Below are 66,811 nucleotides of genomic sequence, written 5' to 3'. Positions count from 1 at the left end.
ACTTCCCTGCTCGCCCCTGGGGACGGGAGCCTGGTGGCGCTCTCCTAGGGCTGCTTAGGACCCAGCCATTCAGGGGCTCAGAAGGAGGAGACACACCAGACTTCGCTGGCACCCTCCCCACCTCCAGCCCTCTGGAGGTCCCCCCACCCCTTACACACACATGCACACACGCACGCACACACACACCTGTCCCTTCCTCCTGAGGTGTCCAAGCCCAGCCCTATCCGCAGGACCCAGTTGTCGCGGTTGTCCCAGCACAGCGGGGACCCAGAGTCTTCCTGAGGTGGCCCCTGTGGGCCCCTGTGGGCCCGACCCCGCTCTAGAGACCCGGGGGCGCCCCTCCTCCTCCTCCTCTCGCTTCCTCGCACCTCCTCGCACTGAGCTGCTGTTTAGGACCTCGACCCAGGCGTCTGGGTCCCCAGCCCCTCGACCCCCCGGCCCCAGGCGTCCGAAGCTCAGCGACCCCCTACTTTCCTGCCCGTGCCCCCCGCTTGCCGGCCCCAGGAGTCAGGCCCGACCACCCTCCCCCCGGCGCCCGCTCGCCCCGACTCTGTCCTGCCCGAAGTTCCAACGGCCCCTGTCCTCGGGCGCCCCCCAGGTTCTCACCCACCGACGCCGGCCGGGCTCCCTCCAAGGTCCCCGCGGTCCCCGATCCCCTCTTCCGGAGGCGGCACCAGGTGCCCGGCCGGCGCAGGTGAGGGGGCGGTGCCGCGGGCGGGACTGGGGCGCCCCCTGGCGGCCGGAATGGCCCGGCGGGGCTGAAGAAAAGTCGCCTCCACCCAGCTCTGCGGCACCGACCCATCTTGGGGCCGTCAGAAACCATGGGCCCCATTAATTGAGCACCTGTGGGGTGCAGGTGACGCTGAGCACAGACGTCAGCTCCTTTCCCCTCACAACTGCCCTGTGGGATAGGACATTACTGAGAATGACAACAAGGACAAATATAACATATTAAGCACTCTGCTAAGTAAGTTCTTTTATGGGCACAAGTAGTTTCCTTTTATGACATCCTAAGGAAGCAGGAACTGCTATTATCCTATTTTACAGATGAGGAAGCTGAGGCTGAGGGGGGACCCCTAAGTCGCTTGGGCTACACGGACAGAACTTGAATGTGAACCTCAGAAGTGTGACTTGAGGGTGTGTGCTAACTCCCGTGCTGAGACCTCAGCGTGTGTGCCTCTGAACTCAGGGCTCTCAGTTTCGAGGTGGCACGAGGCTGGACCCCATGCTCCAGTCCGAGGACAGAGGACTCGGTGTGGAGACCAGGAGGATCCAGGGCCGGGTCCAGCCCAAGGCAGCCTGGGCATGCGGGGGATGAGTCCCTCCAGACTCCCAGGGCTCCCTGGCCCGCGGTCCGGCGCCTCCTGGCCTGGGGGGCAGGGACAAAGGGAGAGCTGGAACAGTTGGTGTGCCGGTAGCTCTTCCACAACAGGCTTTCTGGGGAAAAAGAAAGCCCCAATTTGTTGACTTGGCAGTTTCTGAGGTACTGTGCTCCCTGCCTGGCTGATTTCAAGCTACCGAGGACATTACTGAATGTGAAGTTGGGCAGAGATGTGCGCTATTGGCGTTTGTCAGCTGGGGGCACCTGGCTGGCTGTCGGGACTCCTGAGTCTTGGGGGACTGGGGCCTAGCTGCCTGGGTTCTAGAGGAATAAGGGAGATGGGAGCTGGACCTCCTGACTTGTGGGAAAACGGGTGCAAGGACTCGTTGGAGGGGTGGTTTAGGGGCTGGGACTGCTGGGTCGCAGGAGGGCTGGGAGAAGGTTTCCCGCCAACGCAAAGGAGGGGTGCCCATTTCCTTTGCAAAGAGGTCTGAGGGCTGCATGTGAGGCCTAGTGAGGCCACCATTGCTTTGCCACAGCACTGTGACGACAGCCTGGTGGACTTTGGAGATGCCTCAGTCTCCCCTTGGTGCCACCACCTGACCCCTCCAAATGCCAGGGTCACCCTGAGCCCCACCCACACCCATACTTAGCACACATTCCCTGAGCCCCCTTTCTGCCAGGCAGGGGGCTGGACTCACCTGGGGATGAAGTGGTCAAGGCCTTCCTCCCAGGACGTTCGAAGCTCCACCCAGCAGCTGGGAGGGGGCATAGACCTATAAACCAGAAACGAACCCATAAAGCAATACAGCACAGGAGCTTGGCTCATGGACACTGGCGTCAATGGCTTCAGGCCAAATCCCAGTTTGGCCATATGTTAGCTGGGCGCGCCTGGGTCATTTAGCTCATTAACCTCTGCAGCCCTCACTTTCCCTGTCAGTTGCTAGCTTAGAGGGTTGTGGGGCTTAAGGAAGGGTCAAGTCCTGCTGGTGGCCCTCAGCAGGGCCATAGCAAGGCTGCAGAGGTGACTCACCACCCACGTTCCAGTGTATCTCCTCCTCACCGCCACCCTGTGAGGTCATACCATTCTCGGACCCAAAACCAGCTCAGGGACGCCCAGTGATCCGCCTGTGCCTGCAATGGGAGGCCCCTCAGCCCAGTTTGCCTGGCACCCAGTCCCAGTCACTCTTTGGATGTTTGAATCAGCGCCCTGCCTCATCTGGACCCAGGAATTCTGGCCTCCAGCTGCCCAGCCCCTTCCCTGCCCCTCGGCTCCCCTCCCCCAGCCTCCTCGCTGATTCCAGGAGGAAAATGGATCAGAGGGGCAGAGTGGCCCCAGGGAGGCTGGGACATAGCCAGCGAAGGGAGGGGAAGATCAGCCAGCCCTTACACGTTCTCTAGCCAGCCTGCTGTCGGGAGCCTCCAGGCCCATGCTCACCCTAGAACGCTCTCCCCCACCTTCCCCAAAGCCTGTTGGGCTCCTGCTATGCCAAGTCTTGGCTCCAAGGTCTGCTCCCTGGGGAAGACTCCACAGACCTCACAGAGCCGTGGGCAGTCGATGCTGGCATCCAGAGGCCAGCAGATGCCCCCTGCCATAGAGGCAACCCCGTGGGAATGGCGCAGGTCCAGACCAAGGGGCCTGCAGGCTTTTACGACATAGACAAAGTCTATGAACAATAAGTAGTATTGTTGGGAGCACTTTAAACCTCTATATAAAATAGTTCACACTGAATGCGTTGTTCTGCAGCTTGCTTTTTCCTTTTAACCTGATGTTTCCAAGTTTCTTCCCATCTAAAAAAACCCACACAAAATAAAAAACTCAGCTTTATGGAAGTAGGTATTTGTTTCTTAAGTCTGCTGTAATCAATTACTACAAACTGGGTGGTTTAAGCAACAACGATTTATTGTCTCATAGTTCCAGAGGCCAAAAGTCCAAAATCAAAGTGGGGGCAGGGTTGGTTCCTTTTAGAGGCTCTGAGGATGAATTCTATTCCGTGCCTCTCTCCTAGCATCCGGTGGCTGCCAGAGACCCTGGATGTTCCTTGGCTAGGAAGAGTACCTCTCCAACCTCTGCCTGCCTCTTCACATGGCCTCCCCCTCTGGGTCTTCTCTGTGACCCTGGGTCTCAGATCTCTCTCTACTTTCTCTTATAAGGACACTATTCATTGATGTAGAGCCCATCCTAAGTCCAGGATGGTCTCATTGTGAGATCTTTAACTTACAACTGCAAAAATTCTATTTCCAAATAACAGAACATTCTCAGGGACTGGAAATTGGGACTCAGACATCTGTTTTTTGGAGACACAATTCAACCCACTACAAGGAATAATTATTTATTTATTTATTTATATTTTTTTGGAGAGAGAGAGCGTGCGAGCAGGGGAGGGAGGGGCAGCAGGATAGGGAGAGAGAGAATCCCAAGCAGATTCCCCCCTGAGCACTGAGCACGGAGCCCGACACCGGGCTCAGTCTCACGATCCTGAGATCATGACCTGGGCTGAAATCAAGAGTGGGACACTCGGGCACCTGGGTGGCTTAGTTGTTAAGCGTCTGCCTTCAGCTCAGGTCATGATCCCAGGGTCCTGGGATTGAGTCCCACATCGATCTCCCTGCTCGGCGGGAAGCCTGCCTCTCCCTCTCCCACTCCCCCTGCTTGTGTTCCTGCTTTCGCTATCTCTGTCTCTGACAAATAAATAAATAAAATCTTAAAAAAAAAAAAAAAAAGAAGAGTGGGACATTCAACTGACTGAGCCACCCAGGTGCCCCAGGAATAATTTTTATATAATAAAACTCACCAAGTTTAGTGTTTCATTTGATGAGTTTTTAACAAATATATGTGGTGGTGTAACTCCTCCCACAATCATGGTAGAGAGCACTTTCTTCATCCCCAGAGTGCCCCAAGCCCCTTTGCTCTCTCAGGCTCTCTCCCGTATCTTGTCCCCAGCGACCACTGATCCGCTTTCTGTCACTATCATTTAGTCTTTTCCAGAATGCTCTCTAAATGGAATAATGTATGGTGTATGGTCTTTTGCGCCTGGCTTCTTTGACTTAGCATAATGCTTCTGAGATCCATCCATGTTCTACGTATCAGTGGAATCAATCATTTTGAAAAATTTCAAACCTCAAGAAAAGTTGCAGGAATAATATAATGAATACCCTCCATGTAGGCTCACAATTGTGAACATTTTGCCACATATGCTTTATCTCTCTCTTACACAGCACATACCCGCACACATTTTGCTAAACCATTGACTACCTCAGCTGGCATCTCCTGAGGGCACAGATATTCTATGTAATCATGTACCATTATCACATGTGACAAACTGAACAGTGATAAAAAAGATACAATAACCTTACCCAGTATACAGCCCATGTTCTAATGTTCCCGGTAATGCCCTTTTTAGACGATGTTTTCTTTGATCCAGGATGAAATCAAGGACCACATTTAGCTGTCATTTCTCTCAAGTCTCCTTTAATCTAAAATAGTCCATTGGGGCTCCTGGGTGGCTCAGTTGGTTAAGCGCCCAACTCTTGATTTTGGCTCAGGTCACGAGCTCAGGATCATGAGATAGAGCCCTCCCTCCCCCCGTTGTGGGCTCTGCACTCAGGGGGAGTCTGCTTCTCTCCCTCTCCCTCTGCCCCTTCCCCTGCTCGTGTTCTTGCTCTCTCTCTCAAATAAATAAATAAACCTTTTAAAAAATAAAATAAGATAGTCTGCTTGTTGGGGCACCTGGCTAGCTCAGTTTATAGAGTATGCAACTCTTGATCTTATAGTCATGGGTTCAAGCCTATGTTGGGTGTAGAGCCTACTTACAAAAAATAGTAGAAATAGTCTGCTTGTCTTTTTATGTGTCTTTCAGGACATTGATTTTTCTTTTTTAAGGACTCTGTGGGGCACCTAGCTGGCTCAGTCAGTGGAGCGTATGACTCTTGATCTTGGGGTTGTGAGTTTGAGCCCCATGTTGGATATAGAGATTACTTAAAAATGAAAACATCTTTTTAAAAAAGGACTCCAGGCAGCTGTTTTCCAGAATGTTTCTGAGATTTATCCCTAAAGATGCATTTGGATGTAGTTTGTTAATAGTTGTATGGTTTTTCATCCAATGTTTATGCCCCGATTTATTTCTCAACTCTTCTATCAGTGAAGGACTTCATCTTTTGGCACTTTTTCAGTGTTATAAACAACATTCTAATGCACATCGTTGTACACAGACCTCCATGGACACGTGGGTGGGAGTCTAATGCTGTTATCCATCTAGAAGAGTGAATCAGTGGGGGGAGGTGTTCCGTTGTTCTCCTGCTGCTGCATAATGACCATTCCACACTTAGAAGGCTTCAAGCAATTATTTGGTTTTCTATTTCACAGTTTTGAGGGTGGGCTGGGTTCTGCTGCAGATTCTTGCTGCTGGGCTCTCGTGCAATTGCACGTAAATAGTGGCTGGGGCTGGGGTCATCAGAAGTCTTCTTGGTTCCCACATCCGAAGCCCAGGCTGGATGGCTGCGTCACTGGATCAACTGGGGCCAGTCGGCATTTCCCTCCCCACATGGCCCTTGCCTGTGGCCTGCGTGGATGTCCTCATGGTATGGCTATCCCAGACGTGGCAGCTGCTTGCCCCAGCACAAGGGTTCAAGGGGCCTGGGTAGAAGCTGCAAGGCTTCTCAAGACTCAGCCTTGGAGGTTGAGAACCTCAACCCTGAGGACCATCATTTCTATGGCATTCTACTGATCAAGCCACTGGGGCCAGCCCAGGCTCCAGGGGAGAGGATTTGATTCCACCTTTCAATGGGAGGAGTAACAAAGAATTTGCAGCCATCTTTTATCCACCACGGAGATTATGCTCTTTAGCTTTATTAAATATGGCCAAACTGGTTTGCAAAGTGTAGGTATTAATTTACACTCTGTAATAAAGAGTCTGACTCCATTTTTGATGTTTGATAGTTGACAGCCTTAAAGCCACATGCCTCCCTCTTCCCCTTGTGCTCCACATCTGGGCAAGCCAATAAGAAGGCCCTGGTGTTCTCTCTCTGGCACTGGATTGGAAATTTAAATCAGGGAACCCCTGGCCAGTGTGGAGGGGCCCTCAGCCCAGGCCCCCCCCACCAGCCATAATGAGAGCACTTCCTTGCTCTCTCAAGCCATTTCAGATCTGCTTGGGGCCTGGCCATGCTCCCCATAGAAAGCCTCATTATGTCAGTAATCAATCTTGTCATAGTCTCTTGGTGTGAGTGGCCTCATCAGTCTTCACATTTGAACCAAATTTTGTGTGAAGATTTGATCCCATAGTGGGGCAACCACGAAATACACTCCTGACAACAGCACATGAGTTTCACCTGCCTCACATCTGGCTACAACTTGGCATCATCAGACTTTTAGATTTCTGCCAATCTGATGGTAAACATGGTGTGAAATAATAGGGAAAAAAATGTGTGTCTATATCTGTATATCTATATATGCCCCCAGTTGCTGGCACAAAGTTCCTAAAACCCTTATAAATCAGGGTGCCAGGGACACAAGGTTTTCATTACAGTTGGTGTCGGGGAACTGGGATTTGCTAGAATGGCCCTGACTCACAGAAACATGGTTTGGGAAGAGAAAGGCAAAAAGGTGGGTGACAAGCAAGGAGCCTCTGATTCCTACACCCATGGTATGGAGCAGCACCTGTCCTGCACTAGTCACTCCAGGTAAGAGTTACCAACTCCCTGAGAGCTGGTTCACTGGAGGCATACGGAAATTCGAACTAGTAAGGAAAAGGCAAAATATTCAATCCCTTGGTTATCTGTAAAAGTTAAAATGCAATTAAAAGAGAATGCTGGGTCTGACCTTGTTGCTGGACCAAGCTCGGTTTGGGTGCATCTAAGCTTCAGCCACTTGCCTAAAAGCCACTCTCCAAGGGAAAAGTTATCCAGTGACAACAAAAAGTACCTCTAAGACCTCTGCTCACCAAGGGGGTAATCAATGTAGGGGAAGGGCAAAACTAAGAAGCCACTGAAACCAGGGGCCAGGGTGAAGGAGTTGTTTCATTTCGTAGATGGCTACCATTAGCTTCCTGAGGAGCCCTTACTGACAGGATTGTGAGAGTGACTCACGTGGGGCCTGTCTTTGGTTGTGAATGCTGCAGAGTGGAAGAACATGTTTGGGTGAGTCAGGACCCACGGCTCCCTATTAAACTATCCCAGATGGCTGCACATGATCCGGACACACGGGAGGGAGCAGCCAGCCTGGCAGTTGGGATAAAAGCCACTGTAAGGACCATTTCCCCCAAGAAGGTGGGCCGTCTGTTTCCCCCTTATAAATGCCAAGTGGATCACCCCAGATGAAGCAGCACATGTGCTCTGTATGTAAGCCATGCATGTAAGCTCTATGTAAGTTTCATGGTGGACATTCACCCTCTGAATATGCTTGTTTCTCAGGTCATGGTAAAGGCTGTGGTTAAGGGATGCCCTTTTGCATGGAGACCCCATATAATCTGCTGCAAAACCAAAGGGCAGTTTGGGAAATCTTACTGCATTTGCTGTCTCTGCTTCCTCTTGTGGGTCTTAGTAAAAATGAAAATGTGGGGGCACCTGGCTGGCTCAGTCAATAACATATGAGCCTCTTGATCTTGGGGTCGTGAGTTTGAGCCCATGTTAGACGTAGAGAATACATGAAATTAAAAAAAAATTTAGTATTAGATTAATTAATGAGAAAATGAGGAGTCAGAAGAGAGAGTCAAGAGGCTGGTCTTAGCAGCGTGGAAAATTTAAACAGTTATTAAGGAATAAAGTGAACAAAGTGAATATTGATAGAAATGAAACAAAGAGGAGAAAGAGAGGGAAGAGTGGAGTGGCAATACACACCCCAGCAGGGTGGAAATCTTTAGAAGGTTTCTTTCAAGTGGGGTGAATAAATGCTGAATTGATGGAATGAGAACGAAAGTTTTCCTACAGCACCGTGGGTCTCAAATGAGTCTTCTCTATTGACCCTGGCTTGGAGAAATTGTAGAATCCAGGAGGCAGAGATCACAACCAGAAGCCTGACCAGCAATCATCTGGGGCAGTGGTTGGGCAGATCAGTCAGGTTATGGAGAACAACGGGGCCAGGGTCCCCTTGGCTCAACACCTCCCTGGGGACCCAAATCGCTTTTTTTTTTTTTTTAAACTCTTTTCCAAAAAGTGTTACTGTGATATGAGGGACATACAATAAGCTGCACATATTCAAAGTGTACAGTCTGATACATTTTGATGCATATGTACACTCCTAAAACCGTTATCATTATCCTGGTATTCGGCACCCCCCACATTAACCTCGTGCCCTTTGCCTCCCCCAACCCTGCCCAGGCAAGCACTGATCTGCTTTTTAGCACCATTGACTAGTTCGCACTTACTAAATATGCGTGGGACCATGCAGTGTGATCTGTTTAACCAAATAGCCTGGCTATTTTTGTTTGTTTTCCGCATCAATCTTTTTTTGCCACTCTGGTGGAAACACACAGATGTAAGCTTTACCATCTCCGAAGTTCAGTGGTACTGACAACGTTCACACTGTCGTGCGCCATCAGCCCCATTGCCCCCAGATCCCTCCCCAGCTTCTCAAACCCAGACTGTGTCCTCATTAAATTCTGACTCCCCACACCCTGTCCCTTGGCCCCTGGCACCCACCAGATATCTGCCCTGTCCCTGTGGTTTTGATGACACGGAGTACCTCATAGAACTAGAATCTTTTTTTTTTTTTTAATTTTTTTTTTTTTTTAAGATTTTATTTATTTATTTGACAGAGAGAGAATGAGAGAGAGAGAGCACATGAGAGGGGGGAGGGTCAGAGGGAGAAGCAGACTCCCTGCTGAGCAGGGAGCCCGATGCGGGACTCGATCCCGGGACTCCAGGATCATGACCTGAGCCGAAGGCAGTCGCTTAACCAACTGAGCCACCCAGGCGCCCCAGAAGTAGAATCTTAAGAGTGTTTGTCTGCCACTAGGTTTTTTTAGGTATAGTTCCGTTGATTTATTTTTTTCCCCTTTGAGTGGGCCATACTCTCCTGTTCCCTTGTATGCCTTTTTTTTTTTTTTTTAAGATTTATTTGTTTATTTTAGAGTGGGGAAGGGGCAGAGGGTGAGGGAGAGCAGACTCCCCACTGTGCATGGAGCTCCATGCAGGGCTGGATCTCACAACACCGAGATCTGGACCTGAGCCAAAACCAGGGGTTGGATGCTTAACCCACTGAGCTGCCCAGGCGACCCTGCCTTTTTTTTTTTTTTTTTAAAGATTATTTATTTATTTATTTGACAGAGAGATAGAGAGCACAGGCAGACAGAGAGCAGGCAGAGGGAGAGGGAGAAGCAGGCTCCCCGCCGAGCAGGGAGCCCGATGCGGGGCTCGATCCCAGGACCCCGGGATCATGACCTGAGCCGAAGGCAGACGCTCAACCGACTGAGCCACCCAGGCGCCCCTTTTTTTTTTTTTTTTTAAAGTAATCTCTACACCCATCGCCAGCCTTGAACTCATAACCTCAAGATCAAGAGTCACCTGCTGGGGCTCCTGATCTCAGGGCCTTGAGATCAAACCCTGCATGGAGCTCAGCACTCAGGAAGAGTCTGCCTGAGATTCTTTCTCTCCCTCTGCCCCTCCCACTGTGTGCTCAATAAATAAACAAACAAATAAATAAATAGCATCTTAAAAAAAAAAAGTCACCTGCTCCACCGACTGAGCCAGCCAGCAGGCCTGGTGATTATTTGGTGGCACACTAGACATTTGAGTATAATAATGCCCTAGCTCTGGACACCAGATTCTCCCACCCACTTTGTTATTGTGCTTATTGATTGTTTTTGTTTTTGCAAAGGTCATGGGCGGTCTCTGTGCCTGGGAGCAGCCTGCGGGGTTCACTTACCGTCTTCCCAGGTCTTATCTGAGCCCTTCCTTGGACGCATGCAGTTGCTTTCTCATTCCTCCCATATGCACAATTGTTTTGTTTCATTGTGGTTTTTGGGGGTGGGGGTGGGGGCTGGTGTTTTCTTTAGCTGAGGTATAATGGACACAGAACACTGTGTAAGCTGAAGGTGTTGGTCTAACACGTTTATACACAGCGACGGGTACTACCGTGGTGCAGGTGAACACGCCAACATCATTATCATTTCTTCCACGTGGTGAGAACACCTAAGATCTCATCACCTGGCAATTTTGAAGTGTGTGATACGGGACTGTTGACTATAATGCCTGTCCTGGATATTAAATCTCCAGGACTTACTTATCTACTAGTTTGTGCCCTTGAACCACATCTCCCCAGTTCCCCCCCAGCCCAGCCCCTGGTAACCACCATGCTACTCTATTCTCTGTCTCCATTATATGCAGTGGTTTTGAATGTTCTAGTTTTTAATGTCTGGCTCCTGAAAGCGGAAAAGGGAACAATGAATGGGGGATAAAGGCACCAGCCCTTCAAATCCCCTGGAAGTCACCTCAGCAGGAGAGACAGGGGCTTGTCACAGGGGGTGGGGGACAGCAGTGGCTGCCCACCTCTGTGCACCTCTGGGCTGAGATTCCTGATACTTGGAGGACAGGGTCCCTTTCGTCCACCCTAGTTCACCCCGCGAGCTACGTACCCCGTGGCTGGCTGCCTGTGTGGGGCTGGGGGCCGGAGGCTGCTACTGTGGGAAGAGCTGAAATCGATGGCAATTTACCTTCTGGAGCCTCTGCTGGAAGTTGTAAGCCTTCTACCGGACTCCAGAGTTCTAATGTGGTTACTTTAGATTCTATTAGTGCAGTAGTTGTCCAGGTGGGGAGACAGTTCCCAGTGCTTCTTCCTCCACCATCTTCCCAGGATCTTCTCTGATCCAAGGCCTTTTGCATGAGTGATCCGGGGTGGAGAAGAGAAGCTCCCCGGACTCCTTGACGTAGGAGTCCTGTGCACTGTGCCACCAAGACCCACTGGTGAAGCCCTGACTTGGGCTACAATTAGATGGGAGGTAAAAATGTAAGCGTTGGTAAGACTGTACAAGTTGGAATGTTTGGGCAGGCCTGATGGAGGGAGGTTGTGACTCCTTTACCTAATGTTTTATGCAAATGGCTATTATGTCATACTAGGAAACATGTCCCCTACTTTGTATTGTAAAACCAAAACCTGTGGGTTTTGTCCTAATGGGTTAAGAGCCCTCGTGCTTTAAGTCCTAAATGGAGGTTAACAGTCAGGAATGTAAGGGTTGATGGAATTAAGGTAAAAGTACGAGAATTGGTATGTTGGAACAGGTGTTACATGAGGTGGTTGAGTCTCTCAAGCCAGACTGTACTTTGGGGATGGGGCTGTGCCTGACTGGGGAATGTTTCCTCTAACTGCTATTGTAAAGCAGAAGGTGGTGATCCGATCCCTGTAAGCTTGCAGAGCCAACGGAGTAGCTCAGGGAGGGGCCCAGTCTCTGTGCTCTGGCCCTTGTGTAGACGATGTGAGCGCCCCCCAGCGACGACCACTGGGACTTTGGACTAGAGAATATTCTATTTGAGGGGTATTTACTACCTTGCTCCCCAACATAAACTGAAGTTACCCTGGTGAGGGAAGGACTTAAAATGATCTTGGCACCTGTTATACCCGTGTTGTCTTGGGTAATGTCAGAGAAACACTCTCATGGGGATGGCAGTGCCCAGAAGCGTGCCCTGATAAAATGAAAAATGGTTTATACAGGACCGTGCTGCCTGGGGAATGCAAAGAGACACCTCTGAGCACTGAGCCTCTTTCCCGGGGCTGGCTCTGGAACTGCATAAGATGCCGCTGGATTCTGTTGTCCCTTGGACGGTGCCCCGTAAACAGCTCCCCCCTGACCAACAAAGAGCTGCTGGCTCTCTGTGGATGGCCGTTCTGAAGGGAACGGGCAACATCCTGTTCGGAAGGCCACCACTCTGATCAAAGAAGGTACAAACAAGTCAGTCTGGTGGGCTGAATTGCGAACTGTTTTTCCAGCTGTGAAGGAAGAATTGAACAGGGGTAAAAACCCTGATGTTTTGGTTTCTACTGACTCGCAGGCAGGAGGACAGTGGCGACCCGGCCTACTACAGAGGTGCCCATATGAGGCTCTGTCCCATGGAAATCACTGTGGGACTTTGCAGGGTGCATTAAAGAAAGTAGGGCATGTTGAAGCTGCTCAGAAGAACCCCCTTCCAGGTTTGGAAGGTGACTGGACTCAACAAGCAGATATCCCCATGTGCTCACCTAACATGTCCACAAAATGAGTGGACGTGGGGGCACCGATGGCCGAATCGACACATTCCTCTTGTGGCCTCAGGCGCACAATGCCAGTAGGAGCTGTTTTGTCTGCCAGCCAAAGAGACAGGCTGCAGGTGGGTCCCTACAGGAAGAGACGCCGACTCTGGGCTGGGCTTTGCTGACTGAGCCACAGGTGGATGCAAATGCTCAGAGAGCCATAAAATAACGAGAACAGAGAAGAGGCCACAGCCAACCATTTCTTCAGACCAAGGACCACCGTTTACAGCCCGTAATGTCCAACAATGGGCAGAGAGAGATCCTCCTCAGAGACTAGTTTGGTAGAGCATTAGAAGAGGCGATTAAAACATTGGTTGTCTAAAACAGGAGGGGGTGTTTATAAAGTTTGGGAGGGCTGGCTTACAGCCTTCACAGGTGTGTGCTCACACTCACCGTGAACACGAGTGGGGTAAAGGAGCATCCTCTCTGCTTTTCCGGTGGATCTGGGGAAGAAGGCGTGGGGAAGGTGCCAGGATCCCCACATCACCTCATCTGCTTTTTTCCCTACCTGATGCAGTGGTCATATGGTCAGTGTCCGACCCAGCGAGGGCTCCAGAACAAGAAACTACAATTGCATTTTATTTTTTATTTTATTTTTTTTTAAAGATTTTATTTATTTATTTGACAGAGAGAGGCACAGCGAGAGAGGGAACACAAGCAGGGGGAGTGGGAGAGGGAGAAGCAGACTCCCCGCCGAGCAGGGAGCCCGATGCGGGGCTCGATCCCAGGACCCTGGGATCATGACCTGAGCCGAAGGCAGTCGCTCAACCGACTGAGCCACCCAGGCGTCCTACAGTTGCATTTTAAACCTTGTGTCAGAATTCCTACAGGCCTGACGGGGTGGGATGTGCCATCACCCCATCTGACAGAATTGGTGTTAACAGTAAAAGCAGCCATATTGGCTGGTGGTAAACATAGCCCCCTAGTTCTGCAGCTACACCCCTGTAACCTGACTTACCCTATGTGGACGGCAGTGGGCTGAGGGCAAGCACTTGCTAGACTGGTGCTCCTGCCCTCGATCTAGACCAGCACAGTGGCAGAACCCCACGTCCCGTCCAGAGGGGAGTTTGGGTGCAAATGGAGAAAAGGAAGAGTAGTAGCTACGGGGAAAGTAATGAATAAACGAGTTATGTCATAAGGGAAATCCAATATTCCATGAATACCTCCAAAGAGGCTCAGAGCAAGAGATGGATGTTGTCTTCTTAGCTCGATTGTACCGGACGTCCAAAAGGGTGAAGCCATACATGTACCAAGACCACTCCTGCTTTGCACCCTGACAAGATTGAGGAGAAGCCTGCAAACCCGAGTGGCCTCACCCTGAGAGACATTTTCATGCAATAGGATGATGGACTGGAATGATTACTAAGGACTGCGTGGGATACTAGTAATGTGCAGTACCTGAGGTGTATATCATTTTGCTGCAAGGGGTCCCGTGGCCAGAGACCAGGTGTATGTGTGTCTGCGTGTGTGTGTGTGAAATCATAGAAGAAAATACATATATTGGGCCTTAGCCCCTGGGTCCTGGCACAGAGCTCCTAAATCTCTTGTAATTTCCTAAGTGGTAAGAGCACTAGGAGCATCTTTTGTTCTAACATCTGCTCTTTGACCCCAGTTCCTGACACTGGGCTCCTAAATCCCTTGGAATTTCCTGGGTGATGGGAGTGTCTTTTGTTCTAGTGAGGTGACTCTTGGTGAGCTCCTGGAGAGCTCCTGGAGAGCTCCTGGACAGAGGCTAAAAGACCAACCCGTGATTAGAAGCTTGGAATTTTCAGCCCCATCTGCCATCACCCGGGGAGGGGATAGGAACCAGAGACTGAGTTATTAGTTGATCATGCTCATGTGATGAGCCTCCATAGAACTCCCCAAAGTTTGGGGTTTGGAGAGCTTCGGGGTTGGTAACATCTCCATGCTGGAGGGTGGCACCCCCAACTCCACAGGAATAGGCGCCCCTGTTCTCAAGACCCTCCCGGACCTTACCTGATGTATCTCTTTATCTGGCTGTTTATCTGTATCCTGTTATATCTTTCACTGCATAATAAACCGGTAAACTTGTTTCTCCGAGTTCTGTGAGCTGTTCTAGCATATAATGGAATGAGGGGAGAGGGGCTCACAGGAACCTCCCGTTTGTAGCCAAGCTGGGAAAAGTTGTGGGTAACCAAGGGACCTACTACTAGTGATTGGCATCTGAAGTGGGGAGCTGGGGAGAAGAGGGACTGAGCCCTTACCCTGTGGGGTCTGTGGTACCTCCAGTGAGTGCCAGAATCTAACTGAGCTGCAGGACACTCACCTGGTGTCCCAAATAATGCTTTGATCTGGGGAAAACCCAACACCTATCTGGTGTCAGAAGCCTCGTGAGTGCGGTTTGAGAATAAAGGAGAAGCTGGGAAGGTGAAGTGCAGGTTTTTATTACACATGGGGTTTATCACGGACTGCGCTGTGTTCTCACCCCACACTCCCCAACTGCTGTGTTGAAGTCCTAATCCCCAGGACCTCAGCCTGTGACTGCTTTTACAGGCAGGGCCTTTCCAGAGGCAGCAAAGGCAAAACGAGTCCGTGAGGGTGGCCTGACTGTGCCCTTACGGTTAGAGGAGATGTGGGTGCCCAGAGGCAGCAGGGGTGCGGGGCACAGAGGAAAGACCAGGTGAGGACGAGCCGGGGGCAGCCACCTGCAAACCCAGGGGAGGAATTGAAATGACAGGAAAAACCAACCTTGCCGGTACCTGGATCTTGGACTTCCAGCCTCCAGAAATAAACGTCTGTTGTTTCCGGCGCCCAGTCCGTGGTATTTTGTTAGCGCAGCTGGCTTGGACGCATACAGGATTTCAGTGTTTTAGTTTGTATCTCCAGCTCGCTAATCCTGCTCAGTATTTATTTTATCTAAAACGCAGGAGGCCCCATCGCTGCCCTGCTGCAGAGACAGAGCTGTTGGACTCGCACGCACCTCTCCCCTCGCCGGAAAGCCCCCCCCGCCTTCCTCCCGGTCCTTCTCCTGCCGCAAGGCCTCCTAGCACTGGGCTTCCCCGGCGGGGGTGAGGCGTGGCTCTACGGGTCCCCAAGTCTCTGCCGGATCCGCTCCGGCTCAGCCCCTCCTCCGTCCTGCGCATCCCGCCCCGGGCCGCTCCAGACTCTGCGCACCTGGCACCGGATCCTACACGTCTAGCACCTGCGGGAGGGGGCGCGGTCTCGGGGCGGCCGGGACCCCCGCCTGCGGACGCAGAGACCCGCGCGGCCCACGGGGCTCGGGGAATGAAGGCGGGGAGCCCGGGCAGCGGCACCGCGCACACCGGGGCGCCAGCAGAGCCGGGCGGGGAGGCGGCCCCGGACCCCGCGGCGAAGGGAAGCGTCCCAGCCTCCGGCTGCTGGCCGCGGGGTCTCCCGGAAGGGCGGGGGGAGGGGCGCCCCGGAGCCTCCCCTCACCCGCCGGGCTGCGCGCCGTGGAGAAAGCAGAAACGAGCCGGGCCGCGGAGAGTCCCAGCGGAGCCGGGTTCTGGGAAGAGAAACTTGCGGGCGCGGCCGGGGCATCGGAGGCGGGGACACTCGGCAGGGGTTCCTCGCCGCCCCCCACCGGCGCCGCCCGCGCTCTCCGAAGCCGGCTCCCCCCTGCTCGCTGGGCGTCCGAAGGCTGGGCCATTGACCTCGCCCGGCCGCCACCGCTCAACGGCTGCGGCAGTCCTGCCCCGCCCGGAGGGAGGGGCCGCCCGCGCCGCGCGGGGTCCGGCAGGGCCGGCCCGGGACCCAGAGGCCGCCGCCGCGCCCCCGGATCCTGCACCTCCGCCCCCGCCCGGGCCTTCTCAACCCTCCCGGGACCCGCAGCGACCCCGGCCCACCTGGGCCCTCCGCTGGACGTCTCCGGGTCCCCCGCGTGGTGCCTCCCAGGGTCCCGGACTCGCAGCGCGACCCCCGGTCCTCCCTCCCACCCCTCCTAGCTCGCGCAGGGTTCTCCGAGCCTCTCCGGGTCCCGGACCCCTGCCCCACGTCCCCAGAGCGGCCCTGGGCAGGTCCCCTCGAGCCCCGCGGGCATGCTCAGGCTCCTGGCGCTGCTGTTCCCGCTGCTGCCGCCGCCCGCGCGCGCCCGGGAGCTCTCCGCGCAGGACGTGAGCCTGGGAGTGGTGAGTGCCGGGGTCTGGGGGCTCCTGGGATCTGCGGGGTGGGGTGGGGTTCGGACCAGGCTGGGAGCTGATTCAACTGTCCAAAGAGTGACTGGGGATGGGGTCTGGGGACCCAGATTCTTGGACCCATCAGGTTTGGGGCGTTGATTTGAAGATCTGTTGAGGGGTAGGGGTGGGGAGGTGGAGGACAGGACTCTTGGGTCCGGACACAACCCAGGGCTGGAGAGCCCGCACTTTGAGATGGACAGTAGGCAGTCACCGGGGCTGGGCCCCCTGGGCTCCGGATGCCTGGACGCCTGGCGAGAGGTGGGGCTTCCAGGATGGTGGTGGGAAGGGGGCGTCTCTCCCACTCATCCGCTTCCCCTGTTTCCCTCCTATGGTCTAGGACTGGCTGACCCGCTATGGCTATCTGCCACCACCCCACCCTGCCCAAGCCCAGCTGCAGAGCCCTGAAAAGCTGAGGGATGCTATCAAGGTCATGCAGAGGTTTGCCGGGCTGCCTGAGACAGGCCTCCTGGGTAGGTAGACCCCCCCACACCCCTCCCCAGCCTTGCCTCTGCACCCAGCCTGACCATTAGCCAGCAGTATCTAAACCTCAGCATGCACCTGAATCACAGGAGCTATGAAATGCTGGTCTTGGGGCCAAACCCATGAGATTCTCAGGCATTCCTTTTCCAATAAATATTTACTAAGAATCTCTTACGTGTAAGGCCATTTCAGGCTCTGCTGGTGCAGTGAGGAACAAAGCAGAAAAGGTCGCTGCTCTCATGGGACACGCACACAGATCGAGAACAAAAATGTGCAAGATAATTTCAGATAGTGATCTGTGTTTTGAAGAAAATAAAATGCTGGTCAGGGCAGATCCCTCTGAAAGGTGTCAGGGGGTGAGAGGAGCTCGAATGACACAAAGAACTCATAGGACACAAATAGAAGGAGCCAACCATGGGAAGATGTGGGAGAAGAGTGTCCCAGGGAAATGCAAAGGCCCTGTGGTAGGCACAAACTGGTGTGTCTGTAATGAGAGAAGGATTGAAAAGTTAAGCAAGAACCTAATTGGGAGTGGGTGGGGGGCGATGCTTGAAAGGTGGGTTTGATTACAAGCATGATAAACCACTGGAGTGTTTGAAGGAGGGAGACAATTGGATTGGATTTACAGTTCTAAGCTTCCTCTGCTTGCTGATGGAGAATGGAGGGTGGAAATGGAGACCAGGAAGGAGGCAGTTGAATCCAGGGTGCATATTTTGGAGGTAGAGCTGAGAGGCTCATCTGTCGGGTAAAATGGGGAAGAAGAGAGAACTGGGGGGATGCTGGCTAGCTATAAGGAAGGTAGGACCTTTCTCTGTCCTGACTACTGCCAAGTAGCGTCTAGCATCTGTATGTGCCCCATTACTCTTTGTCACCTCAACCAATGAGGTGAGGTTTGACCTTCATTTGAAGATGAGGGGACAGCTGGGAAGGGAGCTGAACTAGGAAAGGGGATTCCAGGCAGATCTAACCTGGGAGACCAGAGGCCCAGCCAGCCTGGGGGCTTTGGACTTTAGGACGTGGTGAGGACTAGGGACCTAGGGCATGAGGTATGGGCAAGCAACCTCCCAGGGGGCTCCGGCCTCAGAGAGGAATCTGCACTGCACCCCGTGGCTCCTTTCTCCAGAGTCCCAGCGCCAGGGCTCAGGGAAGCAGGACCCCCAGATCCCAGAGCTGAGCATCACATGGAGGCAGGCAGTCCATCCAGGGCCCAGTGAAAAGGGTAACACTGCCCTGAAGAGCAGGGTCCTAATTTGATCTGAGCTGGCTACCTGACCTGGCTAGCCCGTGTTCAAATCCAAGCTGCGAGGCCTTCTTGGGCAAGTTGTTTAACGTCTCTGAGCCTCAGTGTGTCCGTGTAGAAGGTTAGCGGGTACCATGATTACAGCAGGTTGTCCTACTGCTGATCCCTTTCCCCCACACCCTCTCCCCCAGACCCAGCGACGATGGCCACTATGCAGAGGCCCCGCTGCTCCCTGCCCGACGTGCTGGGGGTGGCGGAGCTGGTCAGGCGCCGTCGCCGGTACGCTCTGAGCGGCAGCACGTGGAGGAAGCGAACCCTGACGTGGAGGTAGGTCCTGGTGCGCACCCCACCCTGGCCTGCCTGCTGGGCCCCATGTGGACCGGCTGCCTTCTGTCTCCCCAGGGTACGCTCCTTCCCGCAGAGCTCAGCACTGACCCAGGAGACGGTGCGGACCCTCATGCACCATGCCCTGACCACCTGGGGCATTGAGTCAGGCCTCAAATTCCAGGAGCTGGTTTCTCAGGACCCAACAGAGCCTGACATCCTCATCGACTTTGCCCGGGCATACCACCAGGACAGTTACCCCTTCGACGGGCAGGGAGGTACCCTAGCCCATGCCTTCTTCCCCGGGGAACACCCCATCTCTGGGGACACTCACTTTGATGACGAGGAGACATGGACTTATGGGTCAAAAGGTACAATCTCCCTATTCTGAGAGGCCCTCTCCCCAGGTCTGTCTGTCCTTAAGAATTTGGTTTGAATCACATGTATCGATGGGGGCTGTATCAGTTGGGCTTCTCCAGAGAAACAGAACCAGTGGGTGCGTGTGTGCATGTGTGTGTGTGTGCAAAGTGATTTATTTAAGGAATTGGCTCACAGGATTGTGGAGGCTGGCAAACCCAAAATCTATAGGACGGGCCCACAGACTGGAAATTCAAGTGAGAGTGGATGCTGCAGTCCTGAGTCTGGTATCTGCAGAGCAAGTGAGGTGGCTGGAAACCAGGCATGATTTCTATGTTGCAATCTTGAGGCAGAATTCCTTTCTCTCTGGGAAACCTCAGGTTTTGTTCTCCGGGCCTTCAACTGATTAGACAAGACCCACCCACCATGGGGCATGATCTGCTTTACTTACAGTCAACTGATTGTAGATGTTAATTACGTCTACACAATAACCTACACAACAACATCTAGACTGGTGTTTGACTAAACAACTGGGCACCATAGTCTGACTAAGTTGACACAGAACATTACCCATCACTGAGGCCTCTCAGGCGTCCCGCTCCGAGCTGCGGACTAAAAGAGGTGAAAACAGCCCCTTGCAGCAGCTGAGTCAGAAGACTAACTGGCAGTTGCTACACACGGTGACACAACTTGGGGGAATCCTAGCAGAGGAAGTCCTCCAGCCTGTGGTGCTCAGAGGCTACCCAAAGCCTTTGACTGATGGGGCTTCCTAGAAGTGGTGACTTTATTCATCCCACATGTGTATACTGAGGGCCAACTAGCACACCAGGTCCTGTTGCCCCGGGGCATGTAGGGCTGCGGGGAGGACGCAGAGAAAAGCACAAGCCTGTGAGCTAGCTGAGTCCAGGGTTGTCAGGGGTAGGAGCACAGGGGGACATGGGGGGCTGGAAGGCCGAAATACGGTGCCGGGACGGAGAGTGTGTGTCTCATAACAAGAGGGCCTTGGAAGCACGGGGACAGAATGGGGAGGATCGGGGAAGGGAACGGGAGCCGTGGAAGGTCTTGCATTCTGGAGGGTCCAGGAAAGGGATGGTGCTGGGCGATGTGGGTCAGAGGACAGTTGAGTCAGGGTGGGCAAGACTGGGATCTAACCGGATCCTGGGGGCAGAGGGGATGGGGAGGAAGGGGTGATGGCTAGGTTTCTGACTCAGGGGCCCCTGGAGGAGGAAGAGCAGGCTCTCGGAGGGCAGAGGGGAGTTTAGGTTGGCTGCGTGTTTGCAGCGCTCATGGGCCGTTCAGTGTGGGCGGTGCATTCGTGGTCGAGTGTCTCACTCTAGAACTGGGGCTTCTCTCACTTAGGTCAGCTTCCCTGTAAGTAGAGATCAAGATGAAAGTTCTTGTGCAAGCAGTTTCTCAGGATATGTTGGTAGGGAAAAGGGAAACCAGAGCGAGCTGGGGAAAGAAGCTTAGTCAGGATGCGGTCTCAGCTGAGAGGAGCCTGACCCACACGGCTGGTCCTGCCTGGAGGCAAGGGGTCCAGCTCTTCTAGTCCCTCAGCAATCCGCCGTTGGCTGTGAGCCGCGGCAGGGAGGCCGGCCAGGAGGGAGAGCGGTTTTCTGGGGAAGGGGGCAGCCAGGGAATGAGCACACGGGCACTGACTTGGGCGAGGTGCCCACAGCATCCACAGAAGTGAGCATTTGAGCACGCCAGCTTGCAGCGAAACTCCGGTCAGGGTTCCTCCACTTGCTACGCCGTGCTCAGTTTCATCATCTGAGAAATGGGGATTATAATAGTACCTGCCGGCAGGTGGGCTTGTAATTCACCTACAGCGGTCGGCACAGGGCCCGCACGCAGGAGCACTCTGCTCACTGCAGAGTGGCCTGGTGGCACTTGGGGGGTGGTAGGTTCCAGGAGGAGAGTGTAGAACGTGAAGGTCAAGCACAGAGCTGTGGAGAGCCCCACAGTTGAGGGGAGGGTAGAAGGAGAGGAGGAACCAAAGGAAATGGAGGAAGAACAGGCCCACAGGTGACCAGGAACAGGGTGACGAGGGGAACAGGGAGCAGTGGGCAGGGCAGCAAGCCAGGCCAGTAAGTTACAGGGGCCTGGATGTGATCATCTGAGGACAAAGTGACCTTAGTGCCTACAGACTTGGCGGGTGGGGAAAGAGTCCCGACCACAGTGAGGTTAGGCATGAGAGGGACCGAGGAAGAGAAGACTGAGTTTAGACCACTGACCACAGAACTTGCTAGGGAAGGAGAGGGGTGTGGATGGGGGCAGATAGGTACTGGGGTGGCTTAGGATGAGGGAATCTTGAGCACTTGGTGATGCTGGATGAGCCAACAGAAAGAAAGAGATGGGGGATGGATGAATGGATTCATACATGGATAGATGGACGGATGGATGGATGGATGGAAGGATGGGTGGATGGATAGACACATGGGTGCAGGGATGCAGGGATGGATGGAGGGGTGGGTGGGGCATTGTCCTTGTCCTTGAGGAGGTAAGGGAAGCAGGGTCCTTGCACAGGGCAGGGCAGGAGGTAGGAGGCGAGAATGGAGGAGGCGGAGGTATCTGCCCAGGCACACAGGAAGTTACAGATTGCATCGGATGGTCTGTCTTGATGAAATAGGAAACACATTTGTCAGCATTTTTCACCTAAGAGTTGGGGGCCAGAGCTGGGGAGCAGCTTGAGGGGCTGTGGGCCTGGAATTGAGGCTAGTGGAGAGCGCAAAGGAGCTGTCTGATGAGGTCCAGAGCAGAGCTGAGAGGAGGTGTTTAGGACCCCCGAAGACTGGCCACCAGGAATCTCATGGGCTGGGGCTGGGGCTGCAGTTGTGTGTCTTCCCCCAGCTGCAGAGCGTGAGAAGGGTGCAAGGAAGGGTGTGGCCAAAGGAGAGGCAAAGCAGGGGGAGGAGGGGTGAGGGATGAAGGAGATCTACTTGATGTAGACACCCAGCTTCCTCCAGTTTCTCAGAAAAAGGCCTCAGGGCAATAAGAAAACCCACAGTCAACGACCAAATCCATCAACACGTACACAGTTTGACCAAGACCATCTGAAGTCGCTGCTGAAAGGCAGGACAGTACGGCCAGAGTACTTGGCTATACTGTCATTTGACTTGACCTCCCTGTGCCTCAGTTTCCCACCTGTCAAATGAGGACAGAAGAAAGAGGTTTTGTGAGAGGAGAATGAGAGCAAGTACTTGCTACTCTTCTTAAGACTGACCCACGCATTTCTTTCTTCACTTTCATCCAGCAGACCTTAGGGGCTGAGAGAAATTTGCTTTTCGGATCACCAGGCTCCTTCCAGTAAACCCACTTTCAACAGTGCTGGCCCGAGTTAGAGATTTCCAGGCAGTAGATCAACATCTGTGGAAACTGTGCTTCCTTGGGCAGCTGCTCACCTCTCTGGCTGTCTTGCAGTCTTGCTCTCTTGGCCTCTCAGCGGCTGAAGTAGGAGCTAGCAGGTGGATCGATGAGGAGCTGGGACTTGGCCAGCAACTGGGAGTGTGAAGAGGCTCACTCCTGGCACCCGGGCTGGTCCCCAAGGAAGAGGCTGTGGTCAGAGAGGCTGGGAACGAGGCTGGCCTCCAGGGCCAGCAGACTGGTCTGAGTGTCTGCCCGAGGAGATGGATGAAGCTGCAGAGGCAGGGAGGCAGCCCAGGACCTGAGGGAGGCAGGGGAGGGGTGGAGGCTGTGGGAAGGGGGAGATGGGGGAGGGTGACAGAGGACTGAGGGGATGGGGGCACTGGCGGGGTGCACATGGGAGGAGGGGGAGCACCATGGGGGTGGGAGTGGGGTGAAGGTCTTGGGAACCGAGGCCAAGGAGACCGTGGGTGGGGAGTTCTGACCACAGACTGGAGCGGGACTGGGGCTTCCTCGAGAGAAATGCATGCACCCCCAGGTTCCTGCTTCCCCCCCAGAGTGTTTCTGCATGCACAGCCTTCCTTGCTTGGGGGCCGGCGCTACATCCGAAAGGTCACCCCTTCGTCTGTCCAGACTGTCTCCTCCTACCCCTTCCCTTACCTCTTCTGTGGGTCTCTTCAGCCTGGTACCCAAGTTCCCAGAACTGCCAAGCAAGGCTACTCAAAAAAATCCTCCAAATAAGTGAATGCACACAAGAAGGACAGAATGGCTCACAGAAGGGTCTGGGTATAGCCACCTCTGGAGGGTCTCCTGGTTGTTCCTGTCTGCCGGCGGGCCCCACTCCAGGGGCTTCCCGGCCACCTTCGTTCCTGGTGTGGGGGAGGGGCACAGCTCTAGCCCAATTTCCCTCCTTCCCCAGATGGTGAGGGGACTGACCTGTTTGCTGTGGCTGTCCATGAGTTTGGCCACGCCCTGGGCCTGGGCCACTCCTCAGCACCCAACTCAATTATGAGGCCCTTTTACCAGGGCCCCGTGGGCGACCCCCACAAGTACCGCTTGTCCCAGGATGACCGTGAAGGCCTGCAGCAGCTCTACGGTACAGGGCTGGGGAAGGGCGGTTTGCCCTGTGGGCTCTGCTGCAGTGGGGTCTGGGAACTCACGCCTCTCTGACTCTCTCTCCACAGGGAAGGTGCCCCAAACCCCATATGACAAGCCCACAAGGAAACCCCTGGCTCCTCCTCCCCCGCCCCCTGCCGTGCCCCCGGACAGGTGAGTCCCTCTCCAGCTGTATGACCTGGGGTCAAGTCCCTAACCTCAGTGTGGTCCTTGGTGAGATGGGCACGGTGAGAGTCCCTTCCTCATAGGACTGTCCTAACAGTTAAGCAAAGAGACCAGGAGCCTTAGCCCCTCTCTGCTCACCTCTCCTTTCCTTTGTAGCCCCTCTCTTCCCATCCCTGACCGATGTGATGGCAATTTTGACGCTATCGCTAACATCCGTGGTGAAATCTTCTTCTTCAAAGGTGAGTCACTCCAGATCTCCCCTGACCCCATAGAGTTGGCTTCCTACCCCCTTAGGATGACCCACCACGCCTGTGGGGGTTCCCAGGATGCAGGACTTTCAGTGCTAAAAACACAAGGCAAAGCCTAGGAGAGCTGCTCACCCCAGAGCCACTGCACCCTTAAAACCCAGGCGGACTTGCTCCGCCAGCCGCGGGACACAGAGAGCCAGCGCTGTCTCCCAGCCACGCGCTCTGAGGGCGAAGGCCTCTTGCCATCTCCTGCCCCCACGCCCGCCCCTCGTTCCGCCACAGGCCCCTGGTTCTGGCGCCTGCAGCCCTCGGGACAGCTGGTGTCCCCCCGGCCCGCCCGGCTCCACCGCTTCTGGGAGGGGCTGCCCGCCCAGGTCAAGGTCGTCCAGGCCGCCTACGCCCGGCATCCGGACGGCCGCATCCTCCTCTTCAGCGGTGAGTGGGCGCCGGGGCGCGGCTGGGCCCGCGCGGGGCGCGCACCCGCTCACGTGCCGGCTCCCCCGCAGGCCCCCAGTTCTGGGTGTTCCAGGACCGGCAGCTGGAGGGCGCCCCGCGGCCGCTCACGGAGCTGGGGCTGCCGGCGGGAGAGGAGGTGGACGCCGTGTTCTCGTGGCCGCTGAACGGGAAGACCTACCTGATCCGGGGCCAGCGCTACTGGCGCTACGACGAGGCGGCGGCGCGCCCGGACCCCGGCTACCCCCGCGACCTGAGTCTCTGGGAAGGGGCGCCTCACGCCCCGGACGACGTCACCGTCAGCAACACAGGTGCGAGAGGGTGCGGGGAGGGGCTGGAGGCCCCGCGGACGGGGAGAGGGGCCATCCTGGGGGTTTCGGGGAGCCCGCGGGAGGGGCAGCCTGGACCGGCCCCCGACGGGTCTCCTCCCACCCCCGCAGGTGACACCTACTTCTTCAAGGGCGCCCACTACTGGCGCTTCCCCAAGGGCAGCGTCAAGGCCGATCGCGAGGCCCCTCAACCCATGGGCCCCAAGTGGCTGGACTGCCCGGCCCCCAGCGCTGGCCCACGCGCCCCCAGGCCCCCCAGAGCGACCCTGGAACCTGGGACCTGCGATTGTTCGTGCGAGATCAATCACGCCTCAGGGCGGCCGTCGCTGTCCTTCCTGCTGTCCCTTCTGGCCGTGCTGGTGGGGGGCGTCGCCTCCCGTTAAGGGGGACGGGTCTCCCACCGCGGGTCTGGGTGTGTGTGTGTGTGTGTGTGTGTATGGGGGGGGTGTCGTCCTGAGTTGCTGCGGAGGCACACCCTCTGTTCCCAGGGGCGGGACTCTGCGGGGACGCAGCTGGGAGCATGTGGGTGGAGCTAAGCCCTGGGGACCGGGGACAAATGGCTGGCGCTTAGACTGGACCAGTCCTGTGCTCGGCGTCGCCTCCCCCGCCTGCACCCGCGCGGTTGCGGTGGCGCGCTTCTACCGCAGGACGCTCCTTTTCTCGGAAGAGCTGGTGTTTCTTGAGCACGGCAGCCGACTGCAGCCCTGCCCCCGCCGGGCAACAGCGGCTCCCAGTAGCAGCTCTGGGCTGTTCTGGCTTTAGAGGAATGGCATGACTGGGCAACTGAACCCCAGCCTCTATCTCCACCCGTTGCTCCGAGTTTCCCAGGACTGTCCCACCCTGTCCCGCTTCCAAGACGTCCTCAATGCCACAGGGATTGGGGGCCGCAGACCCAGCCCTGAAACTACCCCTGAGCACCCGTGGGTGTGTCCCACGTCTTGGGTGACATCAGTGGCCACCCAGACGACCCTCCACAACCTAAGCCCCGTGGACCTACTTTCTGGTGCCACTCTGGACCCAGTGCTGTGTCCGTTCAACAGAACACCTTCCTATCCCTACAAGTCCCCTCAGTGCCTCCACACTGGAGGGCCTGCCGCTTCCCTCAAGGAGAGCTCCTGGACTCTCCTCAGCTCCATGCGGTGGGAAGACCGTGGACTCAGCCATGGCTTCCTCAGCACCCCTGGGTGATGAGTGGGTGGGCCACCTCATTCACCCACCCCACCGCCCGCTCCCCTCAGAATGCAGGATCTAAATCAGTGCCTCTGGAACTATACTTCTGGAATATTCCACATTAGAATCACCTAGGGAACTTAAAAATGCAGACCTCACGCCCTCACCCTGAATGCAAGAGTCTGCATCTGAGTAAGCTTGAGGGGTGGGCACGGGAGCTGGGACAGCAGCTGTCCCCCCCGCCTTGTGGTTTTCCTGTGTCTCTGCCATGTTCTTCCTCCTAGGGGCCAACCTCTTCATGTTCTCGGTAGAGTCAAGTTGATGTCGCTGGTCTATGGGTGGAGCCACTTAGCGACCATTTCTTGGGTTGCCATCCAGCCCACAGGGCTGGCTTGGGCGGGGGCCGCGGGCGAAGTCCCAGCATGCCGGGAGGTTGCCTGCCATCAGTGGGTCACAACAAGCTGACCAGTAGGAGGGCAACAACAAGAGGTCTTCAACCAGTCCATGACTGGGAATCCTAAGCCGCCAGAAAACCAGAAATCTGGGCCTCTGTCAGGATCCTTTCAGAATATGTGGAGGAGGAAACTTGTATTTTAAAAGCTTATGAGCCCCATACAGGAGGACAAGGAAAATAATTGGAGAGAAAGCCCTTCGTTGCTTCTGTGCACAGATGGACCTGGGGTGAGTTTGGCTGCAGGAACTTGATAGACCTGAATCGCTCTGTTTTGTAGAAGAATTTGGGGTTCAGAGTTGATGGGCAGTGGGGTGGCAGATGGAGAGAGAATGAGTGTGAGAAGGAAGGAGAGAGAGGAACCCAAAAGTCGGCTAGGGGAGCTCAAAGGAGGAGTGTCCAAGGTGAAATCTGTGGCTACTACCATGCTCTGTGGAAACTTCTCAAGCCTTTAAAAATATATTAAGTATACTATGGAAAAAGGCCATGTCAAATTGATTAATTTTATTTTTAAAATTAAATGCTCCCATAATCAAAATGTAAAACATTTGTGCTTCAAAGGACACCCTAAAAAATGAAAAGACCACCCACAAAATGGGAGAGTACATTTGCAAAGGACATATCTGATAAGAGACTTGTATCCAGAATATACAAAATACTCTTACAATTTCATAACAAGAAGATAAATAAACCAGTTTTTTTTAAGGTTTTATTTATTTATATGACAGAGAGAGACACAGCAAGAGAGGGAACACAAGCAGGGGGAGTGGGAGAGGGAGAAGCAGGCCTCCCACAGAGCAGGGAGCCCGATGCGGGGCTCGATCCCAGGACCCTGGGATCATGACCTGAGCTGAAGGCAGACGCTTAACAACTGAGCCACCCGGGCACCCCAATAAATAAACCAGTTTAAAAATGGGCAAAGGATCAGACTAGACACTCCTCCAAGGAAGATATACAAGTGGTCAACAAACACAGGAAAAGATGCTCCACATCACTAGTCCTAAGGGGAATGCAAATCAAAACCACACCGGGATGGGATACTATTTCACACCCACTAGGGTGGCTAGACTCAAAACAACATCATCGTAAGTACTGGTCAACCCAAGAGAAGGAAAAACCTGTGTACAGAAACTTGCACACACATGTTCACAGCAACAGGATTCATAATAGCCAAAAGGTAGAAGCAACCCAAATACACCATCAATAGGTGAATGGATACATAAGGTGGCATACTGATGCAGTGGAATATTATTCAGCCATAAAAGGAATGAAGTTCTTTTTCTTCTTTAAATATTTATTTATTTGAGAGAGAGATAGAGCACGTGCGGCAGAGGGAGAGGGAGAAGCAGGCTTCCCGCTGAGCAGGGAGCCCGATGCGGGGCTCGATCCCAGGACCTTAGGATCATGACCTGAGCCGAAGGCTGAGGTTTAACCGGCTGAGCCAACCCAGGCGCCCCAGGAATGAAGTTCTGATTCATGTTGCCGGATGGAAACACTGTGGATGGAAAACACTGTGCTGAGTGCACGGAACTGGACACAAAAGGTCACATAGTGTGACCATTTCCATGTGATTCCATTTATATGAAATGTCTAGAACAGGAAAATCCGGGAACAGATCGTAGATGAGGGGTTGCCTAGGACTGGTGCAGGTGGGGTTTTGGGATTGGGGGTTCTGGCTAAGGGGTATGGGATTTCTCTTTGAGGTGATGAAAATCATACACTTTGATGGGTGAATTGTATGTGAATTATTTCTCACTAAAACTATAAAGAAAATGGTACAGTCCGCAAAGAAATACAAAATGCCTGCAGATGGTGGTCTTTGTGAGCCAGTCATGGAGGGGCCAAGTGTCCCATGGGATCAGGGAGCGAGGCGTCCGCAGATGAAGCCCAGAAGTATTACTTGCAGGTGAAGCAGGAGCAACTGTCTTCTCTCTTTCCACCTGGAATTTAAAGATGGCTCAGGGAAGGATCTGGACTCCCAGGTGTGCAAAAGGAGTTTCAGACCAATGATGGGCTCCTAGGGGCAGGGAGACACCAGCCGGGGTCTAGTTAATGCAAGTGAGACCTTCACCAAGGAAATGTGCTTTATAGTTCCGTCCTTCTGGTGGAACCCCAGGAGCCCAGGTCCTCTTTGAGGGTGTTAGGGGCTGAGTTGTATCCCCCCAAACTCATATGTTCAAGTCCTAACCCCCAGCACGTCAGAATGTGACCTGATTTGGAGATAGGGTCTTTACAGAGACAATCAAGGTAATGAGGTCATTGGATGGGCCCTAATCCAATAGGACTGCTGTCCCTATAAAAATGGGAGATTTGAGAACAGACACACATACAAGGAGATTGACTCGGACATGAAGATGGCTGGCTGCGGGCCTGGGAGAGAGGCCCTTCCCCCAAGGCCCTTAGAAGGAACCACTGCTGACACCTTGATTTCTACTTCTGGCCTCCAGAAGTGGGAGAGAATACACTTCTGTGGTTTAGGCACCCCAGCGGTTGTACTTTGCTGTGCCCGCCCCCAGACACCAGTACAGAGGGCAGACGGAGGCTGTGCTGAACTGGGAGGGGCTTTGGCCCCAGAGCGGGGTAAGGGGAGAGCAGGGGGTGGGCCTGGCTGTGTGAGAGGCACGCTAGGACCCGGGACCGCCCCCCAACCACCACACACAGGTGCCTGAGTGTTGCAGGACCATGGCATCCCTCGGCCCCAGGAGGGCTCAGGATAGCCTGGTCGGCTGGGCCTAGGCCGACAGCAAGCCATCCCCAACCTCTCCTGAGGGCTTTACCCTGTCCCCTGGCAGATAGGCATGGCCTCCAGCCGCCCCTGCAGGGGCACATGGGACAGTATGTTCAGGCGCCCCGCCTGGTGGGCCCACCTTAGGGGTCTTGCAGGTCCTGCTACACTGTAGGCCAGGAGGTTCTGGGAACCTTCTCTGGACTTGGCAGCTGGGATACACTCTGCTCCAAGTGACCTGGCCAGCATTCCTCGGGACTTCCCCCAGCTGGATGACTTCATTTTCCAGAGCTCAGGGATCATCTCAGTCTGCTTTCCCAAGACTGCACTTTCCCGCTGCTCCTCCCCCATCTCAGGCTGATGAGGTTGGGGAAGAGGCCTGTTTCCAGGCTCTGAGATTCCTGCTCACTCCAGAGTGGAGCGGCCACAGCTAGAGCCATGGCCAACCCCTCCCAGACCCTTTAGTCTCCCTGTCTGTCCTCTGCTTCTGTCTCTGTGTCACACACACACACACACACACACACACACACACACACACAGAGCCCCACATCCGGCCTTTAGGGCAGGCTCCCCCCTCCCCCAACCCCTCCCTCCTCCCTCTTAAAAGAGCGACTTTCTCTCAGGAGCAGAAACCTCAGCTGGGAGAATCTGTGAGAAGGTGATGACTCAGTGGAGGCCCAGGGAGGGAGCTGCAGCCAAAGGGACTTTCTGTGGCGGTGGCGGGAAGCCTGCTTCTCTGAAGACTCTTCCTTACACCTGTTCTTGCCCACCAGGTCACAGCCCCTGGAGGCCTGAACAACCATGTGCTTCACCCAGGTATCGAGAGTGAGTAGGGAGGGAGGGGAGGGGGCGGTGGGCCCCGGATACCATTTCTGAACTGTGGGTCCCCCTTCTCCCACCTGTGCTGGCCCCCGGACCTGCTGATCCCTCCACATGCACCTGGCTCTGTCCCATTCTCCTAGACCAGTGGAGGAGCCCCCTGAGGAGGCAGGGGTCTGAGGCACTCAACAGGGCCCCAGTCTCATAATGAGCCTGAGCTTGCTTGGTCGAATGCTCTGCCATCACTGTCCTGAAATTCTGAATAATTGTTGACAAACAGCCTCACATTCTGAGTCATTCATTTTATTTATTTTTTTAAGATTTTATTTGTCAGAGGGAGGGAGAGAGAGAGCATGCACCGCATAAGCAGGGGAAGTGACAGGCAGAGCAGGCAGAGGGAGAAGCAGACTCCCCGCCGAGAGCGGGGAGCCCGGCATGGAGCTCAAGCCCAGGACCCCGGGATCATGACCTGAGCCGAAGGAGCTCAAGCCAGGACCCCGGGATCATGACCTGAGCCGAAGGCAGACGCTTAACCCAGTGAGCCACCCAGGAGTCCCTGAGTCATTCACTTTATAGAGCAGGTCCTTGTGGGGCCAGATTTCCTGTCTGGGGGTAAATTATGGGGGGCAGCTCTGTGTGTGTGTCGGGGTCCTGAGGAACAGGGTGTGCTGTGGGACAAGGGGGTTGCTCTAGGACCCGACATGTTTGTGGGGCAGCTGGAGAGGGCCAGAGGAAGCACCAATCGCAGTAGACCCTGTATGCCCTGGAAACCAGATGTGGCCCTAAGGTAGAGATGTGGGAGGGAGGCTCTGGTGTACCTCGCATTTCTGTGGGTCAAGCCAAGAGTCTGGGCAGGGGAGATGGGTCTGCAGAGTCTGCAGTCAGGAAGCGTTTCTGGCCACGGGTGTCCCTGCATCTCTGTCACCACCTCAGAGAAGACTGGCCACTGCCAATCCTTCCCTTGGCCAACTGTCAGCCTGGACGGAGAGCTCAGGTATTCGGTAACACGGTAGACCCTGCACTCTCCAGAGCAATGTTCCTAGGTGTGTGTGTGTGTGTGTGCGCGCATGCGTGCGCACGAATACAGCAAGTGTGGGGGGGTGGCAAGGTCACACGAGCCTGAAAAAAATTACTGTTACCTCCACAGGAAGGCAGAAGTCTGACTGAGATTTTACAACTCAGAATGGTAAGAAGCTCTTCCCAATGCATGGTTGGGGGAGTGAGGGGCGTCTGGGTCCTGCTGTGTGGAGCTAGGAATGTCCAGCCCACCTGGGCCCTGGGGGCGGGGGTGGGGAGGATCAGGCCTTTCTTTCCCACCGCTGCCTCTCCTCCCCTCACAGCACCAGATGGTGGACAGTTTCTTTAACAATCATCGACATCAACCAGAAGGACAAGAGCAGGTGGGTCACTGTGCCCCCCACTCGCCTGCTCTCTACAGTTTGGCTTGGGTGGGTGGTTTCACGATGATGGTGGTGATGGAGAAGATGAAGATGCTGCCCCAGGTTTGCCCATTCCTTCCACTGGACAGATCCTCGCAATAGGCTAATCTCTCAGTTCACACCTGTGTGGCAGGTGTGTGCACAGGTGAGGAATGCAGAGTCCCAGGGAGGCTGAGGAATGTGTCCAAGTCACTGGGCATATCGATGACAGGGCAGGGATGCCAGACACCTGGTCCCCAGACCCCTGGGCTGGACCCAGCTATGGGGGCCTGGTGAGCCGAGAACAGCCCGGGAGCTTGGGGATAAGACTGAGTGTGGGAGACGCTGGGAGGATTAAACGAGTGATTTTTCCCCAACAGGAGCAGGTCGCGCTACTGCAGCTGGAGGTGAGTTGGGCATGGCTCCTCCTCCACAGCTTAGTCCCCAGGGTGATGCTCAGCCGCGTTACTGGGTCTGGGCTCCTGGCTCCCTGTTGACTCACCTGGCCCCATGGAGGTGACAGGGGACTGCAGACTGCAGCAGGCAGGAGCAGGCCGGTAGCCTCCGCACCCTCTTCTCCCCAGGACGACTTCAATGAGGCCTTGCTCGACGCCGCCATGGATCTGCATTATCAGAACAGCAATCAGGTGCGTGGGAGGCGCCCGCCTCGGCCCTCCTTGCTTCCCTTCCCCACCTGTTCTGTCTGGATTTTGGTGTGGCCATGTATGGACACAGGGGGAAGGGATGCCCCTCGAGACCGGGGAGGTGGCAACCTCCGGCACCGGCCTCCCCCGCCCAGCACATCCGGGCAAGAGCCCCCTCTCCGCCCTCAGTGCCGCGTGCGCTGGGCCCCGAGGGCCGGGGGCCGGGCTCCGATCGAGGCTGGTCAGGGTCCGCACCACGTCGGTGGTTTATGCCGGGAGAGGGGGAGGAAGTCGGCGGGAGAAGTCCGCGCATGTGGGGACCTGCTGGCGGGAAAGCGGGCAGCTTCGTCTGCGGGCTTCTGTCTCCCAGATTCTCAGGAAGGTTGGGAGGCCTCAGCCCGGGGCCAAGACCCGAACGGCCTCCCAACCCCATCCCTGCAGGACTCCTCTCCGTTACTTCCCGAGGTGCGGCAGGAACTGCGCTCCAGGGTCCGGAGGTCCTCTGTCCTTTCCCTGGAAGACCAGAGTCCTGAGGGCTGCTCTCCCAAGGAGTCCTTTTGTAAGCGAGCCCTGAGGTCCTTTCAGAGGCTGCTGAGCTGCCTCTGGCAGAAGTGGCAGGCCGCGCTGGCTTGGCTGAAGAAGACCCTGGCTGCTGGCGTGCAGGCCCTTTGCAGGGCGGTGGAGGCCATCTGGAGTGTGTTTAACGATTTCTGCTCCTTCATGGCTCAGGTCATCAGGAGCGCCATCCAGGCCTAGCCAAGCCCCCCTGACCGGTATCCTTCCCCAGGGCTGGCCCGTCGCTCTGGCTGTGGTGTCTTAATAAAAGTTGGTCAAACCCAGCAGAGTGCCTGTGGTGTCGGGAGCAGGGGGCCCCAGTGGTTGGGGGGGACATGTGTCACGTGGACCCGCACTGGGGTCCACCTGACCGCTCTAAATCTGTACGTGGGACACCGGTGTCACAACTGGTCACGGACTCGTGGTGAGGACTGTAAGGCCGATGCCTTGCCTGATGCATAGTAGAGACTCAGTAAATGGTGCTCCCAGAGCAGCAGGGCGCTCGGGCCTGAGGAGCTTTCAGCCCTCTTTTCTTCTCCTGACCCGAGTCTTCATCCTTCGCTGGGCCACAGAAGCTCCTCGGTCTTCCTTCCAAGATCAGAGGCCTTGAGGTTGGGGCATGGTGGGGGCAGGATGGAGGACGGATGGGGAGGGAAGGGTACCCCTGCCTGTGCCAGGCAGAGAGGCAGCTTGGGGGGGGAGGGCAGGAGTCACGTCTTAGGCCTGCGGCCTGTGGCCTGGTGTGGGTCTGCAAATGCAGGAACTGGGGGGAGGAGGAGAAGGCCAGGGCTGGAAGGGCTCAGGTCAGCTCATCATTTTTCTTTTCTTTTTTTTTTCAAAGATTTTATTTATTTATTTGACAGAAAGACACAGCAAGAGAGGGAACACAAGCAGGGGGAGTGGGAGAGGGAGAAGCAGGCTTCCCGCTGAGCAGGGAGCCCGATGTGGGGCTTGATCCCAGGACCCCGGGATCATGACCTGAGCTGAAGGCAGATGCTTAACAACTGAGCCACCCAGGCACCCCTCTTTTTTTGTTGTTGTTTTAAGATGATTTATTTGAGAGAGAGAGAGAGTGTGGAGGCAGAGAGCGACTCTTTCTCAAGCAGACTACCGGCTGAGCGGGGAACCCAATGCAGTGCAGGCCCAACCCATGAGCTCAAGCAAGACCAGACCTGAAACTGAGGCTCAGCTAACTAAGCCACCAGGCACCCCTCCTCCTTTCCCCCAAGCTCCCCCGCCCCCCACTGACTTCCTGCTTCTGGTAGCTGCACACAGATTTTTGCACTGGGAGTGTCCGGCCACAAATAGCGGCTGCTGAGGTGGCGCTGAGGGGTTGGTTCCAGGGCCCCGACCTGAGAACAGAGCAGAAGGAAGGAGGAAATGGGCCTGGGGCAGGGGACCACAGGCACTCCGCTGGGTCTGAGAAGGATGCTGAGGTGAGAGAGGCATGTGGGGAGGGGCTTGGGAGCCAGGAGGCCTCAAGGACTGGGGGCGCTTCTGTGAGTCAGCATTCCCCTCTCCTGTCGGCCAGCTTCTTCAGAGCCTTTTGGATCGTAGGAAAGAAACTCTTGATTCTTAGAAAAATCGCCTGCCTGGGGGCCACCTGTGAGTCCAGCAGGAGGCGACAATGGCTGAAGCATAACCTGCTAGTAACTTCTTGGTGGCCCTGATCATCCTCAGGGACCCTGCTTGCTCGCAGCCTCTGCCCTACAGGGGAGAGTGTTGGGGGGATCTTCCCCTTGGCCGTGTCCTCTCTCCCCACTTCCTGTCAGCATTTGGGTTGTTTTAGATCCTTGCCCTGCATTTTCAAGTGACCCTGTGTCACACTGCCACTTCTCCTTGTGGCTTCTGCACTGATTTCCCTTGAGGAAACCCTCCTCCTGTGCTGACATCAGGGGCTTTTATGAACCCATGGCCCCATCAAAGTCACCGTCAACCAGAGCCTAGACAACTTCCAGGCTCTTCTCGTTGGTCTCCCTTGTCTTGCCTCTTTCAAGCCAAATCTATCTAGCACCAAGGTCAAAACAATTTCATTGCAAAATGAAGTAACTCCCTGCTTAAAACCCTCCCCTCTTCCCATCATAAATATACTCTGACTGGGGCGCCTGGGTGGCTCGGTCAGTTAAGCATCTGCCTTCAGCTCAGGTCATGATCCTGGGGTCCTGGGATCGAGCCCCGCATCAGGCTCCCTGCTTAACGGGAAGCCTGCTTCTCCCTCTCCCCCTCCCCCTGCTTGTGTTCCCTCTCTCGCTGTCTCTCTCTGTCAGATAAGGAAAATCTTTAAAATAAATAAATAAATAAATAAATAAATAAATAAATAAATAAATAATAAATACATAAATAAATAAACTCTAACCTTGGCCTCTAAGGTGGTCTGTATCATCAGGTTCCTACAGAGCTCCCTCAGGGACAGTGTTCTTCAGCTGCCTGCTCAGCAGCTCAGGGCCTTTGCACATGCTGTTTCCTCTGCCAGGTATGCCCTTCCCCCAGTTCTTCTGTGGTTGCCTCTCCCTTCTATTTCAGGCCTTGTTCTCCTCAATAGCCCAGCACATTCCATAGTACACAGTAGGTGCTCAAGAAATAATAAAGCCTCCAAATGCTGTGGGTTCTCCCAACTCCTTACTCTCTTAGTTGACTAAGAAAATTATCTTCTTGAAATTTTCTGCTCTGGGGTCTTCCACGAGTCTAATTTGTTCTGTGACATCCAGGGACTCTCTGTACCCTACCTGATCTTCCTCCCAAACCCCAAAAGCATAGACCTTCCCCAGGCTCAGAGCTTCCCACTCAATTGTGCCCAAGAACCATCTCTACTTTCCCACATTTGGGAGCGGATTTTCCCCAAGTCCCGTGAGCACTTGTTGACGAGTTCACCTCATGTTCACAAACATCTGCTAAACAGCAATTACGTGTCAGGTTGGAGGGACAAAAACAACTTAGAAAAAAAAGTGTGGGTACAAAAAGCCACAGACAGAAGCAGGAAGAGCATGTGTGTCCTCTGCAGCTGAGGGGGGCTGTTTTCTTTCCTGTGGTCTTAACAGAAGTCTCATGATTTTAAACCTGTCTATTAGTTGTGAAAAAAACAACCTGTCTTCCAGAGTAGAGAAGAGGCCAAAATTGCCTGGTAGGTAGAAGGTGTGGAAATCAGCCAAACCAGCTTTGGGTTTACAGGATCATGGGTCGTTAGGGGTCTCGAGCCCACAATCCAACTTGGCCATCAAGCAGGTTTCATTTCATCTGCTAGCATCTTCAAGTTGAACTAGTTACCTACATTCCAAAAACAAGGTTTCCCGTAAGAACCCAGAATCTGGGAAGTTAAATTTTATTCCATTTTAATTAATTCAAGCAGCCACATGTGGCTAGAGGATACTGTATCGGACAACAGAGATTAGGGGCAGACTCCAGAGAAGGGAAAATTCCAGGGCGGCGTTCGGTGGCCTTCCTCACAGCTGGCTCTGAGAGTTGGCACCCCTCTGCCAGCCCCCCAACTCTGGGCCTTTCCGGGGGGGGGGGTGTGTGGGCGGGGCTCTCTCTGGGCCTGCTCCTATCTAGAGTACCGTAGAAGGAGCTGGGGTAGGGAAGGGAAAAGGCATCCCCGTCACAGTGCTGAGGGTAACAGACAGCGTTTTGGTGGATCTCAAAAAAATTAGAAGAGTGGTTTTCAAGAAGGCCGTTTTACTTTAGGTACTTTGATTTCTTTCTTTTTTTTTTTTTTAAGAATTTATTTATTTATTTGAGAGAGAGAGAATGAGAGAGAGCACATGAGAGGGGTTAGGGTCAGAGGGAGAAGCAGACTCCCCGCCGAGCAGGGAGCCCGATGCGGGACTCGATCCCGGGACTCCAGGATCATGACCTGAGCCAAAGGCAGTCGCTTAACGAACTGAGCCACCCAGGCGCCCTACTTTAGGTACTTTGAAATACAGCCCTGCGGCCAGGGAGAGATGCCTGGGGCGGCGCGGGGGCGGGTGAACTAACCCGCAGGGTTGGTGGAGCCCGAGGGAGGCCGGGGGAGCGGGGCCCCGGGACGTCCTCTGCAGGCCACCGGGGAGAGGCGCGCAGGGCAGGCCCGGCGGAGCCCGGGTGAGGTTAGTACAGGGTCTCGCGGGCGTGCGTTCTCAGGTGCCGCAGCAGGTGCGAGTTGCGGCTGAAGCTGCGGCCACACTGTGCGCACGAGTAGGGCCTCGCGCCGGTGTGCACCAGCATGTGGCGCAGCAGGTTGCAGCTGCGGCTGAAGCTCTTGCCGCACTCCCGGCACTCCTGGGGGGGCTCGGCCTGCCGGGCCGCCGCCTCGCTCCCGGCCCCCGCGTGGGTGGCCAGGTGCCGCTGCAGGTGCGCGTTGCGCCGGAAGCTGCGGCCGCACGTCGGGCAGCCGTAGGGCCGCTCGCCGGTGTGGCTGCGGCGGTGGCGGGCCAGGTTGGAGCTGTTGCGGAAGCGGTAGCCGCACGTGTCGCAGGCGTGGGGCTTCTCCCCGGTGTGGATGCGCTGGTGGCGCGCCAGGTGGGCGCTCTGGCTGAAGCCTTCGCCGCACTCGCTGCAGCGGCAGGGCTTCTCGCCCGTGTGGCTGCGCCGGTGGCGGGCAAGGTCCTGGGTCTGGCTGAAGGTCTTGCCGCACTGGGCGCAATGGTGGGGCCTCGGGCCGCCGTGGGTCAGGAGGTGGCGGGCCAGACCGGCCCGGCGCACGAAGCGCTTGCCGCAGTGCGGGCAGCTGTAGGGCTTCTCGCCCGTGTGCACCCGCTGGTGGCAGACCAGCTGGGAGCTCTGGCTGAAGCTGCGGCCGCAGACCTGGCAGGAGAAGGGCCGCTCGCCCGTGTGCACGCGCCGGTGGGCCCCCAGGTGCTCGCTGCGCCGGAACGCCTTGCCACAGTCCCCGCACACGTAAGGCCTGCGCTCGGGGCCCGGGCGCAGGCTGCCCGAGCACTCAGAGCACTGGTGGCCCTTGTCCTTGGCGTGGATCCGCAGGTGGCGCTTGAGGCTGGAGCGGCGCTGGAAGGTCTGGCCACAGTGAGAGCACAGGACCACGGCCAGCTCGCGCGCTTCGCTCTTGGTCTCGGGGACGCATGGGGACTTCTGGTCCTGGGCGTGCGCCAGCAGGTGCTGCATGAGGTTGGCCCGGCGCTGGAAGCCCTGACCGCACTCGGCACACAGAAAGGCGGGCTCAGAGGAGTGAGTCTGAAGGTGTTTGTTCAGATGTGAGCTCTGGCGGAAGCGGTGGCCGCAGACGTGGCAGGCGTGTGGCCGCTCGTCCGTGTGCGTGCGCATGTGCAGCTTGAGGATGGAACTCCGGCCGAAGCTCTTCCCGCAGCACTGGCACGGAAAGGCCCGAGCGCCGGGGTGAGACCGCAGCTGGTGGGCCTCCAGGCGGGCCAGCTCCCGGAAGCTCAGCCCGCAGTCTGTGCAGATGAATTCCATCCCTGGCTCCGACCTGGGTGTCTCCCCAGCCACTTGGACCTCCAGAATGTCACTCCTGCCGTGAGCGGACCCTCCTTCACCGGAGGCACTCACCTCTGGGCCCGGCCCCAGCACCTGAAGGTGGGGCTCTTCTGCCACCCCAGGACCATCTGCCCCAGACTCTGTGGAGACGGCAGCAGGCCAGGCCACCCCTTTGGGCTCCTCTTTAAACTCCTCATCTGCGGTTTTGTTTTCAAATCCTGGGAAAGAAGCAGAAAACGGGGACAGGCAGGCGTATTCTTAGAGGCTCCCAGGAATCGCCTAGAACCCCAACGCCTCAAAGCAGAAAGAAACCCGGGGTTCCTGCAAAGCTGGTGGGTGGGCAGATGGGGAGGGTAAAAACCAGACAACATAGAATTTACCATAGTAACAGCTTTACTTTTTTTTTTTTTTAATTTTTAAGTAGGTTCCATGCCCAGTGTGGAGCCCAAACTGGGCCTTGAACTCACGAGCCTGAGATCAAGACCTGAGCTGAAACCAAGAGTTGAAAGCTTAACCAGCTGAGCCAGCCAGGCACCCCAATGACTACCCATTTTAAAAGCTCAAAGTTAACGGGGTTGATGATTAGATCAGACACAATGAGCCTTTAAAATAAATGAATGATTGACTGAACGAAGGAAGAAATGAATGAATCCTCATCAAGATAGCCCATTTTTATATATTTTTAAGATTTTATTTATTTGAGAGAGAGAGAGATCGGACAAGTGCATGTGCATGCACGGGTAGGAGGAGGGGCAGAGGGAGAAGCAGACTCCCCTCTGAGCAGGGAGCCTGAGGCGGGGCTTGATCCGGGGACCCTGAGATCATGACCTGAGCGGAAGGCAGACGCTTAAACGACTGAACCACCCAACCCCACATAGCCCATTTTTAGCCAAAGAGGCCAAAAGTCAGGTAGGATCTGAGCCTCAGGGACCATTCTTGAAACACAAAGAGCCTTCAGCGGTAATAAGCGGGAAGGGCCTCTTACCCAGAGGGTGCGCCGGCCAAGCCTTCTTTGCTGGGACATCTTCAAAGGTCAGGGACTCCTGTAACAAAAGGATGGGCAGAGACCCTCGGTGAGAGAGGGTCCCCCTATGACCTGAGGGGGATGATGAGCTTTTAAGGTTTAAATGAAGGAAGACATGGATTCGCTACAACTGCAGAGGCCGAGGACATCCAGGGCAGAACATTCTGGAATGAGGGTACTAGTCCAGCTCACCAGCACAGCTGCCAGCTCCTGATCTCGGGAGTTTTCCTCCAGCCATAGGACAGGGCCCTGGGGGACTGACAGCATGGGGGTGGGGTGGGGAGAGCTGTTAGAAGCCAGACTTACCCTCCACTTGGCTACAGGGAGTGCACCTGTTGCCAGGGCCCCAAGAGAGACATTGGCTCTCTCCCATCCCCGTCAAAGAGGGAGGCTGCCTATTTCTCACCCCACCCTCCACCCTCACATACCGTGCCTCCCAGCTCCCACCTTCCCGGGGTACCAACTCCTCACCAGTCTCTTGCAGGGCCTGGAATGTCCTCTTGGGACCTGGGCTCAGTGGCTGCTTTGCACTTGGGGGATGTCTCCAGGTCTCCAGCTCAGCGGGCTTGGAAGGCCCTGGCTGGGATGGCAGGGGTTCCCTCGGTGCCTCCAGGGCTGGAGGTCCTTCTGAGGGCACTTCCTTTTTGGGGCTGTGACTGGAGACCTGGGAAGAGCCCCCCTGTTCCTCCAAAGTGATGTCTGCCCGGGGACAGTTCTTACCAGTGTTAAAACTAAAATCCTGTTCAAAATACATCTATGTTAGGCGACGGACAGGACAGGGCAATAGTCCCTGTCCTACTGACTCCCAAGGGAAACGCGACCAAGGAAAGGTGAGAGGCGGCAGAGGTAGGAGGTTAAAAAGAAATTAGTGGAGGGAGGGAAACGGAGCGATTTCTTCATGGGGCACTGAAGTCCCCGTCTCCCTACCTGCTGTCCAGCCACCACCCTCTTACCAGGGGCCCCACGGCGCTGGACTCCCTCTGGACTCCCTCCAGCAGCAGCACCACCTCCTCCCCGTCCCTGAGCTGCTGGCCCTGCAGCCGAGCCAGGAGGTGGGGGGGCAGCACGCTCAGGAACTGCTCCAGCACCAGCAGCTCCAGGATCTGCTTCTTGGTGTGCAGAGCCGGCCTCAGCCAGTGGTTGCAGAGCTCCCGGAGCCGGCTCAGGGACGCCCTCGGCCCCATGTCCTCCTGATATTGGAAGCATCTGAAGAGCTGGTGAGCCACCTCGGGCCGGGGCCTGGCCTGTGCATGCCTGACGTCCTCCTGACCAGCAGCCTCCTCTTCCTCCAGTTTGACTGCTCCAAGCTGCTCTGGCTCTCGGGCAGCCGGGACGGGCTCTTCAAGCATCCTTCAGCTTGGGGCGTAGCTCGCTGCAGCAGGTGCCACTCTCGGGTCTCTCCCTCTCTGCTCCCACACCTGTGGTGTTAAGAAATGCCGAAGATGTGGCCTCCAGAGGAAGCACTTCTCTCATTGGTCATGGGTAAGGACTCAGAGAGCAGGACAGCCCAAGGCCCCAGCCTGACCAAAACACTAAAAGGCAGAGAAAACCGATAGTTCTGTCTTTTCGTCCCTTCCTGCAGCATTCAGAACTTCACCCCAGTGATCAAAATTGGCATTCCTGAGACAGGACGGTTGAGTTTCCCTGCCTCTCGATGCTGTGCCGTGGGGAGCGTGCAGCAGCATCAAAGATGCGCCGTTGCCAAAAATGTTTCATGGCGATACAATCCAGCTCGACTTTAGCCCCAGCTTTGCATTGCAAGGAATAAGAACGGGTGGGGGTGGGGGTGGGGGTGGTGGATAAGAGTGATGGTGTTGGGGCGCCTGGGTGGCTCAGTCATTAAGCGTCTGCCTTCGGCTCGGGTCATGATCCCAGGGTCCTGGGATCGAGCCCCGCATCGGGCTCCCTGCTCGGTGGGGAGCCTGCTTCTCCCTCTCCCACTCCCCCTGCTTGTGTTCCCTCTTTCGCTGTGTCTCTGTCAAATAAATAAATAAAATCTTTAAAAAAAAAAAAAAAGAGTGATGGTGTCTAAGGTACAAACTTGTAACTAGGAGCAAATAATCCACAGAGATCTAATGCACAATATAATGAATACAGACAATAATAGTGTACTAGAAGTATGTAATGGAATAAATATCACTCCCCTGACAATCATATTACAATATATGAATGTACCAAAGTAACATGCTGTACACCTTTAAGGTATACAACGTTACATGTAAAATTTATTCAATTAAAAAAAAAAAAAAGAACGGGGAGCCTCCGTGGTGCGGTCGGTTGGGCGCCTGACTCTCAGTTTCAGCTCAGGTCATGGTCTTGAGGTGGTGGAATGGAGCCCTGGGTGGGGCTCAGCACTTGTCCCAGAGTCAGCTTGGGATTCTCTCTCCCTCTCCCACCTGTGCTCTTTCTCTCTTTAGAATAAATAAATAAATAAATCTTAAGAACAAACAAACAGGGCGCCTGGGTGGCTCAATCCTTAAGCGTCTGCCTTCGGCTCGGGTCATGATCCCAGGGTCCTGGGGTCATGATCCCAGGGTCCTGGGATCGAGTCCCACATCGGGCTCCCTGCTCGGCAGGAAGCCTGCTTCTCCCTCTCCCACTCCCCCTGCTTGTGTTCCTGCTCTCGCTCTCTCTCTCTCTGTCAAATACATAAATAAAATCTTAAAAAAAAAAAAAGAACAAACAAACAAGTGAGGTGATCCCTCAAAGAAACAATGGAACAAATTGCGAATTCGGAATATCCCGGCAAACAACTGGCCCAGTTTCTTCGGTGTTATTTTAACAAGCGCCTGTAGGGGGAGCGTTGCTCTAGAGGAAACTAACAGCCACACACGCAAATGAATGAACTTTGACTGGAGACGGATGTTTTTATATTATTTTAAAAAATATTTTATTTAGGGGTGCCTGGGTGGTTTAGCTGGTTAAGCGCCTGCCTTCGGCTCAGGTCATGATCCCAGCGTGCTGGGGATCCCTGTTCAGTGGGGAGCCTGCTTCTCTCTCTCCCTCTCAAATAAATAAATAAATAAAATCTTTTTAAAAAATTAAAAAATGTATGTATTTGAGAGAGAGAGAGAGCATGAGCGGGGGGAGGGGCAGAGGGAGCTCTAACTGTGCAAGGGGGAGGGGCAGAGGGAACTCTAACTGAACCACCCAGGCGCCCCCCCTTGTGCTGTTCTTTCAGTGTCTCTGAAAAATTGACAGTTTTGAAGATAATAGGTGTGCATGTGTTGGCAAGGGTGGGGGGAGCTCATGCATGTGATTCCTCCTTGACCAGACATCCTGACTCTCACTTTACTGCTCTGGAGGTGGTTCTCAGCAGTCAAGGCCAAGGCCACCCAGGTGGTCAGTGCAGGGCTGAGCACCCACCTGGTGTTCCAATCTCATTTCCCAGGGTTCTGCCAGAGACAGAGGCCAGGATGAGCCAGAGAGCGGGGAGGGGTGGGTGGGTCTCCAGATGAGAGACCAAGACTAAGGCTTACGACTGGCAGAAATTTGTGACAGATAGGGTCCCAAGGCCGACAAAAGTGGCTCTGCCCACTTCAGAGGCCTCTCGTGGGTACACTCTTGGGAGCTGGGTGATGGGCAGGAGAGGCCATTGTTTTTTTTTCTTTCCTAAATTTTTTTTTTTTTTTTTAAATTCTGGATTCTTCCTGGGTCTATCTCTCTGGAAAGTATCCACCCCCAAGTAGCAATAAAAGTGTTAACTGGCCACCAGGGGGCAATGGTTCCACACACGGACCACCTCCCAAGCTCTCTTCCCAAGCCCGCACCAGGCCCTCCCCTGCCAGAGGGCTAAGGGGCTACTACTCTTTCCTTGTGGGGCCGCCCAGATCTACCAACAGGGAGATGCCTCAAGTTCAGCCTCACCCAGAGGACTCAGTTCAGTCCTTCAGCAGAACCCAGAGGGCTTTCATCGTCCTGAATAGGCCAGCACTTTTGCTCCAGAGTTTTGAGGCACTTTTATATTTTAATTTGGGCCAAAATTACTTTATGGAAACAAAAACCCAAGCTCCAACATTTGTCTGCCCTCCCTGCTCTCTGGCCTCAAGGCTACAAGTGAGCTTCTCCCCAGTCTGTCCCCTGACCCAAACCCCATGGACATCCCAAGCACGGGCAAGGGAAAAGAGGCTCTTGCGTCACTCTGCACCACATAAAGGGAGTAGAGCAGTGCTGGGCACCTGGACGACAGCACGTGGTGGGCGTGCAGGAGTGCTAGCAATCGCAGTTCTCATTATTACTTAGCAACAACACAAATGACCACAGCTAACAGTCGGTCCCATCACTGGCCCATTTTACAGCTGAAGACAACAAGGCTCAGAGGTACAGACATTTGCCAAGGAGGTAACCCAGCCTTGGCAATGCCGCCAGGGAGGAGTCGGCCTGGCCAAGAGCTTTGGACAGTTTATTGAGCCCCCTTGTTGCGGGACTAGGGGGCTCCCTGAGGCTCCTGTTCAGCTGGGGGGAATGAGGTGTGGCAGAAGAGAGGAAAGTGGGTTTTAAACCTGGCTGGTCACTTCCCACCCGAGGAGGAGGATGATGGGGATGCTGAAGACCCAGGCTTCCATCCTGGACACCTGACCAGGCTGGCGCTCATCTCTCCAGCCAGCCTCCCCCTTCCTGCTTCTCCCCAGTCTCCTGCCCAGCCGCGCCCAGCCGCGGAGCCAACATTCTTTCCCGCATTTGGCATCTGACCCCGCATGGGGCACCTCCCACCCCTTGGCGGCTCTCTGCAGGGACTCCACAACACACCAGCAACCTGTCTCTCCCTGTCCACTGTCGTGCTGTACCACAACCATGGTTGAGTGTCTCTCTCCCCTTGGCAAGTAGGAACCGCGTCTTGTTCAAAACGGTTCCCTTAGCTCTTGAAGGGGCTTCAGCGTTTGTTAGTAGAAATAACAAAATGAGAATGATAATGCCTACCTGGAAGGTGTGCTACTGAGGAATGCATGCAAAAATGTCTGATGCAGAAAAGCTCTCTGGTAAGTGTTCAGGAAAATGGGCTTTTGTTTCATTGTTTTGGCAGCATGAGCAAAATAATAGAACCAATCACGGGTAATCAGTCACCTTGTAATAATAGCTGGCAGGTACTGAGTGCTAATATGTATGGGCTCTCAGCTCAGGGTTGCTTAATCCCACCCCAGCCTGTGTGGTAAATTATAATTTCTCCATTTGACACAGGGTAAAGACCACGCTCCAGGAGGATGGGTGACTTGCTCAAGGTCACACCAGGTGGAGCCAGGATTTTCTTTAAGGTAAGAACACTGATCTTGACCACTATGCAAAAGCTCAGAAACAGAAAAGGACCCAATTTCTCTCTCTCCCTGTGCAATTTGCCTAGTTTTAGCCAGAATATCACAGCGCAAATCGGAGAAAAAAAAAATGAGATTCCAAGGTCTAGCCCTTGGGCCTAGACACACGCAGGGGTGCCCGGAACCTCCAGGTGAGGTCTTGCCAAAAGGTTTGAAAGAGATGGAATTTAAGGGAAGTTGGCCTGAAAGTCTCTCCCTCCCCCCTCAGTCTTCAGGACAAAAGCTCTGTTCATATGCACATCTGTGGGGGGTGGGAGGCTCTTCAGCCACCCTCCAATATTCGACCAGCTTAATCTGGAGCCCAGAGAGGTGGGGAGGCAATGGCTGGACCTGCCCAGGCTGGAGGTGCTGCCACAAGACCCACGCAGACAGCAGGAGAGCCCAGAGCCAGGATCCTTGGCCAGGAACCCTCCCTTTCTCCCTGGACACGGCTGGCAGGAGATTGGTTGGCTTGTTTCTGTTGGCCAGGCTCCCTTCCCGGTGCTGGGGTGAGTTGGTGAGGCCGGCTGGTCCACCTGGGGACACATGGAGCCTGCCTTACCCTCCCCAGTGGGTACAGCAAACCCATGCTACAGGAAGCCCCACCAGCCTCCTTGATGACCCCATAGCTGCAGGTCTGCAGAGCTGGCTGGCACTGGGCTCCCAGCATAGACGACCCACATCCTCCCAAGATTTCTTTCCAGCTTCCTAATCCCCCATCCCATCGCTGAGGCCCGGGTCCCCCTTTTCCCTCTGAGCTGCTAGGAACTCCTTAGGTCTGTCCTGGCAGCCTTCACCCCAGGCTTCCCTGCAACTCACCACTCGGGGTCCCCACTCCAGAGGTGGAAGTGCTAGGGGTTCTTTGAGGGCCCCAGGGCCAGAGTCAGCCTCGGCCAGACTGGGAAAGGACTCCGGGAAAACTGAACAGGAAGTTCCCTGCTCTAGTCCCATCCAGGTAATGAGGGGGCTTCCTCGAGTTAACCCTTAACCTCCCAGTTTGGAAGTGGGGTGGGGGAGAGGGCGGGGCCAGAGAAATGAGGACAGAGTGGCTAAGCCAGACTCCAGCCTGGGACCGAGAATGAGAGTCTAACTACCCCTCCAGGTAAGAACTGCTCCCCTCCTAATCAGGACTGTTCCTGTTCTCCTTGTGGGGAGGGGGTCTGTCAGCCTGTACTTTCTGGGGCGGCGCGGGGGTTGGGGGGTGGCCAGAGCTGCCATTTTAAAAGGCCTGTTGTGCGCTGGGCTCTTTGCTAGCATTTCATTCATGCGACAGATCTCTGCCAAGGGCCTGCTATGTGCCAGGCACAGTTGCAGGTGCTGAGGTGAACAGGAGCCGGCCCCGACCTCAGACGGCTTATGCGGAGGTGTGCTGGAGCTGTCCCGGGGTAAGAAAACATGACCACGTGACGGGGGAAGAAAGCGCGCCACCAACACCACCTAAGATCTTCCCAAGAATCTTGCCAGGTGGCTTTTGTCCCAGCTTTCCCAAAGAGGAAGCAGGGACTTCCGGGAGGATGTGACCTCCCCACTGGCCTTGAGCCCAACTCGACCTCTAAAGTCAAGCTTTTCCTTTTGCTCTGAGATGTCTTTTTGGGTCGTGCTCTTGGCTGGCCGCAGCCCGTAGGGCGCTTTCCTCGAGGGAACCCGCGGTTCAGAGCCCGCGGGCACTCTCGTGGCACCACCTGTCCCAGGCACCCGGGACACCTGCTCGGTGGCGGGAGGCTCGGCGTTGGCCGCCCCTCGGCCTAGGCCCGTTGATCGGTCGGGGCCAGACCCTGCGCTCGCTCTGGCTCTTCTGCCGGGTCCTTGTCTCCCTGCACGTGGCACCTGGGCTTATCTTGTTCCTTTATTTTCATTGTCTAGTGTGGGCCTCCCTGGACCGCAAGCTCCCTGTGGACAGTGGTGTTTCCCTTGTCTGCGCCGCATCCTCCACACCTAGCCCAGAGCTGGCATGTGTCAAGACGGACGGAACGGCTTAGGAGCCGGCCCGCGAGGCCCACCGCCCTCAGAAGTGTGCAGCGCGCCGGACGCCCAGAGCTCAGCCGCAGCGGCGGCGAAACCCCACCTACCGGACCCGGCTTGGTCACCGGACCCCGGGGCGGGGCCCGGAAACCCCCTCCCCTGGGCGGGGCCCGGAAACCCCCTCCCCTGGGCGGGGCCCGGAAACCTCCTCTCCTGGGCGGAGCCTGGAACCCCCACCCCTCGGGCGGAGGCGCCTCCCGCACGCACAGGTCTGGATTCCTCCCGGCAGCCCCCGCCCCCAAGCCTGACCGGCTCCCCGGGGGCTGTGACCTTGGAGGACGTGGCCACGTCTGAGCCCTGGGAGTGGGGACGGCTGCGCTGCGGGCCACGGGGCCTGTACGGCTACGGTGGAGGGGACCTGCTGGAACGTGCGCTCTCCGGGTAAGGATCGGAGTCCGCAGTCAGGGCCTGGGGGAGCTGGCTGAGAGCGCGGCGGGAAGGCTCGGGGTTCCGCTGTTAGCACTGATTTCCAGGCCTTCGACTCAGAAGTGATACCTTTCCTGGAAAAGTGTCAGAAAAGCAGAGACCCGCTTGACCAAACCACCAAAATAGCATCCAGGCAGAAGGGCTTGGCGCCCGCATTGAAACGAGAATAACACTAGCTTTTGGTCTCCTTCATTCCTAAACCTCTGCCCGGGCTTTGCTTGGCCAAAAACCCCGCTCCTGGCCCACCGCCTGCGTGCACCCCTCATTCATTCGGGAAAGGTTTGCTTCCCTCCTGTGCGTCTGGCGCTGTCCCTGCCCCTGGGAACCCAGTGATGAGCTGGACAAGTGCTGCCCCCGTGAGGCTTACAATCTGGGCAGCCAGGTCACCGAACCTGGGATTCCTTTTTTTTTTTTTTAAGATTTTATTTATTTATTTGAGAGAGAAAGAGCACAAGCAGGGAGCCCAACTTGGGGCTCAATCCCAGAACCCTGGGATCCTGACCTGAAGGCAGGGGCTTAACCAACTGAGCCACCCAGGTGCCCCTGGGGATTCCTTTTGACTTCTATTAACTAAAGGGACTTTGCAGAGAAAAGGGCTTAATGAACATTTAAGTCCCTTCCAATTCTTCCTGATCTTTGTAAATACACTCCCCTCTCCCCGCGGTACCCGCTAACAGATGAAAATTCTTGTGAAGTTGCTGGATTGTTATTTATTTCCACAAGTGATCTACACACCTCCAAAGGAGAGACTTTTAATAAAAATCTACCTATTTGGGGTATATTTCAATATCTCCTAAAATTATTTTGAAAATGCATACAAACTGTTCTAGGTGTTACCTTACAATTTTCTTTTTTGAAGTATCTGGTGTCTAAAAAAAAACAAAAGCAAGAAATCTTTTTGTTTTTGTTTCCTGATTTAATAATTCTTTTTTTAATTTTTGTAAAGATTTTATTTATTTATTTGACAGAGAAAGTGAGAGAGTGTATGTGCACAAGCAGGGGGACTGGCAGGCAGAGCCCCTAAAATAAAAAAACTTAATTTAAAAAAAAGAATTATTAGGGATGCCTGGGTGGCTCAGTAGGTTAAACGTCTGCCTTCGGCTTAGGTCATGATCCCAGGGTCCTGGGATCAAGTCCCAAATCGAGCCCCACATCAGGCTCCTTGCTTAGCAGGGAGCCTGCTTCTCCCTCTCTCTCTGCCTGCCGCTCCCCCTGCTTGTGCTCTCTCTCTCTCTGTCAAATAAATAAAATCTTCAAAAAAATTTTAAAAATAGTTTAAAAAAGTTTTTGTTTTAATTCCAGCACAGTTAACACAGTGTTACTTATCAAACATGAAGACATTTTTTAACTCTAGTGTCAGCCAGTTAGAGCACCTGACTGATGGGAGTCTCCCTCTCTCCTCTTTCATCTTTTCAGAGATTACAAAAGAAAGACAAGTTTTCCTGTATTTTCTGTTTCCATAGGATTTGCCCATTCAGAATAATTCAGGCCAAAGGGAGAAATCCCTCTCCAGCTCTGGGAGCGATCACTATAAAGATCTCTGTTATCTATTATTAAATAGCCTCTGGTTATTCCAGCAGCTCAAATGCCTGTCTCTAAATCGTGTTAAGTAACACCTTTACCTGCAGCTGAGACCCCAGCGTTTTCCTGTGGTGCTTGCAGTGAAGGATTGCAGGGTGTGGAGGGCGCAGCCCTCACTGAGGACCAGCCCTGGGACAGAGACACGGGGGGATATTGAGAACACGAGGTGAGCCTTGGGCCCGACCCCGTATTTCTCTGGTGTCCATAAATTCGCGCCCCCCACCCCCCAAGCCTCTGGTCTGTCTCACTGGCTCCAGGGGCCTGAGCTGCAGCCTCAGCTTTGCCATTTGCCACTTGCCACTATCCGTGTGCCTTCAGCATCATTTGATGGAATCTATTCTCTCTGCTGCTCCAAGCTCCTCTATGGTTTCCCACCGCGCCTTTGAGCTACATGCAGACAGCTCACCCCCGGCGCCCACCCGCAGTCACATCTTCTGCCCTCTTCCTTTGCCCTTCAGTCTCTGAGCACGCCAGCTCCATCCTCCTCACGGCCCTGGCCTGGAAGGGATGCTCTCGCCCCGACCCCTGCTTCATTCGGAAATGTCCACCAGTGATGTCAGTCTCCTTGTGGAGGCTGCTTCCGCCCATTCTTGTGACAGTGTCCCCTCGGTCCTCTCTCCGTCCATGCTTGTTCCCTCCTCGCATGTGCCACAGTCTAATTCACTTGTCGCTTTTTTGTTTGCTTGGCTTTCGTCTGTCCCTGCACTGGATGGTCAGCCACAGGGCGTGTTTCCGTGGGTCGCTGGTTCCCAGTGGACCTCTCAGTCGGTTTGATCTTCTCCTTCCTTCCTTATTGCCTATCTTCTCTTTCTCCGTTTCTCCCAAAGTCTCTGCTCAGCCTCCTGCACCAGCCTCACCTTTGAGCATTTACTGAGCAGTACCTGTTGGCACCTGCGAGGCTCTGGCTTGGGGGCCTCCAGTGATCCTTGCATCTTGTTGGTCTCACCCTTGTGTAACCCACTCCCTTTGGGTGGGGGCTGGATTTAGTGATTCACTTCTAATAAACAGAATTGAGTAGGAGCAGATTAGGTTGTAAACAGACTGTGATTTCTTGGCAGCCCTGACGCGCTCTCTCTCCATGTCTTGCTGGCTCACCCTGGGGGAGCCACGTCTGAGGAAAGAGAGGCCCTTGTGGTGAGGGACCAAGGCCGGTCAACTTGGACCCTCTCCCACAGTCAAATGGATGACTTGACCACGGCTATTGACCTTGAGCTTGAGGAGCTAGAGGCACCCAGCTAAGCCCTGTAGGGTACAGAAACCATGAGATAATAAGTATTTATTTTAAGCTACAATGTTTTGGGATCATTGATTACACAGCAATAAGTAACTAATGTACCTCCCTTGCTGGTTTCTTAGCTGCCTCCATAACCATTCTCGGTGCCAATATCCCTGTATTTATATTTTCTTTCTCGACTCTTTGCACTTGGTGTTGCCACCTGGATGTCTCATAAATGCCCCAGAGTCTTCGTGTTCAAGACCAAGCTCACGCAGCTCCTTGCAAGCTCCACGGCAGGGGCTCAGTTGTCCTTGCCCGCTGTGTCCCCAGGGCCCGGCAGGTAGCAAATCCTCACTACATGTGGCTCAGTGAGTCCTCCACATCAAACCTCTGTGCCTCTGGTATTTTCTGGTTTGGTAAACATGTCACTCAAACCAGAAATTGGGATTTATCCCTGATCCCCTCGCTTTACCTCATTCTCACATCTCGTCAGTCTCCAAGTTCCGTAGGGTTAATATCCTAAATGTTTTTCAAATCTGCCTATTTCTGTACTTCCACTGCTTGTCATCCAAGTCCAGGCCACCATCGTCACCTGCCAAGGCCATAGCAATGACCTAACTGGTTTCTCTCTCTCTCTTTTTTAAAAGACTTTATTTATTTATTTGACAGAGAGCACAAGCAGGGGGAGCGGCAGGCAGAGGGAGAGGAGAAGCAGACTCCCCACTGAGCAGGGAGCCCAATGTGGGGCTCCATCCCAGGACCCTGGGATCATGACCTGAGCAGAAGGGCCAACTTATAACCAACTGAGCTACCCAGGCGCCCCACTGGTTTCTCTTCATTCACATTTTTTTTTTTTTTAACAAAAGTTTTAGGTGTAACATACAGAAATGTACATAAACCAAGAATGAAGAGTATGATGAATTTCCACCAAGTGAGGACAGCCATTGCATTCCTGGCCTACTCTGGTGCCCCCTTCTGGCCATTTCCCTCCCCCGTAATCACCATCTTAACTTCCAACTACAGCAGATACATTTGGTCTGGTTTTGAACTTCATGTAAATGAAGTCACAGAATAGGATTTTTTAAAAAAGATTTTATTTCTTATTTCTTTTTTTTTTCAAGATATTTAACTTAGTTATTTGAGAGAGAGCAAGCGAGAGCACGAGCAGGGGGGAGAGGGAGAGGCAGACTTCCCACTGAGCAGGGAGCCCATCGTGGGAGTCCATCCCAGGACCCCAAGATCATGACCTGAGCTGAAGACAGACACTTAACCAACTGAGCTACCCCAGGTGCCCCTAAGATTTATTTTTAAGTAATCTCTAAACCCAAGGTAGGGCTCAAACACACAACCCCAAGATCAAGAGTTGCGTGCCGTACCAACTGAGCCAGTCAGGCACCCCAAGGGATTCTTCACCTTGCTTACCCCATAGTGGGAGACCCAATCCATGTGTTGCTTGTTTCCTGAATGGTGTTCCCTGTTGCATTATTTGTTCATCCCACCTACAGTAGGTGGTTTTCTGTTTGGGACTACATGTAGTAGTTATTGTAAGTCTCTGGTGACCATGGGATGTGAGTTACTGCTGGGTTTCTACCCAGAAGTGAATCACTTACGTCACAGAATATGTAGATGTTCAGCTTTAGAATATTCTGCCACCCACTTGTCTAGAGAGCTTGCAGTCTTTCCCCTCCCACCATCTACAGATTCATCTTGTGTATATTTTGCCCTGGTCCTAGGATCACCCATTTCTCCAAGGGCCCTGATTCTTATCATTAGCTGATTTCCCCCCCACATTATAAAACATTCACAAAGGGGTGCCTGGGTGGCTCAGTCCGTTAAGAATCTGACTCGATCTCAGCTCAGGTCTTGATCTCAGGGTTATAAGTTCAAGCCCTGCATTGGGCTCCATGCTGGGCATAGAGCCTACTTTAAAAAAAAATCACAAAAATTGAATTTTTGAAAGGATGAGATAAAGTAAAAATAAATGGAAGCTCTACATTTTTTTTTCCACACCCACTGAAGTAAAAAGAATATAAAAGATTCTGTGTGAGACCACAAGATCTGTACAGGGAGTCTGACGGCTGGGGAGTGGGGGAGGGAGAATGTAGCAGGATGAAGGGTTGTAAATATAAGCCGAAACTGCCATCAAGGGTGGGTGCTTGGGTGCCATTGCCATTTGCTACTGTGAGGGGCCTCCAGTAAGGGTCCTCTGGTGCTGAGCCTGGCAGAATGCCTTCTGAGTCCCCCTATCCTCCCTGCCTCAGTGTCTTAGGCTTGCATGAATGAATGTAACCTGAAACTCTACCCGAGACTGGGGGACACTTTAGGTATGAGATAGTAGGAGGTGGCAGCTGCAACGAAGGGTATTTTGGGATGATGACACTCTCCTGGTTTCCTAAAAATGCACCAATCTCTAAAGAAAAAGTAACTTAACTTACTCTAATTTCCACACCAAAGGGCCAGCCGGAGTGAGTCTTGAGCTATCCAGCCTAGTTTCACTAGAGTATCCTCCCTGCCTGTACTGTAAGCTGTCTTTAGCTCCCAGGTAAAGTCAGTGTTCCGGAAGGTGGGATGTGGGTGCTCTGGGAACATATCCAGTCTATCCTATTAAATTTGGGGGGTTTCTGGCCTTGGAGTCCACAGCTTGTCTGGCTGAGGCTGAAGCTGCTAGCCTTGACAATCATGGAAGGAAGCACTTGGTGTTGCTGCCTAGGAAGGGGCCTCTTGGCCATTTCTGCTGACTGTGATGGGCAGGCTGCTGGGTCAGCCATACAAGGGAATGTGCCATAGCTAAAACCAGCAAGGCACCGCTTGAGATTTATAGAATTCTCAGCACCTAACCATTCCTCAACCAGCACGGAGAGACTTGACCAGACTCTAGGATGGCTTCCAGCAGCGCACGGCTAGGATGACCCCAGCCCTGCCTGAGAAAGCTCAATGCTGCAGGGAGAATTTAATGTTTGTTCCAGCCAACAGCTGACCTCCCTTAGAGCATTTACTAAAAAGGGTTTATTATTGTGAGTATGTGTCTCTTAAAACTGAGAAGCATCTGTCACGGGAGAGCCATTCCTTTGGAGGGACCTGGCTTCGGTCTCCCTTCTCCGTGGGAGGATAGACTGCTGACTTCCATACCTGCCAGGGACACACCTCCTGGCCTGGTCACACCCCCACTGACCCGCTGTCTGTGATCGTTCACGACCCTGACTAGTGGGCCCTGCTCTCCTCCTCCCTCCTCCCTTTAAAACCCCAGTCACCTCTGCACAAACCAGACAGAGCTCAGCTCTTTCCCCTGCTGTCAGCAGTTACTGAATAAAGTCTGCTTTCGCTGCCTTGACGGATGTCTGGCTGTTTGGTTTTGACACAGCATGGTTTTTGTCCTCTCTGTTTTTATATTGAACAAGGTATGCGTCACAGAGGGGGCAGGTCGGCAGCATATGCTATACTCCCGTTTTTGAAACAAAATTCTGAACAGGTGAGTGTTGGGGGCCGGGGGCCGGGCCCTCGCGCAGACAGCTTCAGGTTCCCCACGCGAGACGCCGACTCGAGGGCTCGTGGCCGTCCTCGCGGTCCTCACCGCCCCGGCTGTCCCCGCGCACGATGCCCACCGGCGGGCGCCGCGAGAGAGCCGGGAAACCGGAAGTTGAGATGGGGCAGCCGGACGGGAAACGCGGGCACACCGGCCAGAGGCAGGCCGCCCAGCGTGACCCTCCCCCCTCGGCGGGGCTGTCCCTCAGGGGGGCGCGGACGGGAGCGCGCAGCTAGGGGCGGGGCCCTGGGCAGGGGGATGGGCCAGGCCGTCGGGCGCCAGCCAATCACCGGTGGCTGCCGTAGGCGCGTGGGTGGGGCGGCGACGCTGCGTGGGCGGGGCGGCGTTGCTGCCTGGGCGACGCGATCCCGCGTCGGTGTTCGGCCGGCTGGGGGTGGAAGGCGCTGACTCGTGGGCGCGGGGCGCGTGGCGCGTGGGCACCCCGCGGCCGGGAACGGTGGCTTGTGCGGCCGCCTGGCGTCAGGGCACGGGGCCTCGGGCTTGCCGCTGGCCGCGGGGGCGTCCACGCCCTGGTCTCAGTGGCCCTGAGGGTTCTTAATTATTTGCTTTAAAAAAATTTGTATTCCTGGGGCCCCACCTGATTTGCCCACCTATCCGCTTTCCTTTTTTTTATTTTTCCGTGGTTAGCATTTGCTCTGCTGTTTACTCGATTATTCCTGTTTTTCCTGGCCTCTCTCACATTCCTTTATTTCTCCTTATCTTCTCTCCTTCCTAAGGCTAGATAAGAGTTCTGCATTACCCTGTCTCCAGCTTGGCTGAACAGCCGTAATTAGTACAAGCTTTCTTCCCTTTCCTTTTTAAACATTTTTTTCCCTTCTTACTTCAGGTGATGCCTTTTTCTAGTTCTTATTATTCTGACCGCTTTTGTGGGACCGGAGTCAATTCTCAGGCCAATGTCTGAAGGTAGATCATGATTTATTTACTGAAGGTGACCTCTTCTTAAGCTCAGTGAAGCCGCCAGATGCGGGAATGTTTGCCCCGTCTGAAGCCCAGATAAACGCCTCCATCCGTGATAGTTATCCTTGTGACAGGCTCCTGAGGTGAGTACATCCCGGAACTGGTGCCCCATGAGCTAGACAGCAGGTGTTTTCTGCTGAAGTTGTATGGAGTTCTTAAATTTTTATTTGAATCATCGACATTTAAAAGTCGGGATATTTCACATATAAGTCTTTTTTTTTTTTTTTTTTTTTGGTGTCTCTTGAAAAATCCTCAAGCTTTGGCAATATTGAGCCCCAACTGCCCCCTTTGAACAAAATATGATTTCTTGAAGCCCCTGCAGCCCTCCCCCACTACCATCTTTCACCCAAGCCACTGGTCATTTGTGGTGCTGCCTGTTTGCTGGAGTCATTTAGGTTTTTGATCTTTGCTTTCCCTGGTGCCTTTCTGCGGTCTTTTAGGGACTGCAGTTCCCACACAGCAAACGTGAACACCCTTCCTCCTAGACCTGCTCAGTCCTAGAGCCAGCCCTGGAGGTGTTTCCTCTCATCTCCAGGAAGGGGCTAATGTCTGTCATATAGTAGATGCTCAATAAATATTTTCTGAACAGTTAAATAAATGTTGAGACTTCATTTGGTTTAGTTTAGGTGATCTTGTGGTGGGATCCAAACTGCTGGGATTCCCCAGCATCCCTGAAGTGGCCCCTTTTGTCTGGTAGAGAAACATTTGCCAAGAATCAGGACACTCCCACTGTTTTGGGACTCGGTGCATGCCTAGAGCTGACGTGGGCTGAAATGGGTCACCACAGGAGTGAGTCTCCTTACTCTGGACATTGGTCATGTTCCTTGTCGATGGAGAAACATTCACAGACTGAGTAGTTAATCTTTTTCACAGCCCCCTGTGACTTCTCAGTTTATAGTTTTCTGGCTTGACAATCGTATTGACTTTTGCTACAACTTTGGACATCCCTCTTTACCTTGAGGATTAAAACTCCTGGAAATACTGACCAGAGGCAAACCCCAAGGCTAATATTTTTTGTTCATCAAAGTGACAGTAGGATAGATCAGAATCCTAAAGCATGTTTAACTCCAAAAGCAGAGTTGCAAATTCAGAATGCTGCAGGGGCAAGTGGGGACCAAATGCAGCTACATGAGAGCAGCCCCCGAATGTGGGGAATATGAGTCCAGGGTTGCCTGATGTTCTGATTTTTCAAGTAACTTGATTTTATGAGAACTTTACTAATTGTTAAATGTTGGAAAACTAAGTTTTAAAGTAGTTAAGCCCCTGTGAGCCCACACAGCACAGCTGTAGGCCGGCACGGGGCCACGTGTGCCTGTCTTACTGGGTGAAGGGTCAGAGGATTCTGATGGCTGGACGCCACGCACATGGGGAGGTTTCCTGGAATCTGACTCCAGAGCTGGCCCCACTCGTCTCCTGAGACCCATCTTCTATGCCCTGCTCAGGGGGGAGATGGGTTCTTCAACCTAGAAGTGAAGCAGTCTCGGCCTCCATTTTGGGAGCCTTGGTTCTCAGGGCCCAAAGGGAAAGCCAAGACTGGGAGATGGAGTCTGGGACCCTATTGATGGCTGGGTCAGACCCCGTTACCCCTGTTACACTCCCCAGCCTTGAGACGGAGCTGGGGAGAGGAGGTCTAGAGGAATCAGATTGGTCCGACATCTTTTCATGGTGTGGGGCACAGGGGTGGGGGTAGGGGGGAGTTCCCAGGCCTGTTTGCTAAGTTTGCTCTCAGGGAGACAGAACTCCTCGCCAGTCTTGGGGAGAGCCCAGAGGACCTGCTCACCGGCCTGGGGGCCTTAGGTGAAATCCAGGAACGTCTCTATGGAGACACCATAAGACCTTCAGAAGCCCTGTGTGTCAAAAAGGACTATCGTACCCCTCTACCCAGGAAAGTACCCTTCCTTCTGTGAGAACAGTTGCAGTGCCCTCTTTGAAATGTCAAATGTCAGAATCCTTCCACAGAATTTATTTCCCCATTTTGGCGTCCCTGCTTTCCTGGCATCACAAGTGCATGCCAGGTAAAGCAATCCTGAGCAGGCAGCGCAGACCTAGGACTCACCTCCCGGCCGAGAGCAGGTGCAGCCCAGCTCAGGACCCCAGACCCGGAACCCTCGAAGCCGGGAACCCTGTAGGGCTGCAGCTGCGTGGGGAACGGGATCTGGGAGGGACTTCCTGTTGTCCCTAATCCCAGTCTCCACCCGGCTCCCCGGCCTGGTGTAGGCTGTGGAGTCTCCCTTCCTGGGGGAGGGGGCCCCCACCACCCGAGGTGCCCCCTCTGCCTCCACCTCGGTGAGAGGGGCACTGGGGAGGGAGCCTGGATCCCGAGATCCATGTGGGTGGCCGGCTGGCCGGAGGGGACGGGGTCAAAAGTGGAAGGCTTCAGGCTGGTGGGGAGAAAAGGGGGCCTGGACCCAGGTTAGGGAAGGGGAAGGACATGGTCTGTCCAGGCCCCTGAGCAGGATGGACCTGGAGAGTGGTTGCAGCTGCAGGCTGCTCAGTTTCTGGATCCCAGGCGGGGCTGAGTCAGGTCAAGCGCAGGGTATATGTGTCCTGGGTGGGGGAGACAGTGGGGCCTCGCTTCTCCCGCTGAGCTGGCTGTGACGGGTGTGGCCACACCCAGCACCTGTTTTGTAGGATCTCTGCAGACCTTTTGGCTCCTGATGGCAGGAGAGACAGATTCCAAGTCAGCCCTGGCTTTCCCTGACTGGGCTGCTCTGAGATGCAGAGTCCTGGCTTAAGTGACAAAGGGGACGATACAAAATAGCATTCTGTCAAGCGAGGGACCAAAAACCATCACAGAGAGTGAGGTCACTGGAAGGCATCTGGGAGGCTTTATTTCTGATTGGGACCGAGGATGGGTCTGGTCCTGCGTGGGGATTTTCACAGTGCTTTAGAGGTGCCCAGCAGACGCTGGCTGATTTCTTCCTGCTCTTTCAGGCTCCTGGCCAGAAGCTGGAGGGGGTTGGCCAACAAGAGGGAGAAACGACTCAGCTGTGCTTCCTACCTCTGATCTCAGAAATGTCTGCAGACGGTGGAGGCACCCGCGCTGCCCAGGACAAGGAGAGAGCCCGAGAGGTATGGACGGGGCACTGGGTGAAGGACGCATGTCTTGGAAGGACTCAGAGCAGGAGGGGATTTTCAAGGCAAGGAAGAATTAGGCTCGCCGGGGTGCAGGGCTGGTGGATGGGGGTGATGGGAGGTGTTGAAGGGATGGTGGTACGACAGGAAATGCCTTCCACCTGGGAATCGACAGCTACCAAGCTGCTCTGCTTTTCCTGGCAATTTCAGTCGTCAGTTGGCCAAACGCCACACGAAATAGCAAGGAGGCTGCATGGGGGTTCTCCTGGTGGGGTTGCTCTCTGAACAGTGCCCAGAGCATGCAGGGAAGCCTCAGTTTACCCTCCCTCTGCCTAGGACCCCATCTCCACTCTCTCTGGGTCTAAGCACCTAGTCCTTCATGTACCTGTTGCCCATGTGTGTAATTACAACCTGTGGGGGGGGGGGACCAGGGCCACTGGGCTTGGGATTAAAGGAATATGAGTCAGCTACAGCCAGGTGTGTGACCTTGGGCAGGTCCCCTGCCTCTGGGAATGAGGAGTGTCACCTATAACATGTCTATCACGGGCCTGCTGTTCCTACCTGTCTCATCTAGGTGGCTGGGAGGCTCAGAGCGGGTAACTATTGTAACATAAAATAACACCCACAGCAACTAGAACCTAGGTCAGAGAAACCTACAGCACCTCAACTAGTAGTTCCAGGGGTTGTTAAGTTCAAATACAAATCAAGTGCAGATCTTCCTCGACTTGCTTTGGGGTTACATCCTGATAAACCCATTGTAAGTATAAGAAGTCGAAAATGCATTTAACACACTAACCTACTGAACATCATAGCTTAATCTGTCTCCCTCAGACGTGCTCGGAACACTGACATTAGCCTACAGTTGGGCAAAATCGCCTCCCACAGAGCCCATTTCATAATGAAGTGCTGAGCAGTATCTCATGTAATATAGTGAATACCGTACTGAAAGAGAAAAACGGGATGGCGGTCACTTTGTCGGTCGTTTACCCTCGTGAGCGCGTGGCTGACGGGAGCTTCGGCTCCTGCCCCCACATCCCCAGGGAGGACGGTGCTACAGATCGCTAGCCCAGCGGAAGATGCAAATTCAAAATTCGAAGTAGTTTCTACTGAATGTGTTATTACTTGAGTGCCATCGTAAAGTTGAAAACTGGTTAAGTTGAGCCGTTGTAAGTCAGGGACCGTCTGTATTAATTGTCCCATTTTCATGCCATAGACGGACAAAGCAGTGTCAGCTCTGTTTGCTTTCCCTTCCACGATGCCTTGGTAACACCCGATGGGTCTCACACATCCCTGACATTCTGTGCTACTGCTGGATTCTGTCAGCTCACACAGTAGAGTAATAATAATAATTATTGGCACCACTCTGTGTTTATCCTGAATGTTCCAGAGTGCACAGCTCTTTCTCACAGGTTATCTGTTCATGAGGCAGAGCAGTTGAGTCTCGGAGGCTGCCCGGCCCAGGTGGCTCCCTGACCTGAGGGTCTTTCCCTCTGAGACCCTAATAACATAGGCGGTAGGTGGGGGGTGGTGGAGGGAGAAGCCTGGCCAATCCCTGTGTTGTGGATGACAGGGAGGCCTCACCAGGGGCCTCCCAAGGCAAAGGAAGTGACTTTCCCCAAACTCTTGAGGTTTGTGGGAAGGCGGTGCCTGCTCCAGGTTGAGCAGCTAGTGAGGGGCCGGCCTGGATGGCCTGGATCTGAGCCCTGGTTGCCTGACTCCAAAGCCCCTTTCTCACCGTCCCAGGGGCTGGAGCTGAGGCTGGTGTGAAGAAGTGGGGACTGGGTAGGAGGACCCTGGAAGCGCCGTTGTGGTGGGTGGTGCTGCAGGGATGAGCCGGGAGGTTTTCCTTCTGTCGGACCCAGGTGGGCGCGGGCCTTGGCACAGTTAGTGGTACCCTTGGGCTTTTCTCTCCAAACCCCAAAACTCCAACTTCTGTGACCAAATTGAGTCAGGCTGGAAATGGCCCAAGGCCACATGATACTTCCCTGTCATCTCCAAGAAATGGTGGCCCTGGGGTTGACTTGTGAGTCAGATACCCTCGAGTTCCACTCTTGGCCGAGCACTCATGGGCTCTGTGATCTTGGGCCGTTGTCTGATCTCTGAGCCCGGATACGTCAGTGTCCTGCGTCTGTGTAACAACCAGAATTTATTCCCTCAGTTCTAGAGGCCAGAAACCCCAAATCACAGCATTGGGGGGGGCTCCCTCCCCAGCCTCTAGGAAGAGGATCCTTCTGCCTCTCAGCATCTGGTGGCTCCAGGTGTCCCTTGGCTTCACCCCAGCTCTGACTCCATCTTCACGTGGCTTTCTCTGTGTTTCCATGTCTTTTCCTCTTATAAGGACACCAGTCATTGGATTTAGGGCCCAGTCTAAATGCAGGATGATTTCATCTCAGCATCCTTAACTAATTACATCTTCCAAATAAGGTCACGTTCTGAGGTTCCGAGCAGATGTGAAATTTGGGGGGACACTATTCAATCCACTGCACTTGGTTTCCTCAGTGTTAAACAGTAACAGTCCACACTGCTGTGGGAGGTACGAGGCTGGAATTGAGAAGAGGCTTCTGCTCTGTGGGCACCTGGCCAGCCTGCCCCTGGCCCGACCTTGCGCCTTCCTTCCTTCCCTTGCTGCCCCGGCCTTGTGGAGGTAAAGCAGAGGTGTGCGGGTCTCCAGGGCCAGGAGAAGAAAGCAAGGCCAGTCCTTCAATCTGTGCCTTGCATTTGGGTGTGTGTGGCCCCTGCCAGGACCCTCAGGTGTGGAGCTCGGCTGTGAGTCTCCCATACTCTGCCCAGGTGCTGATGGTGGCTGTCATTCCTAGGTTCCAGGTCATGGGGATCCTTGTCAAGAAATGCTTTCTGAGTCGGAGGAGATGGTGCCTTTGGGAGCCGCTCAGGAGTCACCCCACATCAAGACGGAGCCGGAAGAGCCACAACCTGAGGGGGCACTGCAGGGGGATGGGGCTCCAGGAACGCCGGGCTGGGTGTCCCTAAGCCAGGGCTCTAAAGAGAAAGCTCTTTTCCTGCCTGGTGGAGGTGAGGAGAGGGGTGGAGAGGGACGTAGAGAGACGCACTTTGTTGGGTGGCAGCTGTGGGGAGAGGTGGAGGCTCACAGCATGGGAGGGGCACAAGCTCTCCTGCCATGGAGATGCCCGGATGTCTGCCCACCTGCCCCTCAGAGGCCGCTCCTGCACAACCTCAGAACCTACTGACCCTCTTCTTGGGTCAGGTTGGGGGTGGGGTTTGAGGCAGCTGTGGTGTCCCTGGTAAGCCAGGCATGGTCCGCTCAGGGGGAGTGGCCGGGCCCAGCAGGGTGAGGTGGCCGCCCTGAGGACCTCTCTCCTCTCTCAGCCCTCCCCTCCCCCCAGATCCCCGGGCTTGCTCGCGAGGGCAGGACCAGAGACCGGCAGATGGCTGCGGCACTGCTCACCGCCTGGTCCCAGGTGAGTGTCCCTGTTCAAGTGCAAGGCTGGAGGAAGAGCACAGGGATATGGAGGAACGGCATGTCTGTGCCTCAGCGTCTGGATCTGAGCACCAGACCCGAGGGTGGGGGCCGGAGGGGGGCGCGTGGAGAGCCTGAGCTTTGGTTGTGGTGCCGGAAAGGGCCCTTGTCTTTGTCTTTTGTTTTCTGTTGTACACAACTGCTTTGTTATTGCCCCCCCAACCCCCAAAGTCACCCTTGGGCGGCTGTCCTCCTTCACCATCAGACAGATTGGAGGACAGGCCTTACTCGGGGCAGCAGGTTGGAGGCCGGGGAGGGGTCGCCCTCATTTGGAGCCATTGTGCCCCTCCACGGTGTCCCGGCGTGCCCTGGAGAGTGGGCCTTCTGTGTTGTTTCAGATGCCGGTGACCTTTGAGGACGTGGCTCTGTACCTCTCCCGGGAGGAGTGGGGGCGGCTGGACCACGCGCAGCAGAGCTTCTATAGGGACGTCCTGCAGAAGAGGAATGGGCTATCCTTGGGTAAGGGCCCGAGGTTGTGCTGGGGTGGCCACTCTCTGAGGCCCAGTGCCAGAAGTGGGGCCGTCCCGCCATCCCCTCCTTCCAGGGCTAAGCTCCTTCTCATCGTTCATGTGGGCCGCTCTGGTCTGTAACACCTTCCTGGTGAAGGACGTGTGCTCTGTGCTGACCTGGGGCCCATGAGCCAGATGTGGCTGCTCGGCACTGGAAATGTGGCTGGAGCGCCTGAGTTCATATTTTATTTCATTTTACCCGGCTCAAGTTTGAATTGCAATAGCCCCACATGGCGAGTGGCTGCTATGTTGGGCAGTGCTGGCCTCGAGGTTCTGCTCCTTGGTCCTTCTGAAGTGTTTAGTCCGCTCCTCCCACTGTCCCGCTCCTCAAAGCCCCACCTGAGAGGTGTGTGTGCAGAGAGCTTGGCTGCATATTGGGGATGCCTGCCGCGAGTGGGGGGCACGGGTGCCAGCTAATCTCTCTAGACCCCAGACCCTGAGCTGTCACATCCACCCTGAGGCGCCTGTCGTTTTTTCAGAGGGGCCTTGTCTCCCTCATTGTTTCTCATGGTAAGTAAAGTCCCAGCACTCTGACTCCTCCGTTTCAGACCCTGCTTTTGCTGGCAGAATTTAGGAGGTCTTACGGACAGCTCCTGGTGCTCATTCCTTCATTGCCATTCATTCATATGTCTGGTCTGTCTGTCTGTCCATCCATACACACCAGGGGCACACTTGCTAGTCCGGGGAGCTGGGGGCTTGGTCATTCCACCCTTGACTTCGGTGGTGGGCCTCGGAGTCAGGAGAGCTCACTCCTTTAATTATCTCGGGTTTGCTTACCACCTATCCTTAGCACTCCCCAGGGCCCAGAGCGGCAGGTCCAGGCAAGTCCTGAGAGATCAGAGGGAACTCAGCACCCATTTGCAGCCCCACGGCAAGCCTCACAAATGCCCTAAACCTGCTGGTGGGTCCAACACATTCCTTCCCTCCAGCAGGGTATGGATCAGGACATGGAGGCTGGGGCCTCTGCTCTCTTACTGACTTGACCAGAATCCCCAGGCCCTTGCCCCAGGGGACTTGGCCAGTGGGCCTTTGGTCCCTGACTAGGTGGTCAGCACCCCTGGCCTCTTCTCCCAGGCCCTCCCACTGGGCTTCGTTGCACCCACTGTCCCTCCCCCAGGAGCCCTTTTTGCCCCTGGTCTGGGAAGGTGCAGGACTGGAGATTGCTGGGCTCACTGCTGGGGGCCTGTGTGACAAAGGGGGTTGTCGGCAGCTGACCTCACCCGGCCCCTCTCCCTTTGCTCTTGGGGCTCGTTCAGGGAAATGAGATGGAGCCCAACTCAGCCCCGAGGAGAGTAGGTCTGGCAGTTACCCTACAGGGTGCTTCCCACAGAGGGTTGGACACCTGACCCCAAGCGATTTTTCAGCTTATGTCGTTTTATCCCATGTTTGCAGGGCTGCCTCCCCACTTCTGCCTCTTCACTTGGCAGATGGGGGTGGGGGTTGTCTCCTGCAGCGCAGCCTGAAAGTTCACGACTGAGCGCAGCATCTCTTGTCTCGTTTTGGCCAGGATTTCCCTTCAGCAGACCTTTCTGGGCCTCCCAAGGACAGGGCAAGGGTGAGGCCTCGAGCTCGTGCCGGCAGATGGGAGATGAGGAGGAGAAGCCAGGTGTGTGCAGAGGTGGCAGGTGGGTGGGTCACTGTCACTCCGGGGTGCCCCTTGTCAGTGCGGGCCCTCTGTTTCCTGGGGTGCAGACGCATGCCAGGGGCAAGGCTGCCGGCTTCCTGTCCTCTGCCGGGGGGGTGGCTTTTCCTTCCAGGATCCTTGTTCTTACCTCCATTTCCAGAATTTCCCTGGGTCCCTCACGGAAGTCTCTCTCTTGCTGGAAACTCTCCTTCTCCAGGAGCCACTGAGTTGGGAAAGGAGGAGCCAGCCCCATCCCTGGCATCCCTGGCAGCCCTTGGGGATGTGAAGTCTTTCAGAAGCAGGGTGGGGAGAGCCCAGGGGGACATCCTGCAGTGCGGGCAGCAAGCAGGCAGCGGCCAGAGCTCGGGGCCAGCCAAAGACGATGGGCAGCCGGGTCCCCTGGAGGAGAGGCAGGCGAAACCGACCCCGCCCGACACCAGCCTCGCGAAGGCCCAGGAGGGCCACCTCCCAGAGAAACCCAGAGAGGGGCAAACGGGCACCCCCGAGAGCAGCGAGGAGGGCCTGGCCCCCGACGGTGACGCCAGCAAGAAGACCTACAAGTGCGAGCAGTGCGGCAAGGGCTTCAGCTGGCACTCCCACCTGGTGACCCACCGGCGCACCCACACGGGCGAGAAGCCCTACACCTGCACGGACTGCGGCAAGCGCTTCGGCCGCAGTTCGCACCTCATCCAGCACCAGATCATCCACACGGGCGAGAAGCCCTACACCTGCCCCTCCTGCTGGAAGAGCTTCAGCCACCACTCGACGCTGATCCAGCACCAGCGCATCCACACGGGCGAGAAGCCCTATGTGTGTGACCGCTGTGCCAAGCGCTTCACCCGCCGCTCGGACCTGGTCACCCACCAGGGCACCCACACGGGCGCCAAGCCCCACAAGTGCCCCATCTGCGGCAAGTGCTTCACGCAGAGCTCGGCCCTGGTCACCCACCAGCGCACCCACACTGGGGTCAAGCCCTACCCGTGCCCCGAGTGCGGCAAGTGCTTCAGCCAGCGCTCCAACCTCATCGCGCACAACCGCACGCACACGGGCGAGAAGCCCTACCACTGCCTCGACTGTGGCAAGAGCTTCAGTCACAGCTCACACCTCACCGCCCACCAGCGCACCCATCGTGGCGTCCGGCCCTACTCCTGCCCCCTCTGTGGCAAGAGCTTCAGCCGCCGCTCCAACCTGCACCGGCACGAGAAGATCCACACGACGGGGCCCAAGGCCCTGGCCATGCTGATGCTGGGGGCGGCGGGGGCTCTGGCGGCCCCCCCACCTGCTCACACTTAGGAGGCCGGGCAGGGGGGAGGCGTGAGGGCAGCGTGAGAAGGGGTGTGGGAAGGGAGCGGGAGGTGCTGGCATGGGGTGGGGCATGGCAACACAGGAGCTAGGGCGAGGCACGGGCACGCTAGCTGCAAATTAAAGGCCTTGGAATTCTAGCCACCGCTTATGCTCTGTCTCGTGGGGCCCTGGCGGTGAGTCCGACCGGGGGGCCTCCATGGCTGAGGCATCCCTGAGTCATTGCTGTTGGGGCTTGGGTACTCTCTTTCCCAGCCTTGACCTGACTTGGGGCCAGTCCAGAGCATCCGGACCCTAAGTTTACAAGCAAAGGCTTCTGGGCACAGAGGTTTCCAAACCTGAAGCCAGCCAGCCACTTCGGAGACTGTGGATCCCCCTGGAGGGGCGGTCTGCTGCCACCACCGCTCCTGTCCCCAGGGACATTGCCCCTGAGCCCAGGACCCTCCCTTGGCTCATCTGTTTGGGAGCTGGAGCAGGGTTGAGCCAGCTGGGAACTCATGTTCCTTGTCTGCGGCCCTCCCTGTCTCCTGTCTCAGGCACTGGAGGCCTGTTTTGTGACTGGACATTTTCCATGTGTTTCCACTGGGGCCTGGCCGTAATCCAGTGAGGATTCCTCCCTTACCAGGGACCACTGTCCCTCCTGGTGCCTTCTGAGGCTGCAGTCAGCTCCTTCTGGTACTTTTCACGTCCTTGGCCTCTTTGTACATGTCCTTTATAATTTGCCCTACCTGCCCCTGTCTGGCTCTTTTACTCTTGGCCTTCTGCTTTTCTGACCTCTGTATTTCTATTTCCCATTCTCTTTTTTTCCTGGGGAGGAATGGGCTCAGCCTGCTTATTATCCAAACTTTGCAGCTTGGCTTCCAAGATGACACTGTGTTCTGACGCCGACTGACCTTGAGGACACCTGCATGTGGGCGGCCATTGAGACTCCACCTGCCTCCCTGAATCGGGGCCAGCAGGGTGGCTGCCGCCCTGGCTGGCTCCCGGCTCTCAAGGGAGTTGGAGCAGGAGCGGGGACTGACTGATAATAGCTGCCAGTCAAGGGGCCAAGTGCCATGTATATGTCGCTTCTAGTCTCCACAACTCTGAGCAGTGGACCCCGTCCCAGTCTTATAGATGAGGAAACAGCCGAGAGAGCGGTCCAATAACTTAGCCAACAACCAGAGAGCTGGAAGCTGGGGTTCAGGTCCAGGGATTTCATTGTGTAAAGAATACCCCTGCTTCCATGCATCCCAACGACTACTGGCTGGCTAGTGCATGTTATGAGGTGGGGCTGTCCAAAAAGAGTAAGACAGACTGTAGACTCGAACTTCAGGCTGCTGGATTCAGCCGGAGATGGCGAGTCGGGGAGCAGGTCATCAGCCAGATGCCAGGAAGCTGCGGACTAGTGGGAGCCCAGGCAGAACTTGTTTGTGTCTGGCAGGTCTCAGTGGGATCTAGGGTTGGGTTGCTGGCCGGACTGGTTGAATTAGATGGCTCTTGAAGACCTGAGAAAGAAAGCTGTTTCTTCCCTTCAGCTTGTCTTCATGGCTCCGGTCACTCAGTCAGAAATGGGATTTCTCAGCTTGGCTCAATGTAAGGGGCTGAGGGGGGCTTATTCACATAAAGCAGGCTTGCAGCTTCCAGGAGCTTGTTTTCTGATGAAAGAGGCAGGAAGGACACTCGTTAAACTTGGTACAAGCTTAGCACAGAGGACGTATTTGCACAGTGCCTATTCATTTGCTGCTTTGGGCTTTATGGCCAGTGTGCCAGGACTTGAACAGCTCAGAGATCTGTCGAGTGAGCCAGGGGATCGTTTAAAGACTCCACTCTGGCTTCTGAGGAACTCAGAGACCTGGAGAAACTGTTTCCCCTTTTCATAGCACCGTGGAGAGGAACGTGATTCCAAGGGCCCCATGGGTCTCAGTCCACTTCTGCCTAGAGACCCATCCAGAGGCTACCATTCTGGGATAGAGCTGGCGAGAACAGTTTTTGACTGGAACTTGGCAATTTAGGAAACATTTGACAAGAACAACTAAGACTGCAGAGGTAGTGGAGATGTCGTGGAAGGGCCTAGAATGTGAGGCTGAAGGGTGTTCGTGACATGGTGGGTGATGGAGAGGTAGCTGACTGGGAAGGGGGTCGCCAGGGAAGGGTCTTGGTGTCTCTGGCCTGCTTCCTCCTGGCTTCTGCTCACACCTGGCCTCCCAGCCTTCCGGCCTTGGAGGGCCCCCACCTGGTTGCTCACGCTTCATCTGCGCCTGCGCCGTCAGAGGGAGGGCGAGGGTGAGGGCGGAGGCGGGGAATCGTCCCTGCGGGCTGCCCACCCGCTCCCTGTGCGGCCCAAGGCACGGCCCAGGTACTTGCTGCAGGGGCTGAGGGCCCAGCTGGCCCTGCTGCGCTCCGCAGGCCAGGGGCGTCTCCCGCACTTGGGTGACTCCGCAGGGTAGCGAGGCCGGGCGCGAGCGATGGGGTAGGAGGCCCACCCTCACTAAGGGGCCTCCCGGCGAGGAGGATGGGTTTCCGGGGGGCCCCGCCCACCAGCTCAGACCTTAGCCAGTCAGGGGGCGGGGCGGGGCGAGGGGCGGGCTGCAGCGGAACCGGCCAATCACGACCCTTTTTCTCCCCCACCGCTCCCCAAGCGGCACGGTTGCCCGGCAACATCCGAAAATCTCCGCTTTGAAGTTTTCCCTCTTCCCCTCTGTCCGGTGGCCGTTGCCGAAGGGACTAAGGATGGGGGCCTGGACTGCTGACCTCGCCACCCCCCTAGCCTTCACAGCCGGCC

At 55.1% G+C, this 66,811-nt stretch overlaps 5 protein-coding genes and 1 long non-coding RNA gene across 13 annotated transcripts in view; 3 read left to right on the top strand and 3 right to left on the bottom strand.

Moving 5' to 3' along the window:
* BICDL2 (BICD family like cargo adaptor 2) overlaps positions 1–661 on the bottom strand; it is a 7,386-nt gene extending 6,725 nt beyond the window's left edge. The window contains exon 1 of one of the 2 annotated variants that reach the window (XM_031038796.2): positions 611–661. The gene's annotated coding sequence lies outside the window, so the exon portion shown is untranslated. Of the gene's footprint in view, positions 1–606 lie in introns of both variants that reach the window. The other variant, XM_006743024.3, reaches the window with a different exon arrangement.
* Positions 662–16,271: 15,610 nt separating this feature from the next.
* Positions 16,272–25,163, top strand: MMP25 (matrix metallopeptidase 25). Its single transcript, XM_006743040.3, has 10 exons — positions 16,272–16,651; positions 17,037–17,169; positions 18,611–18,746; positions 18,822–19,114; positions 23,383–23,559; positions 23,648–23,732; positions 23,901–23,983; positions 24,275–24,427; positions 24,499–24,756; positions 24,886–25,163. The coding sequence occupies exons 1-10, from the start codon at positions 16,562–16,564 to the stop codon at positions 25,155–25,157; spliced, it is 1,680 nt and encodes a 559-aa protein (XP_006743103.1). The 5' UTR covers positions 16,272–16,561; the 3' UTR covers positions 25,158–25,163.
* LOC115944195 (uncharacterized) lies at positions 22,310–24,276 on the bottom strand. Of its 2 annotated transcripts, none has more exons than XR_014145395.1 (2): positions 23,883–24,276; positions 22,310–23,567 (listed from the first exon to the last, which is right to left on the bottom strand). It is a non-coding gene; the product is annotated as an uncharacterized LOC115944195 (long non-coding RNA). The 2 variants fall into 2 exon arrangements; XR_014145396.1 differs by having other exon boundaries at positions 22,310–23,332.
* Positions 25,164–29,686: 4,523 nt separating the features above from the next.
* On the top strand, positions 29,687–32,840 carry IL32 (interleukin 32). The gene is made up of 7 exons (XM_031023414.2): positions 29,687–29,778; positions 29,894–29,945; positions 31,087–31,125; positions 31,280–31,339; positions 31,738–31,764; positions 31,942–32,004; positions 32,443–32,840. Exons 2-7 carry the CDS (start codon positions 29,922–29,924, stop codon positions 32,755–32,757), a joined length of 528 nt encoding a protein of 175 aa, XP_030879274.1. The 5' UTR covers positions 29,687–29,778; positions 29,894–29,921; the 3' UTR covers positions 32,758–32,840.
* A 3,630-nt stretch (positions 32,841–36,470) lies between these two features.
* Positions 36,471–40,356, bottom strand: ZSCAN10 (zinc finger and SCAN domain containing 10). Of its 2 annotated transcripts, XM_081820223.1 has the most exons (5): positions 39,961–40,356; positions 39,479–39,746; positions 39,200–39,264; positions 38,969–39,026; positions 36,471–38,201 (listed from the first exon to the last, which is right to left on the bottom strand). In XM_081820223.1, exons 1-5 carry the CDS (start codon positions 40,354–40,356, stop codon positions 36,640–36,642), a joined length of 2,349 nt encoding a protein of 782 aa, XP_081676349.1. In that variant the 3' UTR covers positions 36,471–36,639. The 2 variants fall into 2 exon arrangements, with proteins under 2 accessions (XP_081676349.1, XP_081676350.1); XM_081820224.1 differs by lacking the exon at positions 39,479–39,746 and having other exon boundaries at positions 39,961–40,279.
* A 5,117-nt stretch (positions 40,357–45,473) lies between these two features.
* ZNF205 (zinc finger protein 205) lies at positions 45,474–64,779 on the top strand. 5 transcript variants are annotated; one of them, XM_031038804.2, is made up of 9 exons: positions 45,474–45,680; positions 46,159–46,698; positions 54,013–54,124; positions 56,976–57,113; positions 59,933–60,146; positions 60,462–60,553; positions 60,951–61,071; positions 62,629–62,727; positions 62,906–64,779. In XM_031038804.2, the coding sequence occupies exons 4-9, from the start codon at positions 57,057–57,059 to the stop codon at positions 64,036–64,038; spliced, it is 1,716 nt and encodes a 571-aa protein (XP_030894664.2). In that variant the 5' UTR covers positions 45,474–45,680; positions 46,159–46,698; positions 54,013–54,124; positions 56,976–57,056; the 3' UTR covers positions 64,039–64,779. The 5 variants fall into 5 exon arrangements, with proteins under 5 accessions (XP_030894664.2, XP_030894662.2, XP_030894661.2 ...); XM_031038802.2 differs by having other exon boundaries at positions 53,911–54,124; XM_031038801.2 differs by lacking the exons at positions 45,474–45,680; positions 46,159–46,698 and having other exon boundaries at positions 53,408–54,124.
* The last annotated feature ends 2,032 nt before the right edge of the window (positions 64,780–66,811 follow it).

Source organism: Leptonychotes weddellii, chromosome 5 (assembly GCF_054177405.1).
Source record: "Leptonychotes weddellii isolate Sample4059 chromosome 5, ASM5417740v2, whole genome shotgun sequence".
Taxonomy (NCBI): Eukaryota; Metazoa; Chordata; class Mammalia; order Carnivora; family Phocidae; genus Leptonychotes; species Leptonychotes weddellii.
The sequence above is the reverse complement of the archived record's forward strand: the minus strand, read 5'-3'. Positions and strand labels throughout refer to the sequence as shown.

Bases quoted from the DNA above. Each gene is read 5' to 3' on its own strand.
- ZNF205 (XM_031038804.2), top strand. From the start codon at position 57,057: ATGTCTGCAGACGGTGGAGGCACCCGCGCTGCCCAGGACAAGGAGAGA. The intron at 60,147-60,461 runs GTGAGGAGAGGG...CTCCTCTCTCAG, and splicing joins TCTTTTCCTGCCTGGTGGAG to CCCTCCCCTCCCCCCAGATC. The intron at 60,554-60,950 runs GTGAGTGTCCCT...GTGTTGTTTCAG, and splicing joins TGCTCACCGCCTGGTCCCAG to ATGCCGGTGACCTTTGAGGA.
- MMP25 (XM_006743040.3), top strand. From the start codon at position 16,562: ATGCTCAGGCTCCTGGCGCTGCTGTTCCCGCTGCTGCCGCCGCCCGCG. The intron at 24,428-24,498 runs GTGAGTGGGCGC...GCTCCCCCGCAG, and splicing joins CCGCATCCTCCTCTTCAGCG to GCCCCCAGTTCTGGGTGTTC. The intron at 24,757-24,885 runs GTGCGAGAGGGT...CCACCCCCGCAG, and splicing joins CGTCACCGTCAGCAACACAG to GTGACACCTACTTCTTCAAG.
- ZSCAN10 (XM_081820223.1), bottom strand. From the start codon at position 40,356: ATGCTTGAAGAGCCCGTCCCGGCTGCCCGAGAGCCAGAGCAGCTTGGA. The intron at 39,747-39,960 runs GTAAGAGGGTGG...TATTTTGAACAG, and splicing joins CCAGCGCCGTGGGGCCCCTG to GATTTTAGTTTTAACACTGG. The intron at 39,027-39,199 runs GTGAGCTGGACT...CTTTTGTTACAG, and splicing joins AGGAGCTGGCAGCTGTGCTG to GAGTCCCTGACCTTTGAAGA.
- IL32 (XM_031023414.2), top strand. From the start codon at position 29,922: ATGTGCTTCACCCAGGTATCGAGA. The intron at 31,765-31,941 runs GTGAGTTGGGCA...TCTTCTCCCCAG, and splicing joins TCGCGCTACTGCAGCTGGAG to GACGACTTCAATGAGGCCTT. The intron at 32,005-32,442 runs GTGCGTGGGAGG...CCATCCCTGCAG, and splicing joins ATTATCAGAACAGCAATCAG to GACTCCTCTCCGTTACTTCC.